We start from the raw sequence: 60,948 nt of genomic DNA, 5'->3' as shown, positions 1-60,948 counted from the left end.
CCCGGTCGGGCGTTTTCATATTGTGCATGCGGAGTCCAGAAAGTTCGCCCGGTCGGGCGTTCTGATTTCAACTAAACGCCCGGTCGGGCGTTTCCCGCGAGGCCATGCAGTAGCCTTTCGCCCGGTCGGGCGATTACCTCCTTTGAATTCGCCCGGTCGGGCGTTTTAGTCGCGTAACTGCGATTTTGCAGTTGACCCAGCGGTTGAAGGATTAAAAAAAACTGGGAAAATGAATTGGAGGGAGAGACGAGACATAGAAAAAGACAGAGGGAGAGAAAGGAGGAGAGGAAGAAGAGAAGGAAGGCATTCCGGCCATTATTCTGACCATCCATTCCCGAATCCCGACTCCACTCGACGAGAGCATCACACCTATGGTTTTATTTCTACATTCTACCATGTGTATAGGCTAGGCTCTCTTTGTTGCTCCGAGTTGTAATCTAGGCTTGTGTATTTGTTTTAACACCTTGAATCATATGTTTGATACCAACAATGTGTTTGATAATTAAAATGCTACGTTTTTTGCTAATGATGTAGTGTTGTTAAATCTTAACTATTGTCTCTTTAACATAGCTTAGGATTGATCGTTTGTTGGTATGCTTTCGATTTAGAACTGTTCAGGGGATAAATTGATAGTGGATTAGGTAAGTGATTATAGTAGACGACATTTATTCCCGCGCATCCGCAGGAATTAAATGTCGTTGAAAGTTGGTTCATGGAACAAGTGTTCAGCTGACTGTGAACTATACGTCGTAGACATGTTCAGTGCACGCGATTAGGTTGATAATTATAATCCCGTCGTATGTTTCGTTGTAAATGGTGTAAAACAACGCAAGCTTAGTGAGCAACTTGGAGTGACTTGTCTTTCTCGTATTAAAAATCTCGTTTCAGTAGTTTAAGTTAGTTAACCATCTCAAAATCAAAACAAAATATTTTTATGCTTTGTGTAGTCTTAATAAGCGTAAGCAATCTCGCCTCCCTGTGGATCGACACTTGAAATACTACTACGATACTGTATTCTTGCAGTAGTGTAGTATTATTAGAGTTAAAATAATTAAACTTGATAATCTTTATGCTTTGATTAAGAACTCTAAAATATCGCATCAAGTTTTGGCGCCGTTGCCGGGGAGGCAATAGCTTGTTTATGCTTAATTGTTTTAGTTTTTATTTTATTTTGTTTGATTTTTTTCTTTTTGAGTTTTTTAGGTACTTTGTTCGTGTTCTACGGTGTGATAGCCATCTACCACGTCCGGACTTGAAGACGAAGGAGTGTTTTTTTAGGTAATTTTTAGCTAACTCTTAGTTTAGCTTTTAGGTAGTTTAGTTTTTCACTTAAGCACACACTTTTTATAGTACTTACCCCGAAGTTGTCGAGAGGTCTCGCTTTCGGTAATTAGGAAATATATTGTGCTTGTGCTTGGTGTATTTTCTGTTGTGTAGATAAAAAAAAAAAAAAAAGAAAGTCGTGAATGCACACGAGATCTCAGGGTACACCGCCTTTCGGATTACTCTGTTATCAAAGAAGGAAAGGGTCAGGAAGTTCAGCCGGGTTTGAAATTCAACAGGATTCGCCGAGTCCAATCAGAGATAACCCATTGTTTGAGAATAGTGACAGTGATCTGGAAGCTGAGTCGATGGCCGACAATAATAACAACAACGCTGTCCCACCACCCGTTGTGAGGTTTGGCGACACTCTTAGATCGGGAATTGAGTACCCCGGAGAGTTTGCTTATGCGAACAACAACATCAACATTCCACCTCACTACATTAGTTTGGTGAATGGGGGAATCTTTTCCATGGACGGGATGATGAAGACCCGATGAGCCACCTCAATGCCTTCTACGAGTTGACGAACTCTCACAGACCCCGAATGTGGAACACAATCTGATCAAGAGGGTTTATTCCCATTCTCTCTGAGGGAGAAAGCAAGAGCTTGGTATGACTCTATACCGGGCTACAACATTGAAACATTCCAAGAGTTGAAGACGTTGTTCCTCTTAGAATATAATTCCCCGATGAAGATCGAGAAATTGAGAGAAGAGATCACTTCTTTCCAACAAAAGTATGATGAGTCCTTTGCAGAAGCTTGGAAGAGATTCACAGACTTGATAAGGAAATGCCCGAGCCATGGTCTAGCTCCGGGGCATGACCTTTTGAAATTCTACAAGGGACTCAACAATGAAGGCACGGGACTAGTTACTGCAGGCTCTAATGGAAACCTGGATGACTTAACGCATGAGGAGGTGAGAGCCTTATTCCAAAGGTTGGCTAACAATCAACGGAACTGGCACAACCCAAGGAGAGCAGCGGAGAAAGGAGGAGACACATTCGGTGCTACAAAGGATGCAGAGAGAGTATCTGCAATTGAAGCTCAATTGGCAGATATAAGCACCCAGATGTCGTCGATGACAAAGGCAGTGAAATCGCTGCAACTGACTCCTCAACCCCAAGCAGTGGCAGTGATGAGATGTGGATTGTGTCAAGGAGGGCATCATACTGATCAATGTTCTAGTCTTCAAGGACCACCAATCGAGGATGTGAACTACATTGGCAACAATGGCCAAGGGTTTAACCAAGGCAACCAATACAGCAATCAGCAGAATTGGAGGCCTCAGCAATCGAACTGGAATCAAAGTGGTCCTAGCAACAACTCGGGGAACCAATGGAGGACAAACACTCAACCCCCGGGTTATGAGAAGAAGCCATCGGTAGAAGATCAATTGGGACAGATACTCTCCTTCATGACCAAGAGTCAAAAGGAGAATGAGAGCTTCAAAGAAAGGACGGTAGAGAAGTTTGGTCAGATGGAGGCTACATTGAGGAATCTCGAGACTCAAATTGGGCAGATTGCTACAGCATCTCACACAAGAATTCCTAATGCTATCCCGAGTGATACGGTGCCCAATCCTAAAGGTTTTGAACAGTGCAAGGCAGTTAAGTTAAGAAGTGGAAAGGATCTTGAGTCTCCAATCATGCTAGATGCACAAAATGGCTCGAACATCTTGCACGCAGGGGCGGACAAGTGTTTGGCTCACAAACCTCGCACGCAGGGGCGGACGAGGGGATTGAGTGGGCTACTACCGAAGCTAGGGAATGTCAACAAGAAAAAGAAGAGTCAACCATGAGTGATATCCACAAGAAGAATCCACTAAGTCCGGCAATGGACCCGAAGTGTCCATTTAATTTTCCAGATTTTATCCCGCCACCACCTTTCCCAGTCGAGAATAAGAAGAAGGGTAGGAAAATAATTCAAGAGAAAGGACTCGATTGGATGATGAACATTATCAGGAAAGTTAATGTAGATGTGTCCCTGGTGGATTTGTTCCTACACTTTCCTAAATTCTCCAAGTTTTTTAAGGATCTTATTGCGAAAAAGGAGAAGATACAAGACGATGGTGTGGTGATATTGAGCGCATTTTGCTCACAATTTGTGAAGGGAAAGATGCCGGCAAAGAGAAGAGACCCTGGAAGCTGTGTGATCCCATGTGAGATGGGAGATAAGGAGTTCCCAAAGTGCCTACTTGATCAAGGCTCGGGAATATCATTGATGGCTCTGAAAACCGCACGGTCAATCGGTCTAGAAGCGAGGATTGAACCAATCGACATTGACCTACAATTGGCGGATCATTCAATTGTGAAACCAAAAGGTATCATCGAGGATGTCTTGGTGAAGGTTGATAGATTTGTACTCCCGGTTGACTTCATTGTCCTAGAGATGGAAGAGGACAAGGATATGCCTATCCTATTTGGTAGGCCATTTTTAGCAACCGGTGATGTTGTGATAGAGACCAAGACAAATACGGTCATGTTTCGAGTAGATGGAGAGAATGTGGTGATCAAGCAAGAGAAGGCGGGGAAGCGCCTATTGGAGCCTGGATAGAGGTAGACAAGGATGAAGAAGGTCGAGCCAACGACTATAAACAAAGGCGCTGATTGGGAGGCAACCCAAGTTTTTTTGTTTTTATTTTTGATTTCATATGTTGGAGGTTTTGTTTGCTCAATTCTTTCCTCCAACATTTATTTTGAATTGAGTGTTTCTTTTTGTAGTTTTTGTTCTTTTTGTAGGAGCAACTGGGAGTTAGGATTGGAGCTTAGGAGGAAGCACACCTGCAAAGGATTTTTACACCCACCCTCCCACCCGAATGCACTATGGACGTCATGCCAAGTTTGGGGGAGTTTCCTTTCCCTTTACTTTATTTGTCTTTTTTGCATGCATTGAGGACAATGACGCATTCAAGTTTGGGGGGGTTATGAATGATTTGTGATGTTTGTTTTTGGGTGTTTTGCGTGATAAAGATGTTTTGAATCTATGTAGTTGACGGGTGCATGCTTTATCTTCGGCTTTCTGGTTAGGAAATCTTGCTTGATCTTACTTGATCTTTGAAGCTTAGGATGAATGGAATGGGTGCATGAATTTATTTGAAAGAGCATGTTGTGATTACATCCGATTTCTTAAGTTGAGGAGAGTATGAAAATCGCATGACTTGTGGAAATTATTTTGGATTGATTTGCTTTATCGAGTGAAGTGCTTGCGTTCGTTTGTGTTAACGATTTGGGAGGATAAGGCACTAGGATGAACTCCATGGCCAAATGATCACATGCCTAGTCCATCAAATGATCCCCTAGAAGCCACCTTGAGCTTAATTTCTTATTCTTTGTGTAAACACTTAGCCAAACACTTAGCCACTGAAATAAGCCTAATTTTAGCCTCATCGATAGACCTTGCTACTATTTGGGTGCTAAATACAAGTTGAGCTTTGTGGTTTGAGTTTGAGTGTGGGTGGTGAATTGTAAAGAGTAGACTTTTCTAGACTTGATAGAAGGTGAAAAGAATGAAGTTCTAAGAAAAAAAAAACAAGAAAAAGAAAAAGACGACCTCCAAATTCACAAAAGTCGAGGTCTTTACAAAAACAAAAACAAAAAAAGAAATAAGTTGATGAATTAAAGATAGAGCTTCTATGTTTGTTTGTGTAATCTCGTCTGGAATAGATCTCAAGTTTGGGGGAGTGTGGGTTTGGTTGTAATTTTTCGTTGGTTAATCTTTGGAAGGAAGTTGTAGGAGGGAAGATTTTGGCACTCAAATGTGTAGCCTTTGAGCTCACTATCCATACTTATCCTACCTCGTCCCTAGCCCCATTACAACCTTGAAATAAGACCTTGGACCTTATCGTTGATGCTTGTGGATGTTGTGTAAAGAACTTGGTAGAGTTAAAGAGGTTCGATTTGAAATCTGTGAGTCTATGTGGTTAGTATTGCTTAATGAGTCAATGATGATGGTTTGAGTTGTTTGATCGCATGCTTGGACTTATTTTGAAGTGCACCTTAACTTGACGTTCTAGGGGGATGAGTGATTGTTCTTGAGAGTGGGAAATCTCGATTGGAAATGTTGGGGTTTAGATTTTGTCACTCACGTCCCTACATGATTCTTTGTGATGAAAATTTCTCTGCGGGGTAGACTTGCGTTGAGTTTTTGTGCTAAAAAATGTACCTTGCTCGGGGCGAGCAAGAGCTTAAGTTTGGGGTATTTGATGCGAAGCTTATTTCCTATTCTTTACCCCGGATTTCATGTTAATTATAACTCACCAAGTCGTGCTTTGAGTGTAGTTTCGGGTGTTAGAAGCTGGAAGTTCGTCGGAAATGCATAGCTGAGATTCCAGAGAGTTCGCCCGGTCGGGCGTTTTGATGTCGCTAAACGCCCGGTCGGGCGTTTCCATATTGTGCATGCGGAGTCCAGAAAGTTCGCCCGGTCGGGCGTTCTGATTTCAACTAAACGCCCGGTCGGGCGTTCCCGCGAGGCCATGCAGTAGCCTTTCGCCCGGGTCGGCGATTACCTCCTTTGAATTCGCCCGGTCGGGCGTTTTAGTCGCGTAACTGCGATTTTGCAGTTGACCCAGCGGTTGAATGGATCGACAACTTTCCTATGAGAGCAACAAAAAGTCACGAGTTTTCTTTTTGTCATACAACCATCATTTTATCATGCAAAATAGAATTCCATATTTCATTCAATTTTTATTATTTTTTATATATTTTTTTACAATTTGTTCCAAGTTAAATTAAGATAATTAATCGCATATGGATCTAGTATGTATGACGATATTAGAATTTTCATTGAAGGAATGCTTAATTTGATATTGTAATGGGAATGAATGTTATCGATATAATAGAATTTTATATGAATATGTGCTTAAGTCATCTTTATTGCAATATTAGATGGTTTTGAATTTTTCACTTTATCAGTGTATTGAAGAATGGTTTAACTTGTCACCTCGTATATTTTTATTGGGCCTATGTTGGGCCATAATAATTGTTCATTTTTGTGGACCCGGCCCAAAATCAAAGTGTCGTTTGAAGTCTTCTGCGAGATTCTCTCATATCGTCTCCTCCACTCGAAAGACCTCATTAAAACATTTTTGTCATTCTTCTTTTTCCGTTTTTAAAATCGCGAGAATTAGGGTTAGGTTTTGATTCACACAATCGAAACTAAAACCCCAATTCACACTCAAAATCTAAGTCTCCATGGCAGCCAAAGCGCCGTCGTCGGAAGCTCAGCAGCAAGGCGGTGGTTCGGCTGGAACCAAGCCGGGGCTGCGCCAGCCGGTGTTCGTGAAGGTTGATTCTCTGATGCCTGGGACGACCGGACACACGCTCGTCGTGAAAGTGCTGGAATCGACCACCGTTCTGAGCAAGAAGCCTCGGAATCCGACTTTCCGTGGCGCACAGAATCAGAATACGAGGATCGCCGAATGCCTTATCGGAGACGAGACGGGGACGATTCTCTTTACGGCTCGTAACGATCAAGGTCTTGTTTGCGATAATGCCCTAGCTTGTGTTTTGAATTGATGAGCAAATGTTTGTGATGTTTGTTTGAGGGTTTTGTGAAATTTTTGTATGATTGTGTTCGTGTGTGTGTTTACACAGTGGCTGATGCCGCTTGCGGATCGGTATGGCGTCACTGAATGAAGCCTTGTTTGTGTTTTTTTAGTTGGTTGGTAATTTGTACTTGTTAGGGTTTTATCATTTGTTATGTGTACTGATAGGTATCTAGAAATGGAATGAAATCATGATCATACTCTGGCTTGATCAGTTAACTGCCTATCCTCTGTTCTGTGCTAGATATTTTGGGACGTTTTTGCTGTGCTAGTAAAAAAATTTGTCCATATTTATGTGTTATCTTTGGGAGAATATTTTCAAACAATATTTGAGATTCATATGAATTGGAAAAACTTGGTTGAGACGCTTACATTTCTCTGATGGTAAACTGTGGGTCGGATACTCACTGTTCTATTTTTGGGTCTTGTTTTTGTTTATTTTAAAATGCAGTTTGTTGTCTTATCAAGAGTTCCTAGGACTTTTGCGTGTTAGCCTTTGTGTTATTAGATACTAGTTTAACGAATTTTCTTTCTCATTTTATTTTGGTACGTTTATATAGATTCTAGTGACTTTCTGTGCAACCATGTAGCAGTATATATATAGAAAACTTGTTCTTTGAAGTAATTATTGCAGAAGAGTATATGAAAAGAATTGAAGAGTTACTTAGTGTAATAGATTGGACGGATTGTAAATAAGTAACCAATAAACTGGAGCAGGATGAGCTTCTCTCATTGTGATGCCTGTCTTGTCCAGCTACTCACTCACCTTTGCTTATTCTGGTATGCAGTACTAATAGCCCGAGCTTATGAATTAGAGCTAGGACTAGGTTAGACATGGGATAATTTGGATTTATGTATTGTGAATGTGTAAAGTTGCACATGAATTCAAGTTGAACTGGAATCTCTTAGAGCATCTCCAAGGGGAGAAGGTATATAGAAAATGTATATTATTTATTTGCTTTCTTAAAAAGTGAAATATACTCTTTTAAAAAGTATCACATTCCAAAGAGAAAAGGCATATAGAAAGGTAAATTATTTTTTAAAAATAAAATAATAGTACAAAATGCATTAAAAAAACATAAATTGTAATACATTCTCAAATACCTTTTCCCTTGGAGAAGGGTTTTTCATGAAAAGAAGGCAAATATGGTAGTTATAAGATTTTACCTCTCCATCGATGGGGACGTAAAGATACCTCTTCAAAATGGGAAAAGGTATAATACCTTCTCAAATACCTCTACCCTTGGAGAATGATTTTTCATAAAAAAAGGTAAATATGGTAGTTATATTAGTTTACTTCTCCATTTACCTCTCTCCTCGGAGATGCTCTTAGGATCTAAGCGATACCTTCTCTATGTTTACCGTAAATATGAAGACCCTTTTTTTATAAATCAGGATTAGTGATATCCGGGGAAGTCTGCCATTTAGTGTTACAGATACAAGCCTGTCTGGCATATCTGGGAAAGTTAGCATTTTTTTATGACACCATGCAAGGAACCTGAAAAACAGCTCTGGTTCTCAATCTTGGGTTGGATCAAACATATGTCTTACCTTTTATTCTTAATGTTTTAAGATGATTTGCCATTTTCTTTTTGCCTAAGATAGGATGTTACTGGACCAATATATATCATGTCAGAAAATAAATTCTGTGTGTTAACTTGCTATAGTATTTGTTGATTAAAAATGCCCTAACCATGATGCAGTTGAGATGATGAAGCCTGGTAATACGGTGATACTTCGCAATGCAAAGATTGACATGTTTAAGGGTTCGATGAGGCTTGCTGTTGATAAGTGGGGCCGTGTTGAGGTCACCGAGCCGGCAGAATTTGTGGTCAAAGAGGAAAATAATCTCTCCCTTGTGGAGTACGAACTGGTCAATGTCGAAGAATCTTGAAAAGTTTGAATTCCATCTTGTGGATATTGGACTGCAATCCACTTTCATTATTGGGTCTTGGTATACAAGTTTTACTGGTTATTTTGTCCTTTTTTGCCACTGATTATGCCATCCATAGGTCTTTTCTTGCTATAGGTCTGATTTAGTTGTGGACTTGTGGCATTAATTTTTCGGTGTGTAAACAGTATGGTCACTTGATTATGCCATAATATATGATCCCTTGTTCTCAAATGTGGAAAAAGTATTAACTCCTATTTTTTGTACCATTTTTATAAGTAATACATGTAAAGTAAATAAATTGCACCTTTAACACCATTGAGATGAATTGCAAATATGAAGAAACAAAATAAAGTTGTTATACAGCAAAAGATTATTTGTGAGAACATTAGCATATAATTTGATATCAGTAGATCACATCTTAGCTTTTTTTTATAATGGATTGAATACCTTATCTGGAGATAACTATTGCCGCTGATAAAAATACGCTACATTGTCATTACAGCATTTGAAATCAATAATTACGTTTATTCTGATAGACAAGTGAATAGGTTATTATTAAAATTTTAACTGAAATTTTGCTCTATACTACACAAATCCCTTACTCGTGTTCGAGGCATTTTGCTGATTTTGCTATTTTAAAAACTAAGCAAATGTGGATCTATCAAACACTCCAAACAGGGAAAGTATATATCCTATTGCAGTTCAACTTGTTACAGACATCAGCCTACAAAAAGCAATTTCTTTTGTGAGATCACTGATCATATATCGAAACATTTGAGTAATACTTCTAAATACTATCACCTTATGCTCAAGAGAATTTATAACCACACAAGACTACTTTTTTCCAAAGAAATAGACAAAAAAAACCCCAATTTAATGTATTTTCTGCCAATTTAAAGGTTACTGAAAAGTAGTCACGAATCACCCAGAAATTTCCTGCTGCAACTCATTTCTGGCTCTACTGGGGAAGTCAACTACAAGGGTTATAAAAGAATAACTTTTAATGATGAAGCTGAATGATCTCGTAGTAGTTTTACATGTCCATTCACACCAATCACGAAAGGCAGCGCTTCTCAACACATTCTAACAATCATCCATCTACAACACAGGCAACAAGAAATATTTCTTAAGGAAGGCTCTGGAAATAAATAAAAACTAGTTCAGCCATTTGCTGCTACAAATCAAGGAAAAAAAAACAATGCAGACTGAGGTTTAGAGTGCCAGTCATCATCAGAGGCTCATACATAATCAGCTTAAACAAACACAAGAGAATCAGAAAACCTTCAAGCCTAAAATCAGCCAATGAGCAGTAATCATAACCCTGAACGGAAAAGAATGAAAGGGCAAGTCAAAAGGTTATGCTAGCATTTATTTCTTCTCTATTGTTTTATCATCATAAGTCTTGAAGCAATACAAGAATAAAAGAAGATAAGTATTTTACAGAAAGTGTCATAAACAATCTAGGAATGACCATATTCACTACAAAAAACACTCACAGAAACTTCTTGAGGTGTTCAAACCATTACATGTTAAAGGAAAGTTACATGCTTGAATAATCTTTGTTCGGCGAAGAAATTAACTTAAAAATTCACTTTTTAACATTTGATAAACTTATTGTATGCCAAAGAAGACCAAAAGAATTTAAAAACTTTGTGCATGAGTCTACCTATCAGACAATCTCCTATTGCTCATGAAAATAAAACTTCGCTCGAACAATCCAACAGTCATCATACATCATCGTTGGTATCTGATGAACACAATGAATTAGGATTACTATACAAGACTAAATATCAACTAGAAGTTTCTCAAAATAACTAGAAGCGGGATAATCTATCCATAGAATTAAGCTCTCGGAGAGGATAAATTATCTAAGTTAACAATTTGCCAACAAAAGTGAAATGCTACTGTATCATTATCATATTAAAATTATTTAGGAATTATTAATTCAGAAAGGATCAATAAGACTATAACATGATTTATTTTCGTTCAAGATAAAAATGTCATATTTTCTATATTTCCCTAAAATCATTTAGGGTCATTACTTCTAATTCACAACTGCGGCAGAATAAAGAGCATCAAAGCGTAGTAGAACTCACCCTCAATGCTCCAACCGTGACCGCGAGGCGCCGCGGATAGCATAGAAGTGAGCACGGCGGAGGCGGTTGCAGTGTGGTACGGCAACATAGACATTACGCTAACACAGCTCATCTCAACGGGAGACCTAAAATTGAACAATAATTAATCAGCAATTGACAAATTAAGAATTGAAAAGGGGATCGTTGAAAGGAAGAACAAGCCGTAATGAAGCCGTCGTACCTGAAAATGCGAGCGGAGAGCGGAGTCTGAGATGAGATGCGAAATGGAGATGGAGCTGACCTAGGCTTGACGCCGGCGGATATTCTTGCGGTGGCGCTACGCGCGGCGGAGCGAAAAGCTGATCTGGCGGCGAAGGCGGCCATGGTGACTATAGAGAGAAGATCAGATTGAATCCAGAGAGAGAGAGGTAGGGCTTTTGGCTTGGGTTTTAGGTGTGGCAAGATCCCCAAATTTGTTAGCTCCACACCACATCACCTCAATTTTCCCTATATGCCCTCCAAATATTATAAACTTATTTAATTCTCTATTGTTTTTAGAATATTGCGACACAGAGTTGTTATCAATGTCCAACCAATTTTAAAGACCGAACTAGAGACCAAATTATGACTATTAGATCTAGTTTTTTGATAAGATGTGTTGCTGTGTAATTTTTTTTCAGTCTTCATTACAAACTCATTTTACTTCATTGTATTAAGTTTATTACTTCATTCCGTACGTAATATCTGGAAACTGCAACATATTTTTACTTGCTTCCAGTAGGTTTTGAAATGATTCAACATATGCTTCATTTGAATTCATTGACCTGGTTTTTACTTTTTTCACTTTAAAAATGCAATTTATTCAAGTGGATTTATTACTTCATTCAGAAATGTTATTACTTCATTGGATAAGGTTTTTACTTCATTCCAGTAGGACTTCAAATGCTTCTACACATACTTCATTTAAATAATTTATCACATCATTCCATGTGTTTATTACACCATATCAGCGTTGTGGCGGTGTTGATAGACATTGTAGAGAGAAAGAACGGTACACGACGGTGAAACCGCATTTACGTACTGGAATAAAGTAATAATCCTATTGGAATGGAGTAAAAATCTTCTGGAATGAAGTAAAAATCTATTGAAATGAAGTAATATATTCTAGAATGAAGTTAAATCTTCGTAACATGTTAGTATGACTTATTTGCCTTCGGATGAATTAAAATAGGCTCGTGATGAAGGCGAAATTAATTTATAAATTTGTGCATCTCATCCATAAAAAATTAGATCTAAAAGTCCTAATTTTGTATGGTTCTGTGGTTCGGCAATAAAGAGTGGATTTACATATAATGGGACTCTTGCGACACATTCTTAAATAAACTTTGCACTTTTCAGATGATTTCAAATAAAATTTCCTTCATTTTTTAAGAGCTATTTCGTTTAATGTCATTATTTTTTTTATCCCTTCTCTCAGCTATTTTTTTTATTTTTCAAATTAATTCGTCCAAAGTAATAACATAATATGATATAATTATTTATTTTAAGTAAAAAAATTGATCAAAATAGCTTTTAAAGATTAAACACATTTTAACCCCGAAAAAATACTCCAGTACAAAGATGTGGATTTCTGATAAGATTATTTAGTTAATTATGAGATCCGTAAAATACTGAGGTATAAATAGAATTGATGCTTAGTATGCAATAAAGTCTAAAAACTTTTCTACTAGACTCATTTGTTACATGTATTGAACAACAATATATCTGGACAAGAGGAAGAGAGGGCATAGTATTTTCCGGCTCCGGCTCATAATAAGGGATAATTAAGCTCCCTGAATGGGTGGAGCGGCGACCACCCCCTCCCCCCTAACTCCACCACATATGATAAAGAACTTGTAAAATTAGAGTCCTTGTTCTAGATTATATAGAAATTACAGCCTTTGTAACCTTTGTAAAAACTTGAAAAACTAGAATCTTTGTTCACACAGAAAATCTGCTAAAATCTTGGCATTTGACAATCAATTTATAAGCCAAATGAAATAGTACTACTACAAGAGACTCGTAAAATGCTCCTATAAAACTTCATAGCAATCCAACAGTCACCATACACCATCGCAAAAAATTGATGTACACAACATGCCAGGATGATCCATCAAAAACCAAGTTAGCAAAATGTGGTTTTTTTTATGCTGAATCGAGTTTCATAAACTACAAGATTAAGCACTAGTTTCAGACTCTAAAAACTAATGCACCAACACTTCCATAGATGATTCAAGAACAATAACTCAGAGAACATAAAAAAAGAAACGCCATGAATCACATTCACCTCAACAGTTACAAGATAGCAATACATTTATATAACCACTCTCTCCAGTTGAATTAACCCATTATCCATACTAGATCAAACATATCCCCCCCTACTCCATAGCATTTGGTCAGAATGCCAAACCATCCACGCCATGAAAGGGAATTCAAGAAGGAAAAAAAAACTGTTACCACGAGAAGAAACAGAGAACGATGAAGCCAACACAATCTTTGCTTTCGCCCCACGATTGTTCCCCAGTGGCAACAGAGAAATGGCACCACAAGGCAACAAGGAAGTGCTCAAACACTGTATATTACCCTAATATAAAGATAGGTTCAACTAGAAAGCTTAACCAAAGCACAAGTAAAATTGGCATTTGTTATTCTTCTACTCAGTTCTCAATTTGCAAACAAAGTTAGTACCGATTACCATATTGAGACGAGCTGCTACTCGAAGCTCCGGACCAATTCATCACCAAGTTACCCTCTCCCAATTGATGACTGGCTAAGATATAAGTGACAGGAACACGGTCATCACCGAGCTTCCCAGTCTTTGACTTGCCACCATTCCTCGGCTCCAATCCCGTAAGCCTTAATATCTCTTGCCCCATCAAACTAGACCACGAAACTGCCCCTTTACGCTTGATTCTATGCATCCATCGATCGCTATCCTTCTTCCACTTCTGTACCTCTCCAAGAGTGAACTTATCCTTCCCTCCTACTTCCTCTTTCTCTCCCAGAACGAAGTAAGCCGGCCTCGATCCAGCCACCGCTATCCTTGGGAAGCCATCAGATACACCCACATTCTCTCCCTTGGCCTTTGTAGAGAAAGCAGAGACAATAACATCCTTCCCGTTAGTAATTCTGCTTCTTGAACCTTCACTAAAGCAGCTCTTCGACGAAGGTACTCCAACCATTACATATGTAGACTTCGCAGTTTGCTTATTTCCTCCTTTAGAAGAGTAAGCTGAGCTTCTGTCATCCAGCAACCCCGGCAGGGAGGAGAAGGAGAACGCGCCGCTGGCTAAGGCGACAGTGGATTCGAGACTCTTCGCCGGCAGCGCGATATCCTCCGCCGCCTTGGATTTTCCTTGGAGAGCTCCGCCTTCCCATCGTACTAGAGCGATCCGAGAAGTTCGATTAGGATCGTACTCTATCCTTTCCACGATTCCTGTAGCCGAAGTGCTTCGCTTCATATCGATTCTGCGCTGAAATCGAAATTTCCTCGTCTTAGTTGAGAAGTTTCTTCCATCTGCGTTCCCGAATTGGCCGCGGTGCGGAGAAATTGAAGCTCCGCTGAAGCTGCTAGTCTCTGCAGGAGATCTAATTGCAATAATTTAGTGTCAATTTCTGAGACCTGGTGATTAAAGTGCGATTACTAAAGGAGGTATGGATGGAAGGCTCTGTGAGTAGAAACTAACCTGAAAATGGAGGCGGCTCGTGTCGCCGAGGCAATGCGAGTTGATGTGTCGGCGGAACGGAGGACTGTTCTGGCGGCGGCAACGGCGGCCATGTTGTATTGACAGTGTCTGACGAGCGAAAAAGCCGACGAGAAATGTAGGGTTTTTTATTTGGGATTTAGGCGGAGAAGAGATTACCAGAGCGAATCCCGTTGAATTTCCTAATATGCCCTTAGAGAAATCCAAGTTTGGCCAATTTTGCTAATATTCCTACTACCACTTTTTTATTTGGTATAACGCTTAAGCAAACAAATGAAATGGTAAAAGCTAGAATAAAAGATACCACTACTGTTTCCTTGATAATTAATTCAGGGGAACATATAAAAAACATATGGTGCTATTTTTATTTTTGAGAGATTTTGGTTTATATGGCTTGATCGCGGCAAACTAGATTTTTTTGGTTTCATTGGAAATTCTTGTAAAATACTTAATTTTAGTTAGTTTAATGTCATTTACTTTACTGAGTAATAAGTTGAAATAATAAGTAAAAATAAAAATAAAACGAATGGTATAAAATTCACCGAACGTCAAGTAGAGAAGTGCTCAAAACCTGATACGATCAACTTTTTTTTATAAAAGACATAATACGGTCGATGAGAAACTTTTCGACCAGCCAAATGTGCTCGAAAATATTTCATAACTCCAAGCACATTGGAATTTCAGAGCACACATAGGTTAGCAAATTCTAGCATAAATTGTAGAATGAATATGTGTCAGCATAGATAAATGGGTGCACGGGAACTCAAAGCACTTTGTGGTACTCGAAAACGTTTGCATTAAAGCATTGACCAGTGATACGAGCATGCGCAAATGCTCAGAAATTCTGAGTAGTGCCATTTAGCAAGCACTCGGTAAGGGGTGACTGCGCCTCCACGCGACCTGCCACCATGGATCTGGAGGTGAACTTTTGTAGGAAAAACATGGGAAATGTGGGGAAAAAGAGAGAGGCTTTTGGCCTTTCATGTGGCTAAGTCCTTTGGCCTTTCAACCCCATTTTCTTTATGTCTTGTCTTGATTGCAAGACCTTTCACTTGTTTTTCTAGCCTATAAATAGGCTTTGATCTTGAAGTAGAAGACACACCAACGAACATCACAACAAGCATTCTCTCTTCTCTAGCTCTCTACATCCTAGTTCACATATAGGAGCATTGCATAGCTTGATTCTCGGAACTCCATCAAGTTCGCCGGTGCCTAGCGGGTTTGAGGTGCTTCTACATGCTAGGAGGAAGTCGTTTTATCTTTGGGGGCAATACGCCATTCCGTGAGCACTAGCCGGGGCGTAATTTGTCTTGCGGAAAGAGGGCTTTCCTCGACTTGACTTATAAATTTGGTTTGCTTTATTTCCGTTGTAATTTTCATTTCTCTTTTTGTTGCAAATTTCCTTTCGATTGTAATAGTTAGAGTACCGCATGTACACGGCTTGAGAATTTCTTCCCATTATTTCTAACAATCGCAAGACAAATTAGTGTACTCTTCTAAGACATGGTTATATCAATCGAAGTTGGAGAAAACATGAGCTTCAAAGCTGGAATGAAGAAACGAACAGTACCAATGTTCATGGGTGATGCACTATTTATTAGCACTAAAAATCCCTGCAAGCATACAGGGTAGATTTAGTATAGCTAAAGGTCAGTACCGGATATCGAACACAGGGAATAAGATTGCAACTGGCTATCATATACTAAGCGTCATATACTATCTAGAGACATGGAGCTTTGGGTTTTAGTAAGATTAAACTAGAGAAAAAAAATATAAAAAACGTATAGAAACAAAATAATACAAAGCAGGCTAAAGAAAGTAGAGTTTTAGGATCCAACTACTACGACCTAGTGATGATTAATCTCACAGAACCTTTACCTTTATGTGTCTCCAGGATTATTAGGAAAGTCGCGATTTTCAGATAAGCCCTCTCTCGAGTGCACTTATCTAGTAGATTAGACTCTAACTATCAAAGTCTCCTTCCAAAAGATTAGATTCTAACTCCTTAAGTTCCTAAGACTCAAGCCCTCACAAAGGGTCCCCTCTCTCGAGTGCAGATAAACCTATGTGTTGTACTCGTTCCTTTTACCACGTAAAACTAGCTATCTCTCGATTAATCTAGTTAGACGGACATAGTTCTAAAGTTGGCCAGACAAAAGAACAATAAAAGCACAAGAACAAGCAAAAAAATCACAAGAGCTAGAAAAAGGTTCAATTCAATAAATCAAAACATATTCATAATAGTTTTCACCCAAAAAACTACAAATGGTGTTTAACTACTCATAGACAAGTAGTAAAAACAAAAATAAAAGTATAAGACATGAAAGAAATTGATAAAACCCAAGGTTGAATCTTCAATCTTCAGTCTTTTCTTGCCTGGATCTGCAGAGCTCCGCTCCAATGGAAGATGGATGAATTATGTGTGGAAGATGGAATGGAAGAATGTGTAGAGGAGGGAGGATTGGAGGCTCTGAGATGTGGGAGATGAAAACCCTCGGTCTCTTTTATACCCGGGGCGGAAATACAGACGTAAAGCCTCGCAGAACACATCGCCCGGTCGGGCGATTTTAAGTCGCCAAAACGCCCGGTCGGGCGAACTTTCTGGAGTTCGCGACTAAAACGCCCGGTCGGGCGTTTTCCCCATACAAAATCTCCCGGTCGGGCGTTTCCTCTGAAATCCTCCAAAAGCATTGTCTTCGTCTTCGAAAGGGCTTCGCGTGAGTATCTTGCACGCCCCCATCGGAGTCCGGATGAGAGAGTTATGGCTATTATACGAAAGTCGCGCATTGAAGCGCGGATGACTTGAATAATATAGTGGGCGATTCTTCCTTCAAGCTCGTTTTCAAGTCATTTTCACCTGTTTTAGCTCCAAACACTCGACAAACTCGTCAAAACACTAATTAGTGTATGTGTGGATAAAAACCTAAATTAAACACCTTAAATCATCAAAATCACCATCTCATTACCCACAACACCATCCTAAATTATGAGTTTGTCAACGGGCTACGAAATGGTTAATTCCTTGAGATCTACTCTCTTGAGAATTGTGTTTATCGTTTGTCATTTGACAAGCAAGACCAATTTAGACTTGGTAGTAGTAATTGGGATGCATGGGTTGTTGAATATACCAATGCACATATGGTTCAATATAATTGTGTACTTATTGTTGGAGACAATATTGTGCAAATTATTTGAACGTGTTGTTATAAACAACAAAGATCACGAGGTGGTCGCAATGGGCTCCGACGTGGACCATGGTAATAATCCAAATGAATGGTTTGTTGATACGAGTGCCACATGTCATGTGAGCTCCGAGAGAAGTGTTTTTTCTACTTACAAATCTGTTGAAGGTAGAAAAGTACGCATGGGAAACCAAGCCTCTTCTAAGGTGGTTGGTGTGGGTAATGTGTTCCTAAATTTAGGATCTGGAAAAGTTCTTACCCTTAGGGATGTACAGACATCCGAAATAATTTGGTGTCAGGCTCACTTCTAGTAAATCATGGATTTTCACTAGAATTTGAGTGTGAAAAGGTTATATTGACCAAGTATGAAAAGTTCATAGGTGAAGGTCACCTAGTGAATGGACTTTTTGAGCTAAATGTTACGGTCATTCACCGTGGAAAAAGAATAAGCAATAAGGAAGATGACACATCCTCTTATTTGCTTGAAAGCTCTAATTTATGACATAATAGATTGGGACATGTAAATCTAAATGCTATAAAAAGATTAGTAAATCTTAATTTACTAAAAGTAGATAAGTTTAACTCACAAGAAAGATGTGAAGTGTGTGTTGAAGCCAAAATGGCTAAATTGCCGTTCCATTCGGTAGAGCGAAGCACAAAACCTCTTGAATTGATCCATACAGACGTATGTGATTTGAAATTTGTGCAAACAAGAGGTAGTAAAAAGTACTTCATCACATTTATAGATGATTGCACAAGGTATTGTTACCTTTACTTGTTAAGAAGTAAAGATGAGGCAATTGAAGCGTTTAAAGACTTCAAAAATGAAGCCGAAAATCAACTTAATTGTCGAATTAAGTGTGTTCGAAGTGATAGAGGTGGTGAGTATGTAGCCCCGTTTGCAGAATTATGTCATGCAAGTGGTATAATTCACCAAACAACGGCTCCATATTCTCCCCAGTCAAATGGAGTTGCTGAACGAAAAAATCGAACACTTAAAGAGATGATGAATGCTCTGTTGATTAATTCTGGTTTATCCCAGAACATGTGGGGGGAGGCTGTGTTAACAGCGAATCATATCCTGAATAAAATTCCACTAAAAAATAGGGATGTGACTCCTTATGAGTTGTGGAAAGGCAAGAAACCTTCGTATTCATACCTCAAAGTGTGGGGGTTCTTAGCGAAGGTAGAAGTGCCTCCTCCGAAACAAGTTGCAATAGGCCCTAAAACAGTCGATTGCATCTTTATTGGCCATGCACTTAATAGTAGTGCATATCGTTTCCTAGTCCATAGGACAGTTGTGCCTGGCGTGGCTGAAGGAACAACAATTGAGTCAAGAAATGCTATATTCTTTGAGAATGTGTACCCTGGCAAGAAGCAAGAAGATCGTTCTAGTGAAAGAATGATGGATGAGTCCACTAGTTCTAATCCTCCAAAAAGGACGATGTCAAGTCCTGAGAATATAGAACCAAGACGTGGTAAAAGGGTTAAAGTTGCTAAGACATTTGGTCCCGACTTCATAACTTTTATATTGGATGACGAACCAAAGTCAGTGGCGGAAGCTTTGTCTGGCCCAGACGCGGCGTGGTGGCAAGAAGCTATCAACAGTGAAATTGAATCCATCATGAGAAATAACACTTGGGTGTTAGTAGACTTGCCTGATGGCTCTAAGCCTTTAGGGTGCAAGTGGATTCTGAAAAGGAAATATAAGTCCGATGGTACTATAGATAAGTACAAAGCTCGCCTAGTTGTCCAAGGCTTTAAGCAGAAAGAAGGGCATGACTTTTTTGATACCTATTCACCTGTTACGAGAATCACTTCCATTCGGGTGCTTCTTGCGATTGCTGCTTTGCACAATCTCGATATTCACCAAATGGATGTGAAAACTGCGTTTCTGAATGGTGATCTGGAAGAAGAAATATATATGGAACAACCCGAAGGGTTTGTTGTGCCTGGGCAAGAGCGTAAAGTATGCAAACTGATAAAGTCATTATATGGGTTGAAGCAAGCACCATTACAATGGCAATTAAAATTTGACAACGTGATGTTGGCAAATGGATTCACTATCAATGAGTGCGATAAGTGTGTTTACATTAAGAACACAAATAACGGTTTTGTTATTGTGTGTCTTTATGTAGATGATATGTTGATTACGAGCAGCAACAGTGCCATTATCAACGAAACCAAAAATATGTTGAAGAGAAATTTCGACATGAAAGATATGGGTTTAGCTGATGTGATTCTCGGAATCAAAATTAAAAGGAATTATGAGGGAATTGCTCTGACACAATCTCATTATATTGAGAAAGTGCTAAAGAAATTTCGATTGTGAGCCAGCTAAGACTCCGTTGGAACCCAACGTGCATTTGAGTAAGCACACGGGTGAGCCTATAGCTCAAGAAGAATATGCAAAGATCATAGGGAGTTTGATGTTTATCACAAACTGCACCCGACCAGATCTTGCGTGTACGGTGAATAAGCTGAGCCGATTTACGAGCAACCCAAGCAAGGAACATTGGAAAGCTCTGCGTAGGGTTTTGAGATACTTGAAGTATACTCTTAACTTTGAGCTGCAGTACACAAGATATCCCCAAGTACTTGAAGGGTACTGTGATGCAAATTGGATCTCTGATTCAAAAGACTCGTTCTCGACGAGTGGTTATGTGTTCACTGTGGGGGGTGGTGCTGTTTCGTGGAAGTCGACGAAACAAACGTGTATAGCTCGATCCACCATGGAATTTGAGTTTATCGCATTGGATAAAGCAGGGGAAGAAGCCGAGTGGCTCAGAAATTTCCTAGAATGTATTCCATGTTGTATGAAGCCAGTGCCGACAGTAGTGATATACTGTGATAGCCAAGCAGCTATAGGGAGAGCACATAGTGGCTTATACAATGGTAAGTCTCGACATATTCGTCGGCGACATAATACCGTCAGACAATTGATCACAAGTGGTGTTATCACAGTTGACTATGTAAGGTCAGTTGATAACTTAGCGGATCCGTTAACAAAAGGTTTAAACCGTGATCAAATGCATAAATTGCTAAAAGGAATGGGACTGAAAACCACATCTTAAAAGATGATTATAGTGGTAACCCAACCATACGATTGGAGATCCCATGGGCTTGGTTCAATGGGAAAACGAAGCTATATGAATCTAGTTGTAACACTCGGAAGATTTTTAATCTTCGCCCATTCTTTAGAAAGCATTTAGTGTTGTAACCTGCATGTGGTAAGAGGCTAAGTTTTGACTTTTAATGATTCTTAGAAACCTCGAGGAGGTGGGTATTGCAGGATACCTGGAAAAGAATCTCCTATGTAAGTGAAGAAGTGTGGGCCGCTTCAACATGCGAATCACTTATGAATCCAAAGTGGTGTTCCATGGCCAGTAAAGGACACAAACGTGAGAACTGATGAGTTTGTAAATAATATTGTGTCAATATTATTGTCTCGGTATACACCAAGGAGGAATGGTTCAAGGCATCACGTCCACCAGGCCGCCGGTATGCCCGATAGTGTTGACTATGGAAAGTTCAAAGCCCCAAGCTACTATTCCAAATGCAATATTGTTTCTCGAGAATTGAGCAAAGAGTCTGCATGCATGCATACACGTCTTGTGTTGGTTTGAGCTTGCAGTGCTCTAACCAATGTAGGGGATTGTAGGAAAAACATGGGAAATGTGGGGAAAAAGAGAGAGGCTTTTGGCCTTTCATGTGGCTAAGTCATTTGGCCTTTCAACTCCATTTTCTTTATGTCTTGTCTTGATTGCAAGACCTTTCACTTGTTTTTCTAGCCTATAAATAGGCTTTGATCTTGAAGTAGAAGACACACCAACAAACATCACAACAAGCATTCTCTCTTCTCTAGCTCTCTACATCCTAGTTCACATATAGGAGCATTGGATAGCTCGATTCTCGGAACTCCATCAAGTTCGCCGGTGCCTAGCGGGTTTGAGGTGCTTCTACACGCTAGGAGGAAGTCGTTTTATCTTTGGGGGCAATACGCCATTCCGTGAGCACTAGCCGGGGCGTAATTTGTCTTGCGGAAAGAGGGTTTTCCTCGACTCGACTTATAAATTTGGTTTGCTTTATTTCCGTTGTAATTTTCATTCCTCTTTTTGTTGCAAGTTTCCTTTCGATTGTAATAGTTAGAGTACCGCCTGTATACGGCTTGGGAATTTCTTCCCATTATTTCTAACACTTTCCATTGTCGCCCCTTCCGATAGCTTCCGACGTCCCTCCTTTTTAGGATTCTAAATCCGCCGGTGATTGTGAATACAATATTTTTGTAGTGGTATTAAACGTAGAATTCACGAAATAATTAAGCAGTAGTCACAAATTTATTTAAATTATCCCACTGAAATATACAACACCTCATTTTCCTACCTTAGTACGTATACGAATAGAGCCATACTAATAAAATAAATGATCTCAAAAACTGGTATTCACTTGTTCCACACATCACCTTAACGCCATTTTGATTGCATGAATCTTAACTTATTACCCCAAAAGTGATAAAACCCTAATTAACCTAATCAAGAAATAAAACACAAATCCCCTTTATCTTGACTTCAATTCCCGTTGCTTCCACCCGAAGGCAACCGAATAAACGACGTCGATCTCTCACCATTCACAACCAAATTCGGAATCACCGGAGTTGAGCCGTCTCTGTTAACATTTTGGTATGGAATCAAAGCAGGAGTGTAATAATCGGAGAAAGTCGAGGCCGATTTGACGGCGTCTTCTTCCTTGGCGGAGGAGCCGCATTGCCTGGGCTGTGTTTGGTAAAATACCTTAGAGAGGACGAACTCGCCGTCTCTCTCCTCCTCGCTGTCGCCGAAGTGGTACTGATGCATCACCCAATTCGTCTTCTCCGGCTTCCGCTGCCGCCCGTAGTTTGTGTAGAGAACCAGGATCTTCTTGTAGCCTTTGATGTTTCCGGCCGCGGAGATGGCCCGGGTTTTTCCGGTCTTGTGCCACCTTGTTTCGCCGCCGCCGAAGGCTGAGTCCGGGTCGGCGTTGTGCACCTTCCGCCGCTTCCGGGTCCCCGTTGTGTACGCCTTTGAGGGGCGGTGGAAGAAGTGGCGAACTTGGCCGTCTTTGCTTACTCCTTCGATCATGGGCGGAGACGGAAAATTAGTTTTCCGAGATTTTTATTAACAAGAGTTGCGAAATAAATACACTACAAAAAATTCGTCCTTACTAGCGGAAAAATCCGCTACTAAATGTCACATTCCCGCTGGTAGAAATTAGCAGCAAGTTATAGTGGATCGACATTTTTGTTATTATTGGTAATTTGATTGATTTGTTAGTTGGAGAAATAACAGCGGGATTGTGTAAATTGGTAACGTTTACACGATTTTTAAAAAATCTTGCAACTACAGTGTTGTTTATTTTCAAACGACGTTTATTTGACATGTTTGGCCAAAACATCGATTAGTGATCAGTGACATGGTATAAAATTTGTCACTTGAAAATTTGAGGATGCTACTATATAATTGTAGATTTGTAGTGTTTCAAAAGTCATTAAAAATAACAAATTCGAGTAAGTTAACCATAACTTATCGATCATATATCAACTTGCGCCATGTGTACCGTGTAATAATTTTATATATATAAAAAATAAACATGTATTAATGAAATGAAAACATGTTTGAAAATAAATACTAAAAGATAGAAATGGATTTATTTGTTTCACTCTGGTGTGAATATAGGGGATGTGACAACAAAATAGGATTAATTGATTCAATTCAATAAAGATTTCAATAATATAAATAGCACTATACCTGGTAGCTTCTCTGGATGAGTATAACAAATCCCATTTTCGCCAAGGATAGTTGGAATAAATTCATCGATTAATGGATGCATCTTCCTCATATCAGACATCACTTTTCCCTCCAAATGTTGAAGAATTTCTTGATCAGATGGGTCAAACTTTACCCCAGCTGGCAGCCCAGGCAAGTCTTGAATCCCACTACTCTAATAGATATAAATAAATCCAATGTCAATCTTCCAACTTAGCTTTTTTTTAAAAAAACATGAAGCTAGTTAGCAATTGAAGAATTGGTATTTAATGTTTATATACGTAGGGAGTAGTATAAAATAACAAAAAACCTTATAGTCTTGTAGTTTAATGGTATGGCCGCATGAAGGGCAGATTAGTGTCCGAAATTGATGAGTTGTTGAAGTGGCTATGCTGTTTTCTTCATCACTATTAGACCATGTCATTTCTCTTCTCTGCAGCTCTTACGCCCATCCGAAATCGGGCTTTAATTTCTTTCCTCGATCTCCTCTCACAGAGACGTTCTATCAAGAAACAAGAAAAAGAAACTCCTAGTTAGTAGTAAGAACTAATTAAGAAGAGAAAATATCAAGATTTTTGTTATGAAACATGTTGTACAGTTTTGCTGCTGCAGAAGGAATCATGCAAACCAACTGTTTTCAAGTCAGCATAAATGGAGGGAGAGAGATAGGAAACAGAATGAATATTTAGGAGAAAAAACAATTAGGTCGATCGCTTGGACGTCAAGTTTGGTTTTTTCTAGTATAGTAATAGTGTACATGATGACATCAATAATATTGCAAGTTAAAACTTTTACAGGCATCAATACCTACTTTATGGTAATAGTACTAATAAATTTAACAGGCTCTGCAGTACTAAGTAGAATTTAATTATAAATCTACCGATATTCTAATAAATATGTCTTCCACTTTGATTTATTTCGTAAAAAAGAGGTAGAGTGGATATGAGGCAACACCGATTATATTCTTAAATGAAGGACGTTTCAACTCTTTTACCTAAGAAGTTTGAGAGAGATAGAGGGCAATGTGAAGGTGGAGTAACACAAAAGTTTGTTCCATTCTAATTTCCATGTGTAGATAAAATGTGAAATTATACGTACATACCAACTAATGTGAAAGTAACAAACAGGTCGATTATACCAAACATGACTTGTATTTAGTTGTTTCTTGGCGTACACTTCTTCTCCAAACCAAAGTATCTTTCTCTTTCATTTCCTATATTTTTCTTTGCCCTACTTAATTACATTCTTGAATTAATTCGCTTGTCTACATTCGAATAACCTTTAATTCTACCCAATTTTGATGTTTCAATTGCAATTTGTACACATTTTTTTGTTTACCAAGTACTACACCATTTGTATGTTACTATACTATCATATGGAGTACTATTCTGTTCACTCCCTTCCGTCCCTGAAAATTTGTCACATTTCATTTTATACACTCATTTTAGAAAATATGATAATCAATAGTTAAAGTGGAGAGATGGTAAAGCAAGAGAAAGAATAACATAGATGAAACTCTTCTCTACATTATTATCTCTTTTATTTTACCATCTCTCCACTTTAACTCATTATTATCATTTTTCCAAAATAAGTGCAGAAAATGAATTATGACAAATTTTCAGGGACGGAGGGAGTAGTATTTAAATAAAATATTTCCACAAAACATGATTAGATCAATGAATCCAATGAATATCATTTCATTAATTCGTAATTGTGATTCGAGATATGGTTATATTTTTAATTCTATCGTTTATGAATAACTCAGTTCTGCACAAGCGGCTATCTTAGTTGTAATCAAGATAGGCTTAACATTTTGTCTTACTTCCAAAAACAAAAGTTAAAAGGGAAAGACATAGTAAAAAAACAAACTAATCATTGATGACTTTTTGGTTTAAACGCTAATTAATATTCTTTCCGTCTAAAAAGTAATCTTATTCGTTGGTAGCTTATATTTTTGTTATATCAAATAGGGCAATTGTGTAATCGACAAACGAAAAGAACGTAAAGATGACACAGATTTACGTGGTTCGCCAATTGGCTACATCCACGGGCAGGAACGGAGAACAAATTTTATTCAGAGTGTTTTCAGATTATGGCTACAAATTTCAGATTGGATCTAAGATCACAAAATTATGTGCTCTACTCCCATATAAATAGACACACATGGGATCCTATCTTAATTCGAAAACATAATCATATCCCAATTAGGAAACATGATCTGAACTGATTCAAGGCATACTAATAGTTTTAATATGTACTCCCTCCGTCCGCCATTAGTAGAGGTGTGCATTCGGGTTTCGGTTCGGTTTTTTGTCAAAACCGAACCAAAACCGAAAAACCGAATTTAGTTCAAAATCCAAACCGAACCGAACTCGAAAAATCGAAAAACCGAAAACCGAACTTAAAAAACCGAAAAACCCGAAAAAAACCGAAAAACCTGAAAAAAAATAAATATAATATAAATATATATTTATATATGTGTATTTTATTTTATTTTATATATACTAATAGAATATTTATATATAATATAAAATTAATAATACATATAATATATATTATATAGTAGAATATATTAAAAGAATATATATTATATATAATATAATATATTAAATTAATAGAATATATATATATATATATATATAAAATTCAGTTTTTCGATTTTTCATTTTTTTCTTCGCCCGAACCGAACCGAACCGAAAAACCGAAAAAACCGAACCGAATTTTAAAATTTCGGTTTGGTTCGGTTCGGATATTCGGTTTCCGATTTTTTTGCTCACACCTAGCCATTAAGAGTCTCATTTCTTGGTGGCACGAGTTTTAAGAAATGTTAAGAAAAGTGGGTGGAAAAAATTAGTGGAATATGGGCTCCACTTGTATATATTAGTTTTTAAATGAAATGTGAGTGGAGTAAGTTAGTGGAATTTGAGACCCTATTATCATTTATGGTAAAAGTGAACTGGGACTCCTATTCGCGGACGGACTAAAATGGAAAAACGAGACTCCTATTCACGGATGGAGTAATTTGTAAAACATAACATTTGTTATTTAGTCAAAGTTGTACTACATTTAAGTCGAAGAGGTTGAGCCCCTCAAAGTAGGCTCAAAGTAGACTAGAAAGTGTGGCAGAGACCGATGCAGGTGTTGTTTAGTGGGCTTGATTACATTTAAGGCCCACTACTCTGTCCTTCGGCTTGTATATTGTCGGGTAATTAGTGCCCTACGGGCCGGGTCTTCTTTAAGAACACGGGCCCTCCAAAATTAATTTCTCGAATCGTTTACATCAGTAACACCACCCATAAATCATAATCCATGTAAAATATAAGAAATTATTACATTTAAAATCTCAAATTTTGGATTTATACTTTTAAAAACACAACACTCCAATGTTTGATTTGAAGTAAATTTGTTTGTTCTAATTGTTTGTATTAGTTTTGCGCTGAAATGTATACATTCATCAGATGCCAAAAGTCAAAACTCATCTCCTCAGCCATGAGATGTTGTTGTCTTGTTGACAACACAGAAGGCAAACTCATTTACTCAGTCATGAGATGTTAAGACTCAAATGCCTTCAGTCAACTTTGCGTTTCAATGTTTTTATAGGAGTAATAATGTCTGAATGAATATCAGCATCAAAATTTTGCAACAATTAGAACAGATCAAAGATTGAAACATTTTCAAACGATTTTAAAACTGAATCTGATTTGCAACAGATCTAAAGTTAGTGATTAAAATTACAAATAGTTTTGTAAACAAGACTCGCTAAGTAGTTTTATTGTGATTTCAGCAGTAAGATACATAATTGGAGTTTTCAAAGAATCCATTCCTCATATAGTTATCGATCGCATTCATTTTTTAAAGCAACCAAAAGGATTCTCCATGAGACTTTACATTCTTTTTGGCCTTCAAATATTACTTACTCTTCATTGTCGATAATAACTCTTAAAAATCCATTTTTCATTCTTCCATTAATATAGTATTTAAATATCAATTAATACCAACTGGTGGTTCAAAACTCTCCATCACCCTTAACAATTTATACTATACAATAGTACAATACTATTAATATATCATCATTGAAAGGCATCAATTCATCATTCTCAACAACTGAAAACAAATGGATGAAATGTAATTTCACCTTGGTTTGGTATAACTCTCACTATCACTGCCAATTAACAGTGAATTTTAAGTGGCAAAGAATATAAAGCACGATTCACTCACAACTAGTATGATCTCTTGCTCTATACTTCTCAATATCGAAAAAAATAGTATTGCAAGATGTACTATATAGCAATCAAGTCTAATCCCAATTTGTCATGCCAGAATGCCATGATTCGAGCCATCTCCATTGTAATAGGGCGTCAGTTCCCTACTTTAACGGCGTTCTTGTGGAGGCTCCTACACCCGATCTCCTGCATCATCTTCACCACGCACCACATGGAGGGCCGTTTTGTCGGGAGCAGGCTCGTGCAGAGCAGCCCCAAGTTGAGCAGTCTGCAAATGTCGTCCCTGTAGCAAGAGTCGAGTTTAGGGTCGATCACACTGAGGACGCCCTTCTGATCCAACATCCAACACACCCACTTCACCAGATCCTTGTCACCAAACTCGGGATCCACAGGGAGTCTCCCGGTCACCAATTCAAGAATCACTACGCCAAAGCTGTAGATGTCACTCTTCTCATTCACTCGAAGCGTGTAAGCGTACTCTGAAGTGGAAGATTGTGATTTAGTTAGTTATTGATGACAGTCATGATAATGTAAATATAGTATAGTAGTAACTACTACTAGTAGTAAATTGTTGAGATAGAATCCAATGACAAAACTAGTGTTGCTACTTTGCATATGCCCTGTTTTGTACATGCTAGTTTACTTTTTACAAATATCATAAAAGGTTATTAGTAGTAGTATGATTTATGTATGACTCCCATGGCACCTAAAACTGAACTTACACACACTAAAAGTGTACCTAATGATTCCAGTATTTACACAATTCGTTCAAAATGTTTCACATTTGTTATTGGAAAAAGTGAAATTATGAATATGGCAATGGATATGAACTGACTAACCGGGGGCGATGTAGCCGCATGAGCCGGCGATGACAGACATCGACTTGGTGCCCTTGCCACTAGCATCATCCACCACCTTGGCCAGGCCGAAATCAGCAACCCGAGCTCCGTACTCGGAGTCGAGCAATATGTTGTTCGACTTCACATCACGGTGGACGATTGGAGGGACGCAGTCGTGGTGCAAGTATGACAACCCCTCGGCGGCATCCACGGCGATCTTAAACCTGATCGGCCAATCTAACAACCCACTCTTTGCGCTGTGCAACAAATCACCTAAACTTCCATTAGGCATGTACTCATAAACCAAGAGTTTACTATCTCTTGTAGTGCAACAACACCACAGTTTCACTATATTCTTATGCCTGATCTTCCCCAAAGTCTCAACCTCTGCATCAAAACCATCATCCCTAATGCTCCCTCTCTCAATGTCGTCGCTGGCCTTCGACTGTCCCCACAGCCGCTTCACGGCCACGGCCTCGCCGTTGCTCAGCACCACCTTGTAGACCTTCCCCGACGCCCCGGTCCCGATCACGTTGTCTTCATCCAGAGCTTCCAATATCTCACTCTCGCTGAATCCCAGCTTGTGGAAAGACATCAACGTCCATTTTGAACTTTCGAGATTTGTCTTGACATCGTTGAATTTCTTATATTTGATATAGAACCAAACTATGCCAAATATGAGTAGAATTCCAACTAGAACAGATAGTGTTTTGATAAACCAAATGTAGCCCTTGTTTTTTATATCTTCACTGTTGCATAATCCTTGAATTTCTCCGCACAAACTCGGATTTCCAATAAAGCTGTCTTTGTAAATGGCTTTGGCGTAATCTGAAGGAATGTGGCCGCTGAGATTATTATACGAGAAATTGAAACGATTCAGCTTCAGATTCTGCAATGAAACAGGGATTTCGCCGGAAAATCTGTTTCTCGATAAATCCAGATAGTTTAGAACGGATAATTCCCCAATGTCGCCGGGGATTTCACTATAAAATTGATTGTCTGCTAAATTCAGCTCATTTAGCTTCTTCCATGAATCAATGCCGATAGGAAATCCACCGGAAAACGCATTGTTGTGAAGATCGAGCTTCACTAATTGCCTGAGATTCACCACGCTGACAGGCAACGTACCGGAAAACCTGTTGTCGTTGCCGGAAATCTCCAATAGGTTTTCCAGAAATCCTAACTCCTCCGGCAGATAGCCTGAAAACTTGTTCTCTGACAAAATCAACTGAGATAAATTCGACGCTCCGGCAATAGTTTTCGCAATTCCGCCGGAAAACGAGTTCCCGATCAGCTCAAGCAATGACACGTGAGGAAGCCCCCAAAATCCGCCCGGTACCTCGCCGGATAAATTATTGTGCCCTAACCTCACACGGAGCAAGCTCCGGCACTCGCCGAGACTTGCCGGAATTTCGCCGGAAAACGAGTTCTCAATCAGCAACAGCTCTTCGAGAGCGCCGTTGGAACACAAACTCTCCGGAATCCGACCTGAAAAATTGTTAGTCGAAACATCAATCCACCACAATGCCGAGTTTCTACCTAGATCGGAAGGCAACTTCCCCGACAACCGGTTCCGAAAAAGCTTCAATTCATACAAATTCGGAGACTCAGCAATCACGTCCGGCAATCCGCCATGCAAATTGTTCTCATACAGATTCAATGACTCGAGCGGCAACTCGCACAACTCCACCGGAATTCTCCCAGTCAACTCATTCGTCGACGCGTCGAGCCTCCGCAGCCGCGTCATATTCGACCACCCGCCGCTTGGCAAGTCGCCGCTCAATGAGTTGTTATACAGCTCGAGCTGAACCAGGGCCCTCAGCTGAGTCAGAGAAGGCGGGATCGAACCGGACAACTCGTTGTAAGCAAGGTCCAAATCAACAAGCCTACCGAGCCGACCCAGCGAGTCAGGTATCTCGCCGGTTAAACTCGTCTGTGTCAGCCACAGCACCTCCAAATTAGTCAGATTCCCAATCTCCTGCGGGATCCGACCCGGCGAAAATGGGTTGTACGACAAGTTCAACATCTTCAGCGTCGTAACATTACCTAAATATGACGGAATTACCCCTTCCAGTAAATTCTCCACCAATGCGAGCACCTCGAGCTTCTGGAAGGTTCCGTAGCTCGCGGGAATCCCGCCGGAGAAATTGTTCCCGCTCAAATCGAGGTACCGCAATCTCGTTAGCTCGGAGACCCGGCGCGGAAGCGTGCCTGTGAGGTAGTTCTGCGCCAGATCGAGATGCTCGAGCGCGAGGCAGTCGGCGAGTTCGTCGTCAGGGAGCGTGGAATTGATGAAATTGTCGTAAAAGGATATGGAGGAGAGGCGATGAAGGCGGCAGAGGACGGAGGGGAAGGGACCGGAGAGGCTGGAAGCGGAGAGATCGAGCGAGACGACGGAGGAGGAGGAGTCGCAAACGACGCCGTTCCATTTGCATGGGGTTTCATCGTCGGGGTTCCAATTGGAGAGGGCGGCAGTTGGATCGTCGAAATTGAGCTTCGCCTTTTGGAGGTAGAGGACTTCTTTATTTAGAGAGAGAGTGAGGGAGGGGGAGAGAAAAACGATGAGGAGGAGGAGGTGATGCATTTTTGCGGCGGTGGGTTTGGTTGTTGAGTGGGAAGTTTGGGAGGGGACAGTTTTTGGAGTGAGATTTGAAAATTTGTGGTTCGCTTTTATATACTACGTGGAAAAGGTTTTTACGAGTGCAAAATATTTTTTTAAGGAAAAAATTAGAATAAGGATGAAACAAAAAAGAGAAGACAGGATTGATTGTTCTACTACTTCCATCTCCCAAATATTGACACACTTTGACCCGTGAATTGAAAAAGTTAGTAGATTATGGGTCCTACTTTTATATATTAGTTTTATAATAAAATGTGAGTAGAAATGAGTTAGTGGAATATAGGGTCCACTACTAAAAATGATAAAAGTGAAATAGAACAAACTTTAAAGGACGAATGGAAATGAAAAATGGGACAAACCTTCAGGGACGAAGGTAGTACATAGATAATCAGGTAGATTATTATGTTTAAAAAAAGTTGGAAACAATGTTGTCAAAAAACATACTGTAAAGAAAATGTGGCTTGTTTTAAACATTTAGTCGATTTTATGATTTTGTATGCGAGTGGAATTTATCCGGTTGCAAAAAAATAAAAATTCTCAAGGCAAAAATGAGAATTATTATTCCACAATCCACATTTATACCTCGAAATTCATTAGACATCGCTTGTAGCTGAATGGCATTAAGCTTGAATTGTCAAATAGTCAAATGCAAGTTCAAGCTTCCCTCAAATGCTTATCATGGGTTCAATTTTGAATTTACTATTTAATTTGATAAAGTTAAACATAAAATTCATTTGAGGGTTCACAAAGTGGCTGATAAAACAATAATACTGGTCGGTGGGAATTAAATTATCATCTTGAAAGTGAAAAAATACTACCAAGAAGCAGAGACAGCGGTGTAAAATGAGCTCAAAAAGTGTGTGAAATTCAAGTGCTGTGTTAGATCATAACAGTGGCATGGGGAGTGTTCATAACTAATCATAATAGTACTAATAAATTGAAATGAAGTAGTTTGTCCAAAGTTCCTCACCATCAACACAGTTATAGCATGCTGTTTCATTTAGATTGTCTGATTTTGACCAAATGATAGCTAATTAAATCGTAAATCTTTTAGTTTCTTTTTATTTATATATTTTGGATTACAATTTCTTTTTTGTTAGAAAGCATGATTATAGTATTAACTCTATTTCAAGTGTGATTTTCATGTCCAATGTAATTTGCGAGCTAAATATGTTTGATTACATCTCTTATTAATTCCAACAGTGTTACTATTAACGGGTGTTAGGGCATTAGCAATGGGGCGCCCTAAGGCGCGCCCTAAGGCGCGCCCTATGGCGCGCCACGTCAGCAGTTTTATCCTCCTACCTCCTCACCTGCAGTGGGGCGCCCTAAGACGCGCCCTAAGGCGCGCCCTATGGCGCGCCACATCATCATTTTTTTAATATTTATTACAAAACTCATACGAATTTAACAAAATTAATACATTAAAATACGAATTTCAAAAACTTCATTTCATTGAATAAAAATTAATACATTACAATGCGAATTAAAAAAACGCGAACTCAACAACGGCGGTTGCGAGCCCACACTTCTTCGATCATGTCGTTCATGAGCTGCGCATGATCCTGTTGGTTGCGCATTGAGGCCTGTCTAGATAGAACCTCGTTGAAGCCTAACGGTAACCCTCTATCGGGTGGCTCGGTCGACGCGCCGGCCAAACTAGATGCACGATCATCTTCATTCCAATCGGTGATGCTTCCGCCTTCATTCTCGACTATCATGTTGTGCATGATTATGCACGCATATATGACATCGGCGATGACATCCTTGAACCAGAAACGAGCCGGCCCTTTCACAATTGCCCACCGTGATTGGAGCACGCCGAATGTCCGCTCGACATCCTTCCTCGCCGACTCCTGCTTTTGCGCAAATAAAACCCTCTTCTCACCAATTGGGCAGCTAACCGTCTTCACAAAAACAGGCCACCGTGGATAGATGCCATCGGCCAAGTAGTACCCCATATGGTATTGGCGTCTGTTGGCAGTGAACTCGATGGCCGGGCCGTTGCCATTACATTGATCGGTGAAGAGGGTGGACGAGTTGAGGACGTTAATGTCGTTGTTCGACCCGGCTACGCCGAAGTAAGCATGCCAGATCCATAGCCGATGGTCAGCGACGGCTTCGAGGACCATCGTCGGGTGGCTGCCCTTGTATCCACTTGTGAACTGGCCTCTCCACGCCGTCGGACAATTCTTCCACTGCCAGTGCATACAGTCGATGCTCCCGAGCATCCCAGGAAACCCGTGCGCCGTCTCGTGCATCTGCATCAGACCCTGGCAATCAGTGGCAGTCGGCTTGCGCAAATATGTGTCGCCATAAGCCTCTACTATCCCCCGGCAAAAGCGCTTCAGACAATCGCGGCCTGTAGAATCCCCGCAGTGGAGGTACTCGTCGAAAAGGTCCGCCGTGGTGCCATAGGCCAACTGACGGAGTGCAACCGTGCACTTTTGCAATGGTGTAAGGCCGGGTTTGCCGATGCCGTCCTCCCGAAACGTGAAGAATTCATCACGTGAAGACAATGTCCGAACAATGCTGAGAAACAGGTACCGCGACATTCTAAATCGGCGCCGAAAAACAGCCGGGCCCCATCGCGGTTGATCGGCAAAGTAGTCTTCAACCAGACGTGTGTGAGCTTCCGCGTGGTCGCGTCGGATATACGACCTATGTCGAATAGGTCTATGGACTTGCTCAGAGGCCGCTGCCGCTGCCGCCTGGCGCTGCATCAACGCATAGCAATGCGTCATCGCCGTTTCAACGACTGCATTTAATGCTATATCTATGCTATTACTGGACTCATCAGAGGAACTAGAACTATTGGTGTCGTCGCCGGGATTCATATTGGTTGGATTTGTGAGAGAGAATATGTAGAGGTATGCACAAATGAATGACAAACGCTCTTTAAATAGAAAACCAAACCGCGTGCCATCGTCCGCGACCTATCGTCCGTGTACGCCACAATGGGGAGGACGATGGCGCGGACGATGCCTATCGTCCGCGGCCATCGTCCGTGTACGCCACAATGGGGAGGACGATGGCGCGGACGATAGGCATCGGGCGCGCCATCCTCCGCGCCCTTAGTATCGGCCGCGACGATCGTCCGCGACCTATCGTCCGTATCCGCAATGGGCGCGGACGATCGATGGCGCGGACGATGCGCGCCATCGGGCGTGCCATCGTCCGCCCATTGCGGATGGCCTTAGGGCATTAGCAATGGGGCGCCCTAAGGCGCGCCCTATGGCGCGCCACGTCAGCAGTTTTATCCTCCTACCTCCCCACCTGCAGTGGGGCGCCCTAAGGCGCGCCCTAAGGCGCGCCCTATGGCGCGCCACATCATCATTTTATTTATTTGTTTAATTGATTTAAATGTTTTCAACTAACAATTAATAACGAGTAAATAAAAAGGTCGAAATAACAAACGGGGACACATTAATAAAAAAAGAAGTTACACCGTTCAACTTACAAAAAAAAAAACTAAGTCGGTGCAATTCCCAACTTCCGACGCAGTTCATCTATCAATGCCCGGAGGTATTCGGCTTCGTCGGGGTCGGTACACTTCTTGAGGGCCTTGTGCGTCTCCAACAACGTCCTCGCCATCGACGCTGTCGCCAACGACGAATACACTTCGGCTGCCTGGGGCGGGAGCATTTCCGGGAGCGGAGGTGGGGTTGCAGCGGTCGAGGATGAGGTCGCGGCCGCCTTCCCTTTGGCCTTCGCAGCCTTGACGCCGGGAGGACGTCGGGAGGACATCGGTGTGCCGGAACCGCTGTCGTCCACGTACAACCGGTTGAGGTCAACCGGTTGATTGCCGCTGCCGCTGCTCGTGTAACCACCAACTTCGGTGGTCTTCATCCTCTTTGGCGCACTAGTGTGCAGAATTCCACCTTGGAATTTCTGCTTGTCCCTCAAAAGCGTCCAGATGGCCTCGTGCTTGAACTCGCCGAACATCGACCGGTACGACAATATCGCTTTAGCACGCACGTCTTCCCAGCTCTCGCCGCTCCCCTGTGCCCGCGCGCACTTCTCGAACTCCGCCGCGTACAAGTTCACTTGCTTCTTCACTTGATCCCAGTGCTTGCGGAGTTGCTCACGCTTGCGCTTGTACGCGTTCGGCGGCTTGGCCGCATTGTAGAGGTCGGCGATGCGCTCCCAGTACGCGAACTGCCTCTGGTTGTTCGCGAATATCGGATCTTCCGATATATCTACCCAACACCGGGCCAAAATGAGAGTTTCCTCGTCGGTGTAGTTTGTACGACCGGGGGCGTACTCATCGCAATCACCGGGAGGCGGCAACTTCTGCGCCCGCTGCCGGTTCCGCTTCTTTTTGGCTGGGGCGGAAGCGGTCGCGGCGGGGTCGGGATCGGCCGCTGCGGCGTCACGTCGGGAGGGGGCGACTGGTCGGGTTGGAGACGGCTCCATGTCCGACAACCCATACGAGTCCGTACTGAAATCGGGATCGTATTGGGCGTTGGTGTCGAACGAACGATATTGGCCGGGTTCTGTACCCGGCCAACGCGCATCTCCACTAAACATAGGACTATTTGGACTTGAAGCCATTTCGTAGTAATTATGTAAATGTAAGTTTCGAAAGTGAAATTGTGAAATGAAATGTAAAACGAATGAACTCTATTTATAAAACAACCAAACCGCGTGCCATCGTCCGCGACCTATCGTCCGTGTACGCCACAATGGGGAGGACGATGGCGCGCCCGATGCCTATCGTCCGCAGCCATCGTCCGTGTACGCCACAATGGGGCGGACGATGGCGCGGACGATAGGCATCGGGCGCGCCATCCTCCGCGCCCTTAGTATCGGCCGCGACGATCGTCCGCGACCTATCGTCCGTATCCGCAATGGGCGCGGACGATCGATGGCGCGGACGATGCGCGCCATCGGGCGTGCCATCGTCCGCCCATTGCGGATGGCCTTAGTAAATCAGTAAGTTTTATGTTTATCAAATTTATATCAGACAGCAATAATTTGCAGTGGTCGTTATTCACAAAACCATTAATCTTCCAACTTACAAGTACCCATAATTCTTTTTTTTTTACTGTACTATATTAAAATCTGTATATGCGGCCATACCATTAGTAAGATTTATATAGATTTAGTTTTACATCACAGCTTAAAATAATAGGAGTAATTAAATGGAGTGAAATTTTTATCAACTTTTTTCTTTCTATCCGGCAAAATTTGCAGCCGACAACTTTGTTCGAATGAGCGGTGGATAAGAGACATTTGTTAGGATAAACCATCGATTTGGTTTTAATTCTATATAATAATCTTGTTGTCTTAATAATTACTAAGAAATAATAAGAGGATGTGATCTAGACCATGCTCATTTGATATATTACATGTCGTTTATTATTTAGTCAAAAACTGATTCACATTATTAAACTACTTTTGGATTTTTAATTTTATTGTTTATTTATTTTAGTAAGGGAAAAATTTCGCAGTGTTATTATTGAGTTTGGTGTCAATAGGTCATATACTCCCTCCGTCCCCGATTAATTGTCACTCTTTGACCGGACACAAGTTTTAAGAAATGTAAAGAAAAATTTATTGAATAAGTTAGTGGAATGTGAGACCCACTTTTTTATATTGGTTTTATAATAAAATGTGAGTGAAATGAGCTAGTGGAAGGTGAGACTTACTTACCATTTATGGTAAAAATGAAGTGTGACAATTATTAAGGAACAGACCAAAATAGAAAAGAATGACAATTAATCAGGGACGGAGGGAGTAGTATATATCAAGATTTACTTTTTAATCTGAATAAGTTTGTCAAACATATGTTTAACACTAAAATAATGATCAGAAATTCAGCTAGCCTTGACTCGAGTTCCAAATTCATAACACAATAACATATTTCGAGAATGCGTTAGAGCATCCACAATAGTGTGGATATACCAATAACTTAGTATTATGATATCCCAAACACACCTCTTGTCACATTACTATGACATCTCACTGCACTGCCACATCACTAGTACATCCCACTGTATATTTATAGTATGGCACTAGGAATAGCCGACGCCCTAGCCAATAAAATAAATTGAAAAATTACGATTAATTCATTTTAATTGTTGGTGTTTATCAAATATATAAAAAATGAAGTGCAATGAGTTGTAAATATTGAGTACAAATAAAAAAAATATAAAAAACAAAAAATCGGGACATCCGTGCTCTTGTCCGTCGCCTGACCACAATAGCGGATGAGCGCACGGACGACCGCCAAATACGACGGACGACCTCTCGTCCGCCCCGGACGTCGGTCACCCGCTAGGTGATTGCAATAATGGACGTCCACAACGGACGAGCCGCTACTATTGCGGATGCTCTAATATTGTCTTCCCGAATTATGGGACAAAGAAAACATTCCTATATCAAGTGCAAAAGCTAAATCACTTATGTGTTGTTATGTACTGATGTTGTTACTGTAGAAAAACAACAGTATTTATTTTCCAAAAATTTCAAATAGGTTTTCAGACGAGTCATGCAGTACCAATTCCAAACTTAGAATTGAGTCGGTTATATATTTGCCTATTTTTAAATTTTGTAAAAAATTTAAAAAAATGGACAAATTAGTAATTTAAACCCCTATCACTTAAAAATTGTAGAGTATTAGGGGAAAATAGAAAAAGAAAATGAAAAAGGTATGGATATGGGATAAAATTTCTTCGATTCGGCAAAACTTACTGAACAAAAACTGACGAGCGGAGCTACAGTTTGAGTTGGTCAACTCAGTCTGCGATGGCAAGATCGTTATTACTGCTTCTTGCCTCTTTCTTTCTCTCTCTAACTGCATCGAACGCCGTCGATTTTCCGGCCGGTACTGTATCACTGCCGTCTTGTTCCGATCACGGGAGCCAAAAGTCTATTGCGTGCGCTGTGGAAGAGGCGAAGCTAAAATTCGCGCTATTAGGTATTCTCTATTCCAATAGTTGAGCTATTTATCACGCTTCATTTGAAATTAAGATTTGACACTGAGCTGCTGTAGTTCTGAATTGCAGAATCCATACTCGACGAAAAAATTGGAGATCTAAACGCGAGAACTCAGTATCTCGGTGATTGCCAGAGGAGAATCGAGGAGTTCACATCAGAAATTGATCGTCTAAAAACCGAGCTGTCGAATTTTAAGGAAGATCACTCGCGTAAAAATGTGAAGCTCAGTGCTCTTGAGGAAGAGGTATTGTTTAATCTAGTAGTGCTAGGTTCTGCATCCTAGTTGTTAGACTAGTTTGCTAGATTTATGGTTTTCGGAATGAAATCAAATGAATGTGGTGTATTTACGTAGGTGAGACTTCTCTGGGAAGCCTCTCGTAAGAATAACTTTGAAATCTACGATTTGGAGCAAAAAGCATTTGATGCTGAAAGAAGGTTAAAAGCAGTTGCTTCACAATTTGAAGAGGTTGGTCCATTATGGTCTTTTAGAATCTTGTGGTGCCATTATTAGCAGATGAAATCCTCTATTTCAAAGTGACATTTCTGCCATTTTCCAATTTTATTGCAGCAAGGTGAATTATAAGAATTCAAAAAAAATGAGTGCTAAAATGTCTAATAAACCTTCAAGAATGTTTAGAATGTATATGATGGCAATCCTACAGTTGGCAAATGAGACAAGAGAATCTGATTTCTTAGTATTGTTATAACTTCTTAGTATTGTTATAACTTGGTTTCCCTGAATGAACACATCTTTTTACAGAAAATTGGCACTCGTTGAACACTCGTACTTATAAAACTTGTGCCTCCAACTATGGAAGCAGATGAGATAGTATGTGCTATTTCAGTTCAGCATAGGTGTCAAATGCTTTATAGATAGGAGGCAAATTATTCGATATAGGGATCTGGTCAGTAGATCATAAGCATTGTTTAGCTCTCCTTATTTGTGATTCTGAGTGCAGACATCTCAAATTGTATCAGAACAATGGATTCAAATTCAGAAATTTGAGCAGGCTCTTTACATGGTGGAGGTATTTGTGAATTTCATCCCTGTTCTCGCAAGGTGTGTGTATAGTTGCATAATGAAAATCAACTTTATGGATCGATTGCACATTCATATTTGTCCTACAGGTCCAGACATCAAAAATTAGAAAGGAACTCTGGAAAAGATGCCCAGTTGTTAAGGTACTATTTTGTTTCCTTAGTAATTTAATCTATGAGATCTACTTCTTCCCAATTCCACGGATAGTCAAGTTCTACTGACAAAAGTTTTACTGTTTAGCTTGTAGATTCTAAATCTTTTCCATTCCCCGCTTTTTCCTCTCTGTCTGAATATGCAAGTTGAGAATGTTGCTCTTTGTTCTGTAGTTTTTTGTAAATCTTTACAGTGTTTTTTTAAAATCACTGATGGGGATCTTGGATCCTTATGTCCCGAGAGATGGATCTATGTTTGCTAGTTTGAAATCTAAAGCCTTTCAGACATTTGCAGCTGTGAAGCATTACCATTATCAGGTATTGACTTTATTCCTTGCTGCTCAGTTGCATTTGAAAGCTTCGTACTAACATGATATATTGTCAAATTGTAGGTAATTTTCTGCTGTTTAGTTGCATAGTATGTGTGAGCGATTGGGGGATATTGTCCACGAAAATTTTGTTCTTGTCTATGACCTAGGTGTCCTTACACCAGCTCCTGAGTCCTGACTTGAAATGTGGTAGCTTATAACAATTTCAACTTATTCAAACTGGTGTAAAGCACCTTGACCTAACCCATTAGCATAACTTATTTTATAATAGATCCGGAGCCAGGTCAAAACTCCGCTTATAACTATTGGTGATGACTTATGAAGGAGTTTACTGGCCCCCTTACTTTCTATGCCAGTTCTGCCTTGGTTTTGGACATTGTTGATTTGTGGGCTTTTCTGTTAAAGTTATTAAGATTCAGTAATTAACTGAGTTAATTGAATAGGCTAACTGTTTCACAAAAGATAAAACATACTACCTCTGTCCCGCATTAACTGTCAGATTTACTTTTCTGCACTAGTTTATTGTAGCCTCGTTCAAAAAAAGTACCTACACATCCTACTAATTTATTAGCTCTTGATGCATCTTTGCAGCTATTTACTTTCTTCAAGCATTATATTTAAAATTCAGCTAATTTTTGCTCATACTATTTTGCCACATAATGTTTGCCTAATTGAAATCCAGTAGTGAATATAACTGAGCTTGACTATCTAGAGAAGATTGTGAATATGAAAAATCTTGTTGGATTGGCCTTTGGCTTATTTGTTACGATTATAAACTAACAATTATTGAATTATAGTTGCAAGGATTTGTAAGACATGCAATCGAGAGCCATGAACTAATTGCATCCCTTGCTCACGAGGAGGTTGTATTTTTTGTGGTATGATCTTTTCCTTAATTATGTTATTGAACTTTCTCCCATCTAAGCTTGCCACAAAAATGTTTCTACCATTTATCCCAAATCTAACTCAATCCGCCAATTAGGCATCATCGCTCGTTGCTTTCCCTGTAATGATGGCCTGCATGTTACTACTATCACAATTTAGCTAGCTGGAAACAGAGATGGCCTTGTGGATAGAGGTAATATACTAATTCATATGAAAATCTCTAGTCACTTTTTTGTCCAATAAAATGATCCGCTGGTGACTGCCAGGAAGTCGATAGGGACATATCTTCTGGAAAATGCTGTGGAATTAGGGACTATCTTGGTTGTGGGACTACCTTGGTCGTTTCCTATGAAGATCTTAAGGATATTTCCAATATTAAAGCTGTCATTAGCGTTTTGTTCGTGCATTGCTTCAACTGTCAGAAGTTGAGTTTTCATGGCTGGGCCGACTGGAAGGTTTTCTGCAGTTTCAGAATGCTAACATCTTTCAGTAGTTATATAGTCACATTTCTTTGAGGTGGGAAAAAATGCATTTGGTGTTTGCTGCTGGTCATAGAGAACCGTTGTTGACAACTGCAAATTTATTTGAAGTACTAAGTGTTAATTCAACTAGTTTACACATTGTGCTTTATACTTTCCCACACTATTTTTTTTTTAAAAATCCCCATTCCCACACTCATAGTATAAAGTAATTTGAGTATTTGTATAGATATAGAGCTTTACTTTATGATCACAAAATAATCAATATTCACAGAATCATGACTAAATTGATAGAAAAGGGAACGCTACCGATCTTGTTTTTTTTTTTAATCTTGTATTTGAAATAATGCGATGTTTACTTTAATGGATTAATTTGTTTTAGCTTATTGTGTATAAGGTCTTGCTGGAACGACTTAATCCAGAGATATTAACAGCATATTCATGATCTACTCTAGCTATGACTGGACCATAAAAAGAATACACACACTTACAAAATGTGCACATGAGAATTAATTGTTTCTGATTGAATATGACCATCGACACCCTTAGTAATGAGCATATGGCAAGTACAGTCGATGAAATTTAATATTGATGGAAGTGAGGTAAGAAAAAGTTTAGAGCTATATTTATGACCCAACAACGTTATAACACTGTAAAGAGTTAGTTGTATGCAACATATGTAGGGGCACATTCATTGTATTTCCACATACTATTGTTTTTTCATGCCCCACACCACTAAACCCATGCATAGTTAACCCAAGCCATCTACTTCAATAAATAAAAGGATTAGGCATAGAAATCGCCCCCTATAAATGAAGCAAAAATTACAATCAAAACACTAAACTATCAATTCTCTCTCTTAAGATGGCCTTCACAAATCAATTCTCTCTTTTCCTGCTCCTTATCACGCTCTCATCCGCACTCCTCACTCATGCAAGAAACAGCCATTTTTTCAACAAAGTCTCCGCCCAACAAGCCGATTTCCTCTCCGAAATCGAAAACAGCTACGCCCGCGACTCCTCCCAATCCCTTCCTTCCACCACCATCCCCTCCACCGAGCGCCTCCCCAGGAACTACAATCCGCTTGCTTACGTCACCTTTCCGGAATCCACGGGCAGCTTCAACTCCAATCCTAACAACAACTACTACAGCGGTGGCGGGATTAGCGATACAAAAAATATATTTTACAACAAGAATTTCTTTGGAAATTCGTATGAATTCAATGGTGAAGGATATCAGACTCGAGATGAGTTTGAGGATGATGAAGTCAATAATTTGCCTCGACTACTACTCTAATGTATTAGTACGCCAGATAATCTGTGTCTAACTTTACGGTAATAGGGGTGTTCGGTTTGCAAGAGTATCCCGAGATTAAATATGTAATGTGTTTGGTTTACGAGATAATTAGTCATAGTTAACTCTGTATGACTAAAATAATTTCATAACCCAGTCCTAGATTATATTTTGATATTATTTTATTTAGGAAACAGAACACCATCTATTAATTAATGAAATAGTATGAGCCTTTGATTGATCTGTCTTAGTGCTGTTATAACTTATAAATGCGGTATAAATATGGTCACAGTAGCAGTTGGGCTTCTGTATTACTCCATCCGTCCCATAAAGATTATCACTTTGATTGGACACGGATTTTAAGAAATGTAATGAAAAGTGGGTTGCAAAAGTTAGTGGAATATGAGTCCTACTTTTATATATTAATTTTATAATAAAATGTGAGTAGGAATGAGTTAGTGGAATATGTGGTGCATTATAAAAAATAGTAAAAAGTGAAATGAGACAAATTTTGTGGGATGGAAGGAGTATATTTTTTAAATATTTGATTTAACAAGCACAAAACCTCTGTTATTCCCTGACACGAGCTCTAGATTAACCAAATCACATGCTACTACCACTCAGAGATTAAAAAATTGTTTTGAACGAGTTAAACGAGCTTAATAAAATAAAAAAGAGAGAGGAAAAAAATAGTAGAAGAAATAAAAGATGATAAAGTATGTGATATAATAAAGTGAAAGTGATTAAGTGTTTTTTTATCAAAATAGAAATTACTTAACTTTAGTAGGATAGGACGTTCCAAAAAGAAATACTATATGATTTAACTTAGTTGAGAGGATTATATACAACAATTTTGAGAAGATATTGGTAGTTCTCCTTTAGTTCCTTGATCCCCAAGGTAATTGACTCGTCAAATTTGCATGTACACAAAAACAAAAATAATGAATAAAGCATTTAAAAGTATTGAATAAAATGCGCGGGAACGCAACTTGTCAAAACATGTGTAACTCGTTGGTTATCCTATCCAAATCCAACTCGTAAAAGGAAAATACAAATTCATATCGGAATCCCATTCCTATATATATATATGACCTTCAAATTTTAACATTTCAAAAATTATATTCTGTCAAAGATGCTCGAGGGGAGAAGAATTTCGTACGAAAATGACGGCGCCCCCACCGACTGCCCGCCTCCATCGCCGCCTAAACCAAGGGAAACTCGAACTAGGAGAAGGACGTTGATGGGAATAAACGAAAGTCATTCTAAATCAGAACAACAAACGCAGCCAGATGAGAAATTACCGGAGAACCAAGCAATCGACGTTGAGAAACTGAGGAAGCGGTCGAGACAGGAGTATTTGAAGACGAGAGATAAGAAGAAACTGGAAGAACTGACAAATGATGTAGAAGACCAGGAATACTTGTTCCAAGGCGTCGATCTCACTGATGATCAGAGATTGAAGAGACAGATCTACGATCTCGTTGGAAAGAAAACCGATTGCTCCAAAGAATATAGGATTCCTGAATCTTATGATGGAAATCGGCAAAAGGGATTCGATGCAGCACTGCAGCGTTACACTGATCCAGATCCAGATCCAGCTTGGGAAGAGCACCAATTCGGAAAAGCTATTATGAAACATCAGAAGAAGAATTGCGATTACGAGTTTGTGTTTGAATATCAGATCAACTCTGTTAAGACGGAATTAATCGATAGCGGTGATGGAATTGAGGAAGAATCGCCATTGCCAGAGCTGGAAAACGAGAAGAAGAATTTGCCTATCTACGCCTACAAGGAACAGTTGATGAAGGCGGTGCACGATCACCAAGTGCTTGTGGTCGTAGGTGAGACCGGCTCTGGGAAGACGACGCAGATACCGCAATTTCTCGACGAGGCAGGATATACGCGGCGAGGAATGATCGGATGCACGCAGCCGCGGCGCGTGGCGGCCATGAGCGTCGCTGCTCGAGAGAAGGGGGTGAAGCTAGGGCACGAAGTCGGCTACTCGATTCGATTCGAAGACCGCACATCGAAGAAGACGGTTCTGAAAGGAAGCTTGTTCTTGCAACTAACATAGCTGAAACATCTTTGACAATAGATGGGATCTAATATGTTGTGGATTGTGGCTTTGCCAAGATGAAATCATACAGTCCTCGGGTGGGAATGGAGTCGTTGGTGGTGGAGCCTATCACGAGAGCATCAGCGAATCAACGGTCTGGGAGATCTGGTAGAACGGGTCCAGGTAAATGCTTCCGGTTGTATACTGCTTATACTTTTGCTAATGAATTGGATGAAAACATTGTGCCTGAAAACCAATTTGGGGAATGTGGTGCTGGCTCTCAAGAGCCTCGGTGTTGATGATCTGCTGCATTTCGACTTCATGGACCCTCCACCAGCTGAAGCTTTGGTTAAGGCGTTGGAGCAGACAACGCGCATAGGAGTTTCCACGTGGGAGATCACATTGCGTTGCTCAATGTGTACAATTCTTGGAAGGAAAACAATTTCTCATCTCAGTGGTGTTATGAGAATTATGTGCAGGGGAGGAGCATGAGGCGGGCTAGGGATATACGTGATCAGCTGGAGAGGCTGGTGGCACGGGCTGGTATCCCGTTGCTATCAAATGTGAATGATTTGGACGCGATCAAGAAGGCCATAGCATTGGGGTTCTTCCCCCACGGTGCTAGGCTGCAGAAGCACGGAGCGGGTATGTGACTGTGAAACATAAGCAGAATGCATGCATCCACCTGAGTTGTGGTCTAGCAGAGGTGTGTCCGAGATGGGTGATATACCATGAATTGGTGTTAACGACGAAGGAGTTCATGAGGCAGGTGACTGAACTCAAACCAGAATGGCTGGTTGAGGTCGCTCCTCATTATTACAAGGTGGAAGAGGTCGGGATCTAAATCGCACTATTCAACTGCATAATATTGTCATCAAATAATGTGGCCGGGTTTTTATTAGTAGTATTTGTGAAATTAGTCATGAACCCCATCTTTCATATATTGTGGTAGTTGTTTATTGTACTCCCTCTTTCCCACTGAAGATGACTCACTTTCCTTTTTAGTTTATCTCAACCAATATGACTCATTACTAAAAATGGAAACCTCTTTATTTCTACTTTATTCTCTTTTACTTTACTCTCTCCACCCAACACAGAAAATAAAACTACATAAAATCCCGTGTCGTCCAAGTAATGTGTCATCTTCCTTGGGACAGAAGGAGACATGTTATGTTTCTTTCAAATATAGTGGCCCTTTTACTTGTTTTAACATGTGAAAATTGATTCTGTATAATTTGATGTTAATTGAAGTTTTTTGTGTTTTGAGAATAAGATTAGTAAAAAGGTTTTGGATGTCTAACCACTTGTTTAATGTTTACAATATTTACATTTTGTTGGAGAGAGAATGGTCAGGTAAAAAAATATGAACATCAAAACCATTATATTCACGGGGCGTAGGGGAATGGGTAACATAATCAGTTGTTATTGACATCATACACGGAAAACAGTTCTGAGACGAAATGAAGTTAAAATTTAATAACATTAATAGTTGTGTAATACCCAATTTGACCTTGTAAATGGTGATGCATCATGACGGGGTTTCACGCTTACTCTTTGCATCAGTCATCTGAGAGCAGATTGAGATGCAGAGAGCTCATGAAAGGATACATGAAGTTGCAAGAACAGGGCAAGACTGAACAAGCAAGGAAAGATTTAGGTACATATACTAATTTAATTTGTTGTGCTGTGCTAATTTAATTTTGTTATCTAGTACTCTGTTTACTTGTTTAGCAAAGGTAATTAGTGAATCTCGTTAATAAAGAGAAATCGTATTCCATCCTTGTTTGCTTTGAGTCGGTGTATGCTATATAATTATATATTCATGATAAATCTCGTGACGAATCTAAATATTTGGCTGTCGGTTCTGTGACATCCTATTCATTCTACACTTAATTCTTAATATTCATTATAGGTCTCGTTAATCACGCGATAATTAATAGGCGAATCCAAATCAAAATAATCCACGTTCCTGTTTATTTGGTTGGTATGTGGGTAATTTAATTGAGATTATTATATTGCTGTACTTTCTTGACCTGGGCGCCTTGCTTGATTTTAATGAGTTTTTTTTAGCTGTAGGTTTTCTGCCGACCTATTCTATAGTTTGACTTCCACAACATGTTCAAATTTTATTATTGTTAAAACTAATCCACCATTCATTATTAATGACAAACTAATATGAATGTTACAAATATAAACCCCAATCCCTTGTAGTTAAAAGATTCAGGCATTTTTGGATTTAACTGATTAACGAAATTCAGTATAATCAAAACGACAATAATCACAATGATTAAATGACTGAATAGAAATTCTGTCACACCAAAGCCTCAAATATTCAAATTACCACATACTTTTGATACTCCCAACTGCAAAAATAACTGTACAATTATAGGTAGTTAACAAGTTTAAAAATCCATCAAGATGCAGCAGCAAAACCAATTTGCTGATGTTCATCAATGAAATTTGCCATGATAACATTCACATCCTCTAATCCTACCCCGATGCACAAAGAGCTGGACGACTCCTGCCCCACAACCTTGACATTAGGGCCATCCCTGCATTTCCCCATACATTTGCACCCTGAGACTGCACCTTCCATCCCCACAGCTCTCCTGAACTCCTCCAGCAGAGCACCAGCGCCCGATTTCTTGCACTTGCCTCCCATACACACCTCAATCTTCTTCGAGCAAGATGGAGCAACGGAGCAGCTTATATCCTGCACACTGCTTGAAGAGTTAGGCTGCTCCTCCTCGGGCGAGGGGAGAAGAGAGGCTGGTGCAGCATCAGCTTCGAACGAGGGTGGAATTATTGGTATTATCGGAGTTGGATATGATGGAGCTGTCTCCTCCTCCACCACCACCACCTTGGCTTCTTGTAAGATGGTTTTTGTAGGTGTTGCGCGCTTGAGGCTACTCATGTCGACGACTTCTCCGCATTCACTGTCGCTTGATTCGGAGGAAGAACTTGATGATGATGACATCTCGCAGTTAGCACCAATTTGTGCTCGAGCTGCTGCCTTCATTCTTGCTTTCTCTTCTTTGATTCTCCTTTTCGCTTCTTTCTCTTCTGCCTTCACCTTCTGCAGCTGCTCCAGCAAAAGCTGTGTTGCTTCCTGCAATCAGAGACATAAATTGTTCAAATCAGCATCAATTTCGATTTGCAACAGAAAGAAAAGCCTCTGTCTCTATGATAAATCTAATCTAGCAGGCAGCAGCTCAATTTGTTGAATAGTTAGGCCGAAATACGATTGACATGAACTTGGTGAAACTAAAAAGTGATTACTCTTACGAAATTGAAAAGGTTAAACTGGTTAAATAAGCCCTAGGATGATAGAAGAACTGGTGAAACTGTTAAATAGCTCTAATGAAATCAAATAATCAGATTGATTCGCTAAACTAAAATTGGGAGGATTTTGAAGGAACTCATACCGTGATCATGTTTCCTTTAATCTGATCAACGAGCGAGCTATCAGAATCCATTCCAAATCCCATCTGAGAAAAGGTTGACAAATCCCGAGACAATCCCTTAAGCAATTTCAACTGCTTCTTCTTCATCTTCTTCACCGACTTCTTCTTAACGCTCTTTACTTCCTTCCCATTCATCACACTCATCCTCCTCCCTGAAACCCCCTCCTCGGAATCGAACCTAGACTTATAATACTGCAGATGACCCCGATCGCAGAATCCAGATGACAATACTCTGTTTTTAGTCCTCCCCCGCCGCAATCGAACGAGATTACCAGCAGAATTCGCGAGTTCCTTCGTCGACGACGAAGCAGCGGCGGCGTTCGGAAAGCGACTCGGTTGCTGGAGAGCCATGGCAGCGACGTCCATTCTTACTTCCTCTACGCGTGAAATCGATTGAAGAGAGAGAGGGGAAAACCGAGGCGAATGTGAGGAGAGAGGCTGGAGATTATTTAACGCGAATAATCTCAAGCCCACCGATGAAGAACCGATTCAAATAAGGGTTAGGTAGCGTGGAATCTGGGGAAGGATTTGTTGCTTCCATTTGTTAAGAAGGAATCCAACCAGAGATCGGGGATGACCTCTACGCCTACGTGGCCGGCTGTGATTGGCTTGGGGTGACGTGTGATTGGCGCCAGTGCGCGCGAGGCCGTTTGAGTTGGACACGCGCTTTTCTTGAATCCACATGCGATTAACCGCTGCCGCTTTGGGGTTTCTCGCGCCATGTCGGATTACACGTGGCCGGGATTTTACACGTCAGCTTCGGAATTTATTTTATATTGGAATATTCGTAGCATATGGTATAAATTATAGCAATGCTTTTGTAATAGTTACTACCATCACTAGCATATTCTTTAGTGAATGGTATGATGCTTTAGAACATTAGCAGTGGGCGCCCTAAGGGACGCCCTAAAGCCCGTCCTATGCACTGCTATGTCAGCATTTTATCCTCCTACCCTTCCACTTGCAGTGGGACGTCCTATAAGCCGCCCTAAAGGCTGTCCTATAGGTTTCACTATTGTTTTGTTAATTAATTTAAATGTTTTTAAATATGCCAATGCAAAATAATTAAAAAATACCACGATTAATTAAAAACGACAAATCTTACATTGATTAAAAAAAAGTTTTACATGAGGTAGAAATGAAAAAAAAGTTGACTACTCTAAAAAAGTCCCAACTTGCGGCGCAGCTCATTGATCATCCCTGGAGGTATTCGGCTTTGGTCGGGTCCTGACATTGCATGAGTGCGTTGTGCGTGTCCAACAACGTCCTCCGGTTGGCGGCCGCTGCCAACTTCGCGTAGGCAAGTGCCGCCGGGATCGGCGATGGGGGGCGGCCGCGGCTTGCGAGGAGGATGTCGCCTTCGCCTTCCCCTTGTTCTTCGCAGACTTGACGCCAATGGGACGTCAGGAAGACACCGGTGTGCCGAAACTCTCCTCCTCCCCGTACATCGTCCGGTTGAGGTCCACCGGATATGCGCCCCTTTCGCTGCTTGTGTAAGCACCGGCTTCGGTGGTCCTCGTCCTCTTTGGAGCAGCCGATGGCAGAATCCCGCCCTGGAACTTCTGCTTGTCCTTCAAGAGCACCCAGATGTTGAAATGCTTGAAGTCGCCGTACATTGACTGGTACGACAACAACGCTCTATCGCGCACATCGCTCAAGCTCTCGCCGCTTCCCTGATCCCAGTGCTTGCGGAGCTGCTCCCTATGGCGCTTGTACGCGCTCGACGGCTTCGCCTCATTGTAACGCTCAGCGATGCGCACCCAGTACGCAACCTGCTTTTGGTTGTTTGCGAATACCGGGTCCTCCGAAATATCCACCCAACATCTCGCCAAGACGAGGGTTTCATCCGGTTGGTAGTTCGTCCTCCCGGGGGCGTACTCTTCATTCGTTTCCGGAGGTGGCACCTTGTACGCCCGGTGCGGCGGCGGCGCGGCGGGGCAAGTTGGAGACGGCTCCATGTTAGACAGACCGTACGAATCCGTACTGAATTCGGGATCGTACTGTGTGTTGGAGTCAAACTATCGATATTCGTCAGGGTCTGTACCCGGCCAACGTGCACCATCCCAAACATCAGACTATTCGGACTTGAGTATTCACTGGAATCCATTTTATAGTGTAATTTGAGTGTGGAAAAGTGAATGGAAAGGTTACAAATGAAGGTGGGGTAGTGGGTATTTATGTAAATAAATTTTTCTGAATTAAAAAATAATAATAAAAAACAAAAAACGCGTTGCATTGTCCGCCCCATCGTTCGCGTCGCCCACAGTGGGCGGACGATGGCGCGGACGATGCCCTATCGTCCGCGTATCGTCCGCGTACGATCTATAGGACGCGAACGATGCATCGGGTATCGTCCGCGCACCCACAGTAGGCGGACGATGGCTCGCCCGAGGCATCGGGCGGCCTATCGTCCGCCCCATTACGGATGCTCTTAGTGAATTGGAAGTGACCAGAGTTATGGTGTATTTAGGCTTTAGCTGCTCTCCTGACCATTCAGATTTTTTTTTCAATACGTATTACTTATTATATATGAAAACAATCAATTTTATTTATAATCATAAGTGTAGTTTAATCCCGCATCTTGAAATATCTAGACTTGGGGCTATTTGCTAGAACTAACATTAATTGCTAATTCATAGCGTTTCCTACTAGATCGTAGTAGTATTAATATCAAATCTCTCAATTTTATATACTTAATATGCATATTTGCGCAATTCAGGAAATTCAAATGTGCAACAACGATCATCTCTACATTTTAGTAAAAAAAATATAATAAAAAAATAATTAAAAAAAACAACCCTTTCAGTTTCAGTCGAGCACTAGCTAGTTTTAATTTTACAGCAATTTCGGCTGAACGACATTGTTTTCTTCTATTCTAGTTGAAAAAGTTATTTGCAAATTGCAATCGAAATAATTAGAAAGTGACATTGTAATTATTCAAGTTGTCCGTACTAGTATTATATTATATTAGAGCTACTTGTTTCTTTCTATCGCGTTCATAATATATAAATTATAATCTATTGAAAGTGACTTGAAATACTTTTTTGACCATTTCATATACTACTAATATTTAGGGATAATATGCAAAATTATCCCCTCGCGAAATTTATTCGACGTGTAACTATTCCGATCTTTCGTAGCCGTGCACTTTTCTATTGAATACAACTACTCAAAATAATTGGATCGGAAAAAAAATTATTTAATTGGATGGGAAAAACCCACGTCTAATGCAAGCAAAGGACAACTGTCGTGTAAAATTATATGCTGCAAAATTTCAATATTTGTGTCGCAAAGACATGTACTTATAGGCCCGTTATTTACCACGACAATGCCCGACAAACCATTCAATCCGGTGTTCGGTTTGCAAAACTCGTTCTTATTTTGGCCCGCAACTGAGTTCCTTATTTTTAATGCCCGATGGCCGATACTAAATGCATGACTCTAGATCGGACCTCCCCCCTCCGACTAATATTGTCTTGGCAGAAGACAAATTTCTCCTCCATTTTTCTTAGCATTTACTTCCACCTCTCTCTCTCTAAATCAACACGTTTACTTGCATTTATCTCATGAATGAAGATGTCACTGCTTGTGGAATTGCCAAATGAAATTAGAGAAAATCGAGGATGGCGACTAATAAGAGAAATTTTTTTTTGCGAGATGATGTTTGAGTTTATGATTTTTGTGAATTTCTATGTTCACAATCACAACAGAGAAGAAAATGAGTATGATAATAGAAAGATAAAACAAATTGTATTCAAATTAGGGAGAAATAACTAATGTAAAGTGAAAGTGCCTTGCTGTCATTAAATTGAACACCATAACTTCTCAATAAATTGGGTTTGATGTTGCGATAACATGAAGCTATGGAGGTCCATATTAATATGGGCTACTAAGGGTAATTTAGTAAATTAATATCCATGATTTAGTCATTACTTAATCTCATACTGTATCTTGGTATAATTTTATACGACCAACCGAATATCACCATACTGGAGTGTTAATAGTGGGTAGGACTTATGCTATGTTTTGTTGATTAAATAAATCAAAAGCAAACTCTTTTGGAATGCAAACTTGAAGAAAGCATCAATGCTATGCACTCTTTTGAGAGAGCTTGCTTCTAGGCAACCTCTTGCTTGTTTTAGTTCCTTTATAGAGTGTTCTCCACCCTTCCAATTGTGATTACTTGTAGGCATGTTTTCAACCGAATTTTTCTTTTTTTGATAATGATAGAAATTCATAGGTTGCATTCAGGCGTGTAATTTTGCACAAGTCTGCAAATCATGTACTCCTATAAAAGGTAAATCGCATTTTAAAAATCCTTGTGTATAAGTATAACATCACCTGTAAAATGTTACTATTGAAATTCAATAATTAGGGACTAGGGGATTGACTTCCTTGATAATATTCATGCATGAATTTTTTGACATGACAATCAGTAGTATGATGCTACCATGCTACGTACTATTTGACTACTATGCACAAGTATTTCAATCTTAATTGAATATAATCATAACCAAATTAAACTACATTATTTTACTGATAAAAACTGGAATAAAATATTATTTCACATTCTTAGCACCAATTAACATGGGAAATTCACCCGCTGAATGGCTCGGACGCGACAAAATTTAAAATATTAACTACTCCACATTAGTAGTACTATAAATTATGAGAATTCTTTTCACTTATCTCAAAATCTTCAAGGACAAAATTCGATATAATTTAGGGTTAATCATATTAAATGTACCAATTTTCTACATCTTTCTGAAAATCAACTTCCATTCTCTTAAAAAATTAGTACTATCAATTTTGCAAAAAGTTGAATATATGTATATTCGACATAGTTTTGCATCAAAACAATGTGTTGGCATGCATATACCAAATTCTTATGCGGCTTAAAATTTAATCGAGGTGGATCGTTTTTTGGGTTGATCTATCTAAAAATACGACAAACAATTCATTGTTTGTATGCCAAATTATAATAAGCGGAACACAAAACATAGTTTTGCAGAATTGAGAATTTTCATAATTAGACATAATTTAAGAATACAAAACATGATTAACAATCAGTCTAATTTAAAACAAGTATGAACCTGGAATCCCAAGGCATATGTCCTCCCACTTAGGACTACAAATGGGCCAAAGCCCAAAGAAAAAAAAATCCGAAGTGGTGAAACGGGTAACTGGAGCGCCAACGGTGTTCCTGAATATGTGGAGTGGAGGGAAACAAAATCAAACAACCAAAATCGCCTTTCTCCCCAGATTTACCCAACAACAAAAATTCACAATCGCGCTTCTTCAGCTCATGAAATGAACAACAATAACATTGTCAACAATCAACGCAAATGACATGTGATTCGCTGCAATCCACACAAATTATACAGTAGATCGAATCGCGACAGTTTCAGGGTTAAACAAATGGGATCGTACAGGGCGGATGAGGACTACGATTACCTCTTCAAGGTGGTGTTGATCGGCGATTCCGGCGTTGGAAAATCAAATCTCTTGTCACGGTTCACGAAGGATGAGTTTAGCCAGCAGTCCAAATCCACCATCGGCGTCGAGTTCGCTACTCGATCTATTCAGGTCGATGATAAGGTCGTCAAGGCCCAGATTTGGGATACTGCCGGCCAAGAGAGGTGTTCAATCCTTTCTATTTTCTATTTTCCTTATAAAAAAATTCTTCCTTTTTCATTCTAATTGATTTTGTGATTTACATTTTTATAGGAGAAAGGTGGAGATGGAAATATTTGGACTCAATTAATGCTTGTTTTTATAAAATGGTTTCATCTAATTTGATCATATGTTCGTCTCGATTTTGTTGAGTATGAGATTTTTCTATATGGGAAAGATCAAAGATGATTTTATTTTCTTAAATTGAAGAATTGATTGAAACTTGAAGAATGGAGTTCTGATGAAATCTATGACTGGATTTGGTGTGTTTGCAGTAACTATATGAAACGTGTGATTAATTCATATATTCATCATGAATAATTTTTGAAGTTGGCCTTTGTTTGGTAAAATAATGACATGATTAGGCATGCGCTCATTCCTTATCTTGAATATAAGATTCTTCTGTAACATGTTCATGAATCTAAGTTTACATTGATAGATTCTTGTTGTTTTCCAAAATCTTGAAAGTCATCAATCGATATGTGAATTTTTTATGTGTCCAAGTGCAGGTACCGTGCAATCACTAGTGCATACTACAGAGGTGCAGTTGGGGCTCTACTCGTGTACGATGTTACACGCAATGTGACCTTCGAGAACGTGGACAGATGGCTGAAGGAGCTCAGGGGGCACACGGACTCAAACATCGTGGTGATGCTAGTAGGGAACAAGGCAGATCTGCGTCACCTACGCGCCATCCCCACAGAGAAGGCCAAGGCCTTTGCAGAGAGGGAGACCACGTTTTTCATGGAAACATCGGCCTTGGAGGCCTTGAACGTGGAGAGTGCCTTCACAGAGGTGCTCACAAGCATCTACCACGTCGTGAGCAAGAAGGCTCTAGACATAGGGGATGACCCCTCAGCTCTGCCCAAGGGCCAAACTATCAATATTGGGAACAAGGATGATGTATCTGCTGTCAAGAACAGCGGCTGCTGCTCGGGTTAGTTTTGAGGTATTGTTTTTTGGTTAAGGAAATAGTGAAGGAATCTTGGGAGATGTATAGTAAGTACCAAACCTTTCAATTCTTTAGTTGCTTGGTTGTGTTAACAAAAATGGGATTAGATTCTTCAGTTCTACAATGAGAGGAGGTGGGATTTATTGATTGATTCTTAATTAGCAAATTCTGTTTTCATGAAATAGACCAATGTTTAGGTAAATTTGTAAGGGCATCCACAACCAACATTACTTAAAATTTTCCTTTCCTTCTCTATTTATGTGCCTTACCATACTTTTTAGTCTATCTATTACTTAACAAACAACATCCAAAGCTCATCATTTTCTTCTACAATTACTATTCACGAGTCCCATTTTCTCGATTTCTTTTATGTGTAATTTATTTAACTAGATTAACTTCTAGAGAGACACCATTTCTAGAAGCAGAATACAGACAACACAATCCCTTTCTATTTGGATTCTGGAACCTTCCTCATCTTTAATGAATTATTATTTGGCTTATTCAATTCCTAGTTGTCAATTAATATTGGAAAAGAAGCATCGTTGTATTGAGTAATTAATTAATCATGCAATGTGTTAATTGGGTGCAGAAAATATTACTATTAGTTTATAGGACTATAATTACCAATCAGGCAATCGTCAACATAACAAAATAACACGCTTTACAACGTGTTTTTTCAATTATATTATTGCATATATTAAAATTTATTTACTGAAGAAAGATTAGATTTTTATATCCATCTCTGTCATCTAATAAAATTATCTTACGCTAGTGACACTAACAATACCAATTAAAAAAAACATGGAGCACCATAGCCATATTCCACCGAAAAGATAAATAGAAATATACAATATAAAATACTAGTAATATCTTCAGAAAATAATTTGATAAGCATGAATACTTCTATTTTAGAAAATTACTTGAAATTATAAAATTACATTTTATTGGAGGTAACAACGATAAGCATCAATCCAAAAATTACAGTTCAAATCGGACGGTACTGTCACGGCTCTTGGCTTACTTCCTCGCTAGCACACACAAATACTTCTCTTTGGGAACAAGTTTGTAGTAATTGCAATTTTATAGTACCACATAAAAAGTCGAGAAAAATATAAACTTGAACTTAAATATATTAATAATTTTGAAATGGCCCAGGAAAGAGGAGTCTTCCATGCTTATGTTTACTAAAAGAGTGATGCTAAATGGTCATAATATGACCGGCCATAAAGAGTTAATTTAGTCCATTTACATGTATAAAAAATTAGAATTACCGATATAAACTTATATGTGTGTGAATGGACTTGTAAGTTGATACTTATCTTTGAATTTCATTACGTAAAACACATTAATATCACGAATTATTGTATACGTTGAGCAACAATCAAGAAAATGACAGTAGTAATAAGTTGAGCAAAAACTACGAAAGAGCAATACTAACATGTTAAACAACATATAATGAAGATGATATAAAAGTAAAATTAAATACTCCTATTAAACCAAAAATTTAAAAAAAAATTAATTTTTTTTGTTATTTATTTAATTTATGGCTGACCATAATGTGGCCGGATAGCTTTATTCTTACTAAAAACCTATGCCGTTAGTAAAAAAAATGAGTTGTTGTCGATTTCAATTCTTCTTTCATCATTAGCCATAATATTTTGGTAAACTTGCTAAACGAAGATTTTAGATAATGGGCCCACCTATCAGCAAATTTAAATAAGAATAATAAGGCGTACAAATGTATCCTAACTAAGGTAATGTATTTGTATATACTCCATCCGTCCCAGATAATTTGTCACAATTTTTCATTTTGGTCCGTCCCATATAATTTGTCTCATTTCATTTTTTACCATTTTTTTGTAGTGGACCTCATATTCCACTAACATATTCCTACTCACATTTTATTATAAAAATAATATATAAAAGTAGACTCACATTCCACTAACTTTTTTTTTTTTTTATTACTCCAACTTTTTCACTAACTTTTTCAACTCACTTTTCATTACATTTCTTAAAACCTGTGTCCGGTCAAAGTGAGACAAATTATCTGGGACGGGGGGAGTATCTCTTATGATTTAATATAATTTTGTTCTAAGAGCACCTGCAACGGTGCTCTTATTAAGAGCACACGCCGTGCCGACGGCACGACCCTACTCTTAGCTAAGAGCACCACCGTGCCGACGGCAAGAGCACGAGCAGCCGACGTGGCATGCTCTGATTGGTCGTTGGTTTATCATTTTTTTTTGTTTTTTAATTTGAAAAAATCTGAAAAGTTCAGATTTAATAAAAAAATATTTTTCCACTTCCCAATAAAATATATCCATTTTTTCCATACTTTTAATTTATTTTTCATTATTTTTATCCCAAAAATTCACACTTTCATCTATAAATACCTTCATTTCAACACAAAAAATCACACTATACCAAGCATTTCTCTCAACCTCAATTTTTAGGATTTTAATTATGTAATTTTTAATTTTTAGGATTTTAATTATGTAATTTTTTAGTAATTTGTAATAGTATTTCGGGTATTTTTAATGCATTTTAATATTGTGGAAATGTTTTAAGTGATTGAAGTATTTAAATTAAATAATGGAATGGTGGGACCCATGAGCATGCTCTTGCGGAAGAGCATGAATGTGAGTGTTGTACTATTGCGGAAAATTATAGAGTAAAAAATGAATAAAAGTGGGTCCGGACCCACATGCATGCTCTTTGGCAAGAGCATGGATGTGAATGCTCTAAGGGTTAACATAGAAGTGGCACTAAAAAAACTTAATTTTTAAAGATACAAAAATCATGATGCAATTACTTTCGATGGAAAATTTTAAAAAATAATACTCCCTTCATCCATGAAAAATAGTCTTATTTTGCCATTTTTGAATGTCCAAAAAAATAGCCACAAAGGATCAAAGTTTTAATTTAATTGTGTTAGTAGTTATTTTGTATTTTAATATGTGTAATTGTAATATTGGAAATTATTTCAAGATGTAATTTTAATATTGTTTTATATTTATGTGTTACTTATTAAATGCAAACTCTAAATATTGTATAAACTCCAAACTATGATCTGGACCGTTAGAAAATGTCAACAGATGACAAAATAGTAGTAACAGAAATGTCAACACATTGTCAACGGTTGATGTTGTGTTGACATTTTCTTTTGCTACTATTTTGTCATCTGTTGATATTTTTTAACTGTCCAGATTATAGTTTGGAGTTTGTACAATATATGAGTTTGCAATATATCAGTACGTAGTTAATTTTAAAATTTACATTCTCAATTTAAAATTTCTAGACGCGTCTATGCGTGAGAAGTTTTGTTTTAGTTAATCAATCAAATCAAAAGATATTATTTGTGTTAATAGAGCATAATCAGGTTAAAAAAGATATTAAATACTAATTGCTTGGTAATGACATATTTTCATTGGTCAGCTCTCGGATATGTAGAGATGAAAATAAAAATTACAATAAAGTTAGCTAGGCGCGATTAGTGCCTTACCATGAGGGCATCCACTATAGGGCTGGTAATTTTCGACACGACACGATAATCCGACACGAATCCGCACGAAATTATTGGGTTGGAGTCAAGTCTTATTGGATCCGTGTCCTTATCGGGTTGACCCATTAAGAACCCGATAATTTCGGGTTGGGTTCGGTCGGATGCGGGTCGGATACGGGTAACCCATTAAGAAATAATATTATTATTTTTATTATTATTTAAAAAAATATATATTACTTTAATGTTTTAATTTCTTATAAATTAGGTTTAAATAGTATAAAACGAACTTTAATTGTGTAAATTAGGTTAAAAATTAAGGTTTAATCGTATAATATTAGGTTTTAATCGTGTAATTTCATGTTCGGGTTGTTATCGTGTCGTGTCAACCCATATTATATCGTGTCGATAACGGGTTCGTGTCGGGTGCGGGTCGTGTTCGGATTTGAAGGTAGCAGGTCGGGTTCGTGTTCGGATTTACAGTTTCCTTAACAGGTCGGGTTCAGGTTAGGCCTTATTGGGTTGGGTCATTATCAGGTTGACCCGATAACGACCCAATCCGCACGATTTGCCAGCCCTAATCCACTATACGGGCGGCGCGCCGCCCGCCCCCAATTTATAGTGCATGGAGCGTCCGTCCCGAGGCAGACGCCATTTTTGGGGCGAAAGGCCCTCCGGCGATAAGGGTGCGAGGATGCGCCAGTCAAGCCTCGTCACGTCTTTAGGCGCGCTGGCCGCCCCCGGATTTTTTTATAATTATTTTCAAAAATTTTATTATAAATACCACTCATCCACCACCCATTTTACACCATTTTCAAACACTCTCCATTAATTCACTCTAAAAAAATGCACGGTGGAGACGACGAATCACCTGGCACTGACGAATCGGGATTGGCGGCTATCCTTCCCAGCCGTGGGGTTGGAGTCAAACTCCCCCTCCGCGGGGATCGAGTCCAACTCCTCCTCCATCTCAACCGTGGAGGTCGAGTCCCACGCCCCAACCTTTTCAGAGGAATTTGAGCCGCTCGGCGTTTGGATATTACAGACCCAACCTGGACGCGCTTAACCATCTGCGGCCGGAGACCCCTTTCCATTCCAGCCAATCTCCTTTCACCGATGCAGATCGAGACGCACTGGAGACGATGATGGGTCTGCTCAGTCCGGGCGTACCGGATACGCCCGTTCCGACGAGAGTCGGCGGGTCCGGTGGGGCAGTTGGAAGCGGCGCCGACGGTGGCGGTGGCGGTGAGGGCAGCGGCGCCGGTAGCCGGCGGTGGACGGGCCACACACTATACCAAAGCGGAGTTCATTGGGCGTGGGATGTTGTCACATCGGACCCCATAGTGGGCACCGATCAGACCGAGTGGAGTTTTTGGAAGCGCGTCCTGTTGGCATACAACGAGTTCAAACCTCGAGACGCCAAACCGCGTGACGGGGAACAGGGCCGCAAAAAGTGGTCTAGGATTCTGCATGCCACCAAGCGGTTCGCGGGCATATACGAGAACAACCTGCTCAGTGCTGAGAGTGGCCGAAGTGAAGCCGACGTGAAGGCGATGTCTATGACCTAATTCAACACGGAAGGCTGGCCGAAGTTCACCATGTAGGAGGAGTATCTTGTTCTCGAGCATTGTCCTGAATTCAAGGCCATCTGTGCGCAAGAGCGGGCAGGAGCTCCTGGGGCGAAGCGTACTAGACATAACATAGCTAGGGACTACAGCAGCGGCAGCGGCTCGCAATCATTCGACCTCAACGACGAGCAAACCGAAGAGCCATCCGCTACACACTCTAGGCGCCCACGCCCTCCGGGACAACATGCATCTATCCGAAGCGCTAGAGTGGCTGGAAGTTCCTCCCGCATATCGGCGGTCATGTCTGGATCGCGCATCCCGCAGCCCGCCCCTATACCACAACCCATGGTCCCTGGTCCCCACGAGGTCTTGAGGGAGAACCTAGATGTGCAGTTGATGAAACAACTGCAGGAAAACTGCCGTTTCTACGAGACCGCAGCCGACCCGGTCATCAAGGGTATATACTGGAAACTCATAAGTCGGATCCAGCGCCGGCTAGGCTTGTCTGATGAGGATTTGGCAGGGGCGGCCGGCGGCAGCGGCGGAGAAGAGGATGAGGAATCCTACTCCGCCACCGAATAGACGGTGGCGGCGTTTTTATTTGTATTGTTTTTAAATGTTCGTTGTATAATTTTACCGTTTCCAATACAACGAATATTCAGTCTCAATTATCTCGTTTTCTAATTATTTACATTCCGATAATTTTAATTATAATTGATTTAAAATAAACGAAAAAAATAAAATGAAAAGTGGCTAAAATTTTGGGGCTATTGGAAGTGTCCACCTTATAGCTGCGGATACTTTTTTTGTGGTCACGGACAAATAAACTGAGGTTGTGGAAAAAAAAGGAGATGGGGCTATTGAAAGTGTCTGTCTTAGGGTGGATGTCCTTATATGGTTATTTGGAAGCAAATCTCATTATATTCTACTAGTAGTTGATATTATATATAGTTATTATTAATTTACGCAAAACACGTTACGTCTTAGATGGTTATTTGGAAGCAAATCTCATTATATTCTACTTGTAGTTGATATTATATATAGTTATTATTAATTTACGCAAAACACGTTACGTTTGTCACCATAGATATATTAATAAAGTAAAGAACGCATAACTTTTGAAATCTTTTTCATGTGCTCTCTTGAGTTCTGGAGCAGTGCCATATTTCTCGGTAAAATTATTTTATTTATGTATATACATGCCTAATTTTGACCTTATAAAGTGTCGGGATATGGACATATTGTGAAAAATATATACAATTATTTATTTACTTATATATATGTGATATACGTATAAAATTGGGGAAGTTACGTGTTGAGGTGCTTGGAAATTTTGGATAGTTTTGTTTTTCAATTGAGAAATGAAAATGTCCT

General features: G+C 39.8%; 8 protein-coding genes, 1 non-coding gene and 2 pseudogenes across 13 annotated transcripts; 5 read left to right on the top strand and 6 right to left on the bottom strand.

Moving 5' to 3' along the window:
* The first annotated feature begins 2,012 nt into the window (after positions 1–2,012).
* On the top strand, positions 2,013–3,122 carry LOC121808732. Its single transcript, XM_042209322.1, has one exon. It carries the CDS (start codon positions 2,013–2,015, stop codon positions 3,120–3,122), a length of 1,110 nt encoding a protein of 369 aa, XP_042065256.1.
* LOC121810135 lies at positions 2,025–2,131 on the bottom strand. The gene has a single exon (XR_006052393.1). It is a non-coding gene; the product is annotated as a small nucleolar RNA R71 (small nucleolar RNA).
* Positions 3,123–6,388: 3,266 nt separating the features above from the next.
* Positions 6,389–8,991, top strand: LOC121808215 (uncharacterized protein At4g28440-like). Its single transcript, XM_042208608.1, has 2 exons — positions 6,389–6,796; positions 8,570–8,991. Exons 1-2 carry the CDS (start codon positions 6,514–6,516, stop codon positions 8,758–8,760), a joined length of 474 nt encoding a protein of 157 aa, XP_042064542.1. The 5' UTR covers positions 6,389–6,513; the 3' UTR covers positions 8,761–8,991.
* A 338-nt stretch (positions 8,992–9,329) lies between these two features.
* LOC121808223 (protein NUCLEAR FUSION DEFECTIVE 6, mitochondrial-like) lies at positions 9,330–11,309 on the bottom strand. Of its 5 annotated transcripts, none has more exons than XR_006052139.1 (4): positions 11,077–11,309; positions 10,857–10,981; positions 10,427–10,507; positions 9,744–10,081 (listed from the first exon to the last, which is right to left on the bottom strand). XR_006052139.1 is itself a non-coding variant. In XM_042208617.1 (3 exons), exons 1-3 carry the CDS (start codon positions 11,217–11,219, stop codon positions 9,480–9,482), a joined length of 273 nt encoding a protein of 90 aa, XP_042064551.1. In that variant the 5' UTR covers positions 11,220–11,309; the 3' UTR covers positions 9,330–9,479. The 5 variants fall into 5 exon arrangements, 3 of the variants coding, with proteins under 3 accessions (XP_042064551.1, XP_042064550.1, XP_042064549.1); XR_006052140.1 differs by having other exon boundaries at positions 9,744–9,858; XM_042208617.1 differs by lacking the exons at positions 9,744–10,081; positions 10,427–10,507 and adding an exon at positions 9,330–9,484.
* A 1,821-nt stretch (positions 11,310–13,130) lies between these two features.
* LOC121808182 (60S ribosomal protein L2, mitochondrial-like) lies at positions 13,131–14,738 on the bottom strand. The gene is made up of 2 exons (XM_042208568.1): positions 14,561–14,738; positions 13,131–14,462 (listed from the first exon to the last, which is right to left on the bottom strand). The coding sequence occupies exons 1-2, from the start codon at positions 14,650–14,652 to the stop codon at positions 13,556–13,558; spliced, it is 999 nt and encodes a 332-aa protein (XP_042064502.1). The 5' UTR covers positions 14,653–14,738; the 3' UTR covers positions 13,131–13,555.
* Positions 14,739–22,066: 7,328 nt separating this feature from the next.
* On the bottom strand, positions 22,067–24,318 carry LOC121808189 (NAC domain-containing protein 73-like). Its single transcript, XM_042208576.1, has 4 exons — positions 24,158–24,318; positions 23,872–24,063; positions 23,544–23,736; positions 22,067–22,867 (listed from the first exon to the last, which is right to left on the bottom strand). Exons 2-4 carry the CDS (start codon positions 23,983–23,985, stop codon positions 22,329–22,331), a joined length of 846 nt encoding a protein of 281 aa, XP_042064510.1. The 5' UTR covers positions 23,986–24,063; positions 24,158–24,318; the 3' UTR covers positions 22,067–22,328.
* A 3,293-nt stretch (positions 24,319–27,611) lies between these two features.
* On the bottom strand, positions 27,612–31,232 carry LOC121808128 (annotated as a pseudogene).
* Positions 31,233–37,905: 6,673 nt separating this feature from the next.
* LOC121808186 lies at positions 37,906–41,220 on the top strand. Its single transcript, XM_042208573.1, has 9 exons — positions 37,906–38,165; positions 38,254–38,429; positions 38,538–38,651; positions 39,145–39,213; positions 39,314–39,367; positions 39,551–39,694; positions 40,503–40,583; positions 40,688–40,783; positions 40,857–41,220. Exons 1-8 carry the CDS (start codon positions 37,994–37,996, stop codon positions 40,751–40,753), a joined length of 876 nt encoding a protein of 291 aa, XP_042064507.1. The 5' UTR covers positions 37,906–37,993; the 3' UTR covers positions 40,754–40,783; positions 40,857–41,220.
* Positions 41,221–43,494: 2,274 nt separating this feature from the next.
* On the top strand, positions 43,495–45,423 carry LOC121808731 (annotated as a pseudogene).
* Positions 45,424–46,747: 1,324 nt separating this feature from the next.
* Positions 46,748–48,395, bottom strand: LOC121808173 (diacylglycerol O-acyltransferase 3-like). Its single transcript, XM_042208555.1, has 2 exons — positions 47,844–48,395; positions 46,748–47,527 (listed from the first exon to the last, which is right to left on the bottom strand). Exons 1-2 carry the CDS (start codon positions 48,246–48,248, stop codon positions 46,832–46,834), a joined length of 1,101 nt encoding a protein of 366 aa, XP_042064489.1. The 5' UTR covers positions 48,249–48,395; the 3' UTR covers positions 46,748–46,831.
* Positions 48,396–52,987: 4,592 nt separating this feature from the next.
* Positions 52,988–54,720, top strand: LOC121808204 (ras-related protein RABA1f-like). Its single transcript, XM_042208596.1, has 2 exons — positions 52,988–53,521; positions 54,065–54,720. The coding sequence occupies exons 1-2, from the start codon at positions 53,301–53,303 to the stop codon at positions 54,495–54,497; spliced, it is 654 nt and encodes a 217-aa protein (XP_042064530.1). The 5' UTR covers positions 52,988–53,300; the 3' UTR covers positions 54,498–54,720.
* The last annotated feature ends 6,228 nt before the right edge of the window (positions 54,721–60,948 follow it).

This window comes from Salvia splendens, chromosome 6, assembly GCF_004379255.2.
Source record: "Salvia splendens isolate huo1 chromosome 6, SspV2, whole genome shotgun sequence".
NCBI lineage: Eukaryota > Viridiplantae > Streptophyta > Magnoliopsida > Lamiales > Lamiaceae > Salvia > Salvia splendens.
The sequence above is the reverse complement of the archived record's forward strand: the minus strand, read 5'-3'. Positions and strand labels throughout refer to the sequence as shown.

Excerpts from the sequence above, each read along its gene's own strand:
- LOC121808732 (XM_042209322.1), top strand. The coding sequence starts at position 2,013 with ATGAAGATCGAGAAATTGAGAGAAGAGATCACTTCTTTCCAACAAAAG.
- LOC121808215 (XM_042208608.1), top strand. The coding sequence starts at position 6,514 with ATGGCAGCCAAAGCGCCGTCGTCGGAAGCTCAGCAGCAAGGCGGTGGT. Across the intron at positions 6,797-8,569 it reads TACGGCTCGTAACGATCAAG|TTGAGATGATGAAGCCTGGT; the intron begins GTCTTGTTTGCG and ends ACCATGATGCAG.
- LOC121808223 (XM_042208616.1), bottom strand. The coding sequence starts at position 11,219 with ATGGCCGCCTTCGCCGCCAGATCAGCTTTTCGCTCCGCCGCGCGTAGC. Across the intron at positions 10,982-11,076 it reads CTCTCCGCTCGCATTTTCAG|GTCTCCCGTTGAGATGAGCT; the intron begins GTACGACGGCTT and ends GTTCAATTTTAG.
- LOC121808182 (XM_042208568.1), bottom strand. The coding sequence starts at position 14,652 with ATGGCCGCCGTTGCCGCCGCCAGAACAGTCCTCCGTTCCGCCGACACA. Across the intron at positions 14,463-14,560 it reads CGAGCCGCCTCCATTTTCAG|ATCTCCTGCAGAGACTAGCA; the intron begins GTTAGTTTCTAC and ends TATTGCAATTAG.
- LOC121808189 (XM_042208576.1), bottom strand. The coding sequence starts at position 23,985 with ATGACATGGTCTAATAGTGATGAAGAAAACAGCATAGCCACTTCAACA. Across the intron at positions 23,737-23,871 it reads TTAAACTACAAGACTATAAG|AGTAGTGGGATTCAAGACTT; the intron begins GTTTTTTGTTAT and ends TATATCTATTAG. Across the intron at positions 22,868-23,543 it reads TCATCCAGAGAAGCTACCAG|GAGTAAGCAAAGACGGCCAA; the intron begins GTATAGTGCTAT and ends CCATGATCGAAG.
- LOC121808186 (XM_042208573.1), top strand. The coding sequence starts at position 37,994 with ATGGCAAGATCGTTATTACTGCTTCTTGCCTCTTTCTTTCTCTCTCTA. Across the intron at positions 39,214-39,313 it reads AGGCTCTTTACATGGTGGAG|GTCCAGACATCAAAAATTAG; the intron begins GTATTTGTGAAT and ends TTTGTCCTACAG. Across the intron at positions 39,695-40,502 it reads TGAAGCATTACCATTATCAG|TTGCAAGGATTTGTAAGACA; the intron begins GTATTGACTTTA and ends ATTGAATTATAG.
- LOC121808173 (XM_042208555.1), bottom strand. The coding sequence starts at position 48,248 with ATGGACGTCGCTGCCATGGCTCTCCAGCAACCGAGTCGCTTTCCGAAC. Across the intron at positions 47,528-47,843 it reads TTAAAGGAAACATGATCACG|GAAGCAACACAGCTTTTGCT; the intron begins GTATGAGTTCCT and ends CTCTGATTGCAG.
- LOC121808204 (XM_042208596.1), top strand. The coding sequence starts at position 53,301 with ATGGGATCGTACAGGGCGGATGAGGACTACGATTACCTCTTCAAGGTG. Across the intron at positions 53,522-54,064 it reads GATACTGCCGGCCAAGAGAG|GTACCGTGCAATCACTAGTG; the intron begins GTGTTCAATCCT and ends GTCCAAGTGCAG.